The sequence below is a fragment of the Saccoglossus kowalevskii genome, chromosome 22 (assembly GCF_978046115.1).
Source record: "Saccoglossus kowalevskii chromosome 22, keSacKowa6.1, whole genome shotgun sequence".
Taxonomy (NCBI): Eukaryota; Metazoa; Hemichordata; class Enteropneusta; family Harrimaniidae; genus Saccoglossus; species Saccoglossus kowalevskii.
Window position 1 is genome coordinate 11,362,605 of NC_140662.1, and position 63,293 is coordinate 11,425,897.

Below are 63,293 nucleotides of genomic sequence, written 5' to 3' on the forward strand. Positions count from 1 at the left end.
ACTCTAATGACCAGTTATTTACAAGACAAAAGTGATTTCATATTCACACATGGTTGATTTGTTATTATATTAAAAGCTTTTATCACATTTACAACAGTCATACATGTAATACGAAAACAACCATAAATGTAATAACAAATTAATGTAATTATAAATCATTCATTTGTTTCCTAACATACGTCATGATCATGATTGCAATCTGAATCGCACATTAAAGGTAGTCATATTCCATTTGCAACCCACATTGGACGATCTGTGGTACAGTGCATAATTGTGACAATAAATGTCGTCGCTTGCATCACTATTTTATTGGAAAAATATTACTATTTTGTCTTATTTTTTTATTAAGCTTACGGGCGTTTTCAGGCTGTGCGATTTGAAACCTTCGTTCGTTCTGCGATTGTGCAATTCGTCTCTATAACGTCAGTGAATCTTGGATATTGTCAATGTACAACAACGTTATGTTTGAGTGTGTTACGTATTGTGTATGTGTATATATGCCTAAAATCAAGACAATTGCAGAATTTAATGATAACTGAAACAATGTTGTTTGTACCGCAGTACCAATAATTAGGAAACTGGAACATATATTTTCCTAATAAGCGTGCCTTAGTGAATATTGAAAATAAAAGGCAACAAAAAAGGATCAATGGAGCAGTCAGTCACAAATTCTTGTTGGCTTATTTGTGCACTTATAGTGGTATGATGTTTGAAAATGAATAATTAGGAGTCTATGTTTATATAACGAACAATCAGTGTGTGATTGGATAAAAATTCAATAATCTCGAATATATGGATATATAGAAAAATAATGTATGTTAGTTGTAGGGGTAATACCCAATATACAGTACAGATACATTTTTTAATGCACGCATTTTTCCACCCATGAAGAATATTCTTTACAATCAACAACAAACTGTTTACAACAAGTCTATAACAAATGTGAAGTCGATTAACAATGATGATTCGTGGTGTGCATTGTGTTTCAATTATATACAATGTCGAACATGCTTCTTGAAAATAACTTAATTATCCCATACAATCCATTTAACGGAAGTGACGTGTCAATCGACATATGTATATACACATTTTATTCTAGGGAGTTTGACTCATTAACGAATGTTCGATGAGGTGAACAGTTGGATCTTATTAGGCCAGACTTTTATTATCCCTTGTTTCGCGGACCCGCTGAATGAACAGAAGTCGAAAATGAAATAAAAATAAAATTTGATTTCAGCGTAATTTCTCGCGCCCGCCGACTTGTAAGTGCAAAAAATTGCTAAAAAAACTTATTTTTATCTTCATTTTTCCGCTCGCCGCATAACAAAAACCCAAGTTGCATATTCGCAGATGATAAACAAGGTTATACATGGAATACAATTTTATTTCATTTTTGCTCTCCGATCAATGATCTCACTTACAATTAATTCATTGAGAATCACACAAATCTAATGGAAAAAAAGAATTTTATTTTTATCCGCATTCCTCAAAAAAATTGCCTTATAAAAACTTGAGAAACAAAGAATAAAAAAGTCTGGCCTTGTCAGTATATTATTAACCATTTCATAAAATTGACGTTTATTGTTCCGTGTTAACAGTGTGAATATGGCTTACTATTAGACACAATCTAGAGTTCTCTTCAACAACGCATTGAATATAATGTGCTGTAATATGCTTAGTAATATTTAACATTTAAATTTGAAATAATTTTCAGAAATGTCAAGAATTGTTTTTAAATGACTAACTTATTTTACTGTAAATGATTATTATGACAATTGATCTTGAATATGAATTTAGATAAATATAAACTATTTGCCTCCCGATTCAAATTCACGAATCTGAGTTGTGTCTTCAACGGACAAAGTGAAAATACCAAGTCTGTATATATTGTACCGAATTTGTCATAAGTCAATGTAGCAAAAACATTAGTAATTCACTATAATGGACTGTATAATTCAATATATCAAATTATGGTTTATTTATAAAATATCTATCTTCTTTATTGCAGGGATACCTCACGACTGACTGAGGTGATTAATCTCATATATCGATATCGCAAGCATAGTAAAATAAAATATTATACCCGTTATTAGTTTTGAATAATTAATTCAATTTATTTGTAAAGATGTTTCGCTGATAGATAAGGTCATTGATTATAATCATTCTAATGGTAATGCATATAAATGAGATTTCAAAACTGATACAAGATCTTAGTGTATAGCCTTTAGCAAATTGCCCAGTTCCATATATAATAGATGTTATTTTCATATGCCACATAAATTATGTTCTATTCTCTGTTCCAAATACCATGGTTACGTGGACAGCATGGACATTGACAGCAGCGGACGCAGTGACAGTAAAAGATGAAATATTATTTAGAGTAAAAACAAGTTGACTGCCTCTCCCGCTTTAAACGAGATCCGGCGTCCATTCAAGAATAAGGTTCATTGTCTCGCGTGTATAATAATAATTGTACTATGACATTTATTTATTGCACATAGCGATTAATAATACAAGTACAACCAAATTATTCTCTAAGATAGAAACTATACTACGTTTGCATAAAGCGATAGACACTCATCTCATAATAAATTTTGTACGTGCTGTTCGGTTTAAATGTATTATAAACAACTCTAAGGTGAATTAAAAGGGTGGTGGTCGTCGGGCCGCCATCTGTTTGATGTAGAACTCTAAGTGACGTACATAACGCGTGTAGAATATATTTTCATGAAATTCAACTTTTAAATTATACGAACTATTATATTTTTTGGGTAATCGGTGTAAATATGGATGCATAACATTGAACAACAAAAATATTTGGTACATAATGTGGCAAAATACTTTATCTAATTTGTTTATTTGGAAATAAAATCACAATTAAGAAACGTATTTTATAATTGGTTATACTCCTTCTGCAAACATTCTACTAAATAAAACTGAAACACTATTAAAAGATTGTATTTATGAAAGGTATCCACACAGTGTGAGGTTCAATGTTAACTGTGAACACTATATGCATTGATTTAACAAGTTATTATTCTTAATATATGCACTAAGACATATTTCTGTGATTAAATTAAATTTCTCCAATTAAATTCTAGGCCGATGATTTAATTCAGTGTAAACATATATATACAGGACGTGACCACATTCTGCTTCATCGACAGGTAACAATACATGCCCTCAACGACTCCCAGTATATAGGGATGAGCCTGTACAATGTGGCCATACTCTATGACATCGGTGCCCCAATGTCAATATCAACCTCATGCATTTGTTGGTGTAACATCAGTATTTACAACAAAGGAAATGATAAAAGACGGATTCTGTAAATATGAATTTGTACTGATTGATCTTTTTAATCCGAAGATAATGGAAGAATAATTGGATGGCTGCTCGACTCGGAGAGCGGTACGAGGCCAAGGCAAACTAACCATTATGTGTTTCCATTAACGTATTCTACAGTTTCATTAGCCAACGTAATATCTGTCATGATTAGTAATTGATTCCGTTGTAACTGTTTCAGTTTTTGAATTTTTAAAGGACAACACACTTTAGTCGGACATTCGTGTAATGTTATCTACTTCAAATCTTCGCCTTCTTCGATAGCGACAACGTAACACAGCAATGAGCTGACTGTAAAATGTTAAAAACAGCGTGCAAATTTGGGAAAAGCGATTGACATGTTGGCGGAGTTGCTTCTATATTTAATCTATGTCATTATCGTGACAATCCCGCAGTTAAATTTCGAAAACATTAAGTTAATATCTCGAGAAAACCTCACATATAAGCAGATTATCACAACAGCCAACCGAAAATCGACGACAAACTGCTTACAAAGTTATGAAAAGCGATTGCAAAGTTAGTAGTTTAATTCGGGATTGTTTCTTGTGATATCAAATTAACAAGTCTTGTAGTTAAAAGTTCGAAAATGTGAATAAATATTTTGTTAATTGCCGTTGAATTGGCATAGTTTTACTCGAAGCATGTAGAAGTCATAGGTCAATTCTAGAAGGTAATTGTGCAAGCGATATCAATGTTAAAATATTCAAAGACATGTTATAGCCGCCAATTCGTCTATTTTCAAAATAATCCAATCAGATGTGTGGTTTGGTGACCGACCATTGTCCAAAGTAAAGCGGAATTGGGCGTGGTTAGTACTTGCATGGGAGACACTCTAAGTGAACAAGGCGTTAGATTATTTTTCATTTTGTTTTTCAAAACCATGAAATTCGTCTCAATTTCAAAACAATATATGCAGATGTGTGGTTAGGTGTCCGACCAATGTCCCAAGTAAAGCGCAATCGGCCGTGGTACTTGCATGGGAGACTCTCTGAGTAAACAAGATGTTGGATTTATTTTCATTTTTGTCTTCACACACATGGAAAAGATATAAGACAACGTTCTTGCATTCTTTCTAACTGTGATGTCAAACATTTATAGTGCAGAATCGTGGTATTTTTTAAATTAACGTTGTTGGCATATAGAAACGCGCAGTTGTAAAGTCGACACACTTTCACTGTGGGATTGTCATGACAATGACATCGATTAAATATAGAAGCAACTCCGCCAACATTTCAATCGCTTTTCCCAATTCTCATAGTTCGAAAATGTGAATAAATTAAATTAGCGTAATTTTACTTGAAGCATGTAGAGGTCATAGGTCAATTCTTAAAGGTAATTGTGCAAGCGGTATAAATTTCAAACCATTCAAAGACATGAAATAGCCGCCAATTCGTCTCAATTTCAAAAAATTTATGCAGATGTGTGGTTAGGTGACCGACCAATGTCCAAAGTAAAGCACAATCGGTCGTGGTTACTACTTGCATGGGGGACTCTCTGAGTAAACACGCTGTTGGATTTTTTTCATTTTTTTCATCACACACATGGAAAAGATATAAGGCAACGTTCTTGCATTCTTTCTTACTGTGTTGTCAAACATTTACAGTGGAGAAATATGGTACTTTTTTAAATTAATGGCACTAAGAGTTACGATAATTATTTCGGCACCCGGCATTTGCAGGCGACATCGTTTCAGATTTCTGTTCGCTTCAAGTTTGATACGTGTTCTTTCATTATTATTATTTATGTCGCTTATCTTTTTTGGTATGTCTTGCAAAACAAACTATATGATACTTGATAATAGTGATATTTCAACAAATGTTTAAATTGCATTTTTATTGATAAACCTGAAATAATTAAAATGTTGTGTTTGAAAAAAGCCGCCGCAATAATCGCTTTACTTTGAGTGATGTATACCGCGGTGCAGCTGGTCAAACCCATGTGGTACACCAAATACCTTGAAAAACAATCGGTACACCCTCCTACTAAGAGGTAGCAGTATTCCATTCTAACGAAGAAGGTTTAAAAACCTCGTCTCGAGAAGTGTAAACATGCACTGATCTAAACTAATTACTTCACAACAGAGGCCCACAGATGTGTGTTTACCCGCATACCATGCTGAATAAGCTCATACTGCTTATTTGGGGGTACCACTCCCTTGGCAATTATCCATTCAATTGAGCATGAAAACACTGCTTTTTGTGAATTGTAAACAACCAACAATGTACGTTAAGTTCATCTACAGTCGTATTGTAAGCATTCAAGTCAAGAGTATTATTATAATGGTTAAGCTCACTTTCCGTCAATATTTGGTTTTTATCTTTTAAACAATCCAATACGTATGTGTCAATATATACCTGGTATACGTTTTTCTTTTTCTTTTTTGCAACTTACGAGCATGTTCACACTCCTTTTAAACAGACTACTACATTGAATATTATAATAACGTGATGCAAAATCAATGGTCCGCCGAGGATAAAAATACGATATGATGGTCGTGTTTTTTTTATGTTATAACGAGTTCGTACCTTTGAAAATATCAATCAAATCACGTGACAAAAACTTTTAGTCGGTGCATACATTTTTTTATAAGATCTTATATATAAATACGTAGTGGTAAGCGAAGTGGACAGTGAGCGAGTTGTGCATATGATATAGTTGAGACGATTATTTCACAGCTTTGCTATGAATCGATGCAAAACAAGTGTTTTTGAAAGGGTAAACCTAAACAACGTAATTGCAGCTCGTCATGAATCTTGTGCTAGCTTTAATTCATTTGGTGAGTGATTAAATCACTGGTGATTGAGTTATTGGACTAGTTTACGTATACACTCCAATTTACCTTTTGCTTTAATTTTGCATTAATTCGACTAGTAAAACATTTAACGACAGTAACATATAATCGTCAATCTATTAGATCAAAGCATATTCGGACACAAGGCCGTATTTAGCTGCAGGCATTCATTTGTGTATATTATATCAGTTTACCAAAATCCCCAAACCACGCCGTCGTGGGATAATCAGAAACATGCCGTATGAATGGCGATTGGACGTTTACACTAAATCACAAAGGTTCAATTGTGTACGATTATACGACAGCACAACTCGTATCTCTAACTTAGCTTCATGAGACTCAGATTCTTTTGAGAATTCTCAGCCATGTTTGGGATAACATTATCCCAATTACAATAAGAAGTACTTGAAGTTTGAGTGTTTGTTCATGAAAGTGCCGATATTCTGAACTTTCCGTTTTCAACAACAATGGTGAGCCACCCTGAACTTATTCATAGCATGCGTAATATAAACAACGCAGTTTTCCCATTATTGCATGAGAATTTAGATCAGAAACGACGTATATGATCAATAACTATTCGTAAATAAATCTTAGTGCCGCAGGGTTATGCTTTGGAGTCAAGCCACCGGTAACTGTATGTATTGTTATACCAATATAGCGGCAGCCTTCAGCAGCATTTTTGTACGCGTTGGGTTTAACGCTATGATCGAGATTATTGGCAACACGGAGTTAGTGAATGCGGTAACAAAGACCAGTCACCGATCACTCAGTTTTCTATGAGCGACATTTCAATAGATATGTTTGTGATCTGCCAAAATAAAACACCTTACTAGGGCCACAGGAGAACACGAGTTTCATCGTATCGGCAAACGTATATCAGATGCCAAAAGTTCAACGTCAGGTAACAGATCGCCGCATGTTCTCAGTGTTGAAATAATATCGTTTTTTTCCTACAGTTCGCTCACTAAAAATAATACACGTTCGCCATTTAGCGTTGCTCGAGATGGGACAGAATGTTTAATGACCATGAAACGGTTGAATGGCTCACTATTTTCAAACAGCCGTGGGGGTCCGACCAAATAACACGTTAGAGGGAGGTGATTGTCGGCGTGTTTCTATACGTATTAAATTTTAAAATACAATGTGGGCGCGACGAAAGAAGTACGGCTCGATACAGTCGAACAGTTATTCTGCGGGGCGGCACATACCCTCGTTAGTTGCAACGGACGGCTAGTTTATTACACCACGTTTGACTCTTTGGTGTTCTCTCAAGCGAATAATACGAAGTTCTTATGGTTCAGTACGCACTGATATCTCACCCCGTTTTACATATTTGGTGGCAGTTATTCCGTCACTATGGGCAGTCACCGGCACAACTATGGCACTTGAAGTTATTGCATTCATGCCCCGATCAAAAAGGTTTGGTTTTCAGAATCCCTGTGCCTATTCATACCACGGAGTCACGGTTTAACCAATTATCGTACTCAACACCTCAAAACCACTATACGAGCCTGTGTCGACCACCAACACAAATTTGTCGTACGATCGAGCAATTTATCATTATTCTTAACAACGTGCTGCGATTTGTCTTCCTTTGTAGTGTGGTGGATTTTCTGCTTTTCCGATTGGCCAACCCGTCTAAACTGGGTGAGTGCACAAACAGCTTTTCGAAGCACAAACGCTCAACTAACGGATATTTGCCGACGCATTCTACAACACTGGTGTAATCTCACGTTATCTTCAATAAACACAATCGCGAATCGATGTCACCATTTCTTGTTTTTTTACCTGGTGTCGCCTAGCAGCTAAAATGGAGAATATAATCGTTTTCGAAGACATCGAAGACTTCTGGGATGAGCTGCCGGCGGAGGAGTTGTATTTGGTACTCAGAAAAGAAATTGTAAGTCTAAAAAATTCCTTAGTTTTCAAATTTAGTGTCAGAAAGTAAAAACACGCATTTTCCCGCAAAATTATCGATAAACTGTTTCTCAGATTTTGAAACCCATAAAATGTGGATTGTGTAATTTTACATTTATTAAATTAAATTAAATCAATGTGCGAGGTAAATAAGACATCAAAAAAGTCGTCTGATAATAAAATGGCAAATTGTGTATTTGCTTTGCCAAGAGAGAGTAAAACTTTTGAGTTTACCAGGCTTCTCTGGTTGAATAAAACCAAGTACATTGGAAATGAAATTGTATGACACATGATCATTATGGTCATTAGATTTATTATAGGAATAAACACTACAACGACGTATTTGATAAGAATTTGATTCTTTAAACTACTATAAATGGTAAGGAAAATAAAATTCTGTGTAAAATTACGGCTTTGTAGATATTGCAACCTTGCAAATTATTCGCAATCGCATATTTCAGGAACACAAGGTGAAAACATTTCGATTTGGTATAGTTTTTGACCATGCATACATTAGGTTTCAAATAAAAGCCGGGCTCTAATCATACTAACACAAGACGTACGTTTGTGTTTCGTTGGAGTTTGGCCAGTGCACCGGGGTCATTAAGGTAATGTCAGCGTTTTGGGTGAATCAACAAATCCGAATCGAATCACCAAAATGCAGATTCAGGTCTGGCGAAACGCAATGGAGTACTAAACTATCATTTGCTAATCTATGTAATGCAGTGTCCAAATGTGGGAAATGATATATCAACATTTACCGTATATTTATATGAATGGCACGCAGTTTTAGGTTTTAAAAGCATATCATACAATTGCCTTCAGATATCACAGTGGACGTTGCTGAAACTTAAAAAAAATGCATATCAGATCAAAATGAACATTAACAGATTTTAACATTCAATTGATTTCCAAATTGTTTTGCATTTAAATGTATTTCTTGTGGTCTACGGCAATGATGACGTTGTCGGTGTACTAGTACTCATTATGGCTGTAGAAAAACGGGTCATACCATTCCAAGCCAGTGACTTACCCAGTTGAGCTTCGAGTGTATTGTACTAGTGGGGTTGTTTGATTGCAAATGGCTCTTGGGTTCAGACTGGTTGCATTCGTTCTCAAAGTACCAAAGCAGATTTTTTTTTCATAGCCTCGACAATATCGAAAGTTAAAGTTTGTTCTTTCTCATGGTTTTCAAGTAATATAAAACCGCATTCTGAATGGAATTAAACATTGGCGAATAATTTGAAGTGCAGATGTACCCAATTCTAATATCAAAGATTTTGACAACGTTTTTAATGAAAACAAATTATCGCCGAATACGAGTTAGTAAGGCGCTTCGTGCATATCCCTCACTGAATACAGAAGCAAATATGAACAATCCCAAACACAGTGATTATCTGGTATAGCCATAGACGTTGGGACATGCAAATTCTACAGGGACAAAAGAAAGTTTAATGCAACATGGGGTATAATATCCGGTATAGATAATTCCATTATTTAAATGCATATACCTAGTAGATTTATACATCTGAAACAGTTGTAGTAGTTACCATTTTACGCTTTTTATAAGTTATGCTGTGTTTTCATAGTGGAATAGCAGTTTTTTAGTTTTACTCGTATCAATAAAAATAGCTATTCAGTTTTCATCAAATGTAATTTTTCTGATTGTATTCTAACCACAAAGTTGGCTCATTTTGCGTACCTATACCATGGCAGCCATGTTTGGCCCAGGAACAGGCGAGGGTGTAACAGTGGTGTTAACATAGCTTTATTGTCAGTACTGCTAACATCTTAATTGGGTAGATTATAGCTAAGGTTACATGAATGGGATGCCCACAGTTGCATGTCCATGTTCTCTGATGTCTATGGGGTAGCGTTGAACACCCTGTCCGCCGATGGCAACCACATATGGGTAAGGCGCTGTGATTGGTCAAGATTTTTGCAGCGAAATAAATGAAGCATTTATAAATATATAAAAACATTCTTGACTATATGAAACCGGATGTATTAAAAAGTGACACAAGTTGAAAACGCCTCTATTCATCAAAGATCTACGAAAATTCGTAAAATTCACTCTGTGCACATTTTCTGTTCTGTTCTACAAATCAGCGTCTCCATAATATCCAATGTTACGTCACACAAAGTATACGCTCAGAGGACAAGGTATTGCCAACACCACAACCTGGCCAGTGTCGATAAACGCAAAACACTGGTGGGCTTCTCTATCACGTGACATATTTCTCAGAGCACATCATCAAATCGGCGATTTTATTAACCATAGTTCACAAATATAACTAACAGTCCTCGAAATGACTGTATATCGCATATATATTCAACAGTGCACTCACTGCGCAGTATTGTGAATCAAATGTTTACGCAAAATGACAACTTCAGGGCTGTAGAAAAGATGAATTTCTAAGTACTAATTTCGTGCAAATCAATGACTTAATCAAGCAGAATAACACAGGCACAAAAGAATCCCGCAAATGCTCTATCGCAACAAATAGAGAACCTGTGTAAAAACCCGCAATCAAGCTGGTGTCTCGTATTCAGACGATTTCTATGTAAATCGAATATCGATTTTATTTGGTAGATACAATGTTATCCACAGAGACCATTAATGTCGCTTTAGGTTAGATATTGGAACATTTATGTGACTTTTATAATATGTGCAAAATGTGGGAAATGTTTTAGGATTCGACGTGTTTTTTGGTTACTGCGGACTGATCATCAGAACTATAATACGTAACACAAGATTTAGTAAAAGATATTCGTCCAATCAAATGACACTATCGCCAACAGTCTAACATCTCTCCCATAATTCGGGTATGCATAACGTCAAACATTTTACATAATAATCCCAATATCCCTAAATTTTGGAGTGAATATACATTCAGAATAAGATTACCATACACGCTAGATACGGAAAATCACAATTTATAATCGAAACTTTTCTTCCAGATGGAGACAAAATCAGCATACAAGCAGCAAGTCAAACTTATCAAATCAATCAGGAAAAGTCTACGACGTCTTAGGAAGTTAATATCAGCGCTGAAAGCCGGACAGCGGTCGTGGGGGAGTGTCAAGACCGAACTTGACATTGAACACTCGGAATTCAGCAAGTTAGACGACGGGGAATCGTGTTTCAACTTGTGGTACGAGGATTGCGGCCAAGAAGACGAACTCTTCAATACTAGCATGCACTCACGTGTTTATGATGCGAACTCAACGAACAGCAGTTCGTCAGGTGACACAATTGTGGGAAACGCGCGCATGTGCAATCAGGAAATGTACATAAACAAGGAGGCGACACCTATGGCTGAAAAGAACAAGTACCAACGTGATTCGCGGAGCAAAATCAAAAGTATTGACAAATCGAAAGAAAGCCACTCCATTTCTCGTCATAACAATATTGGTAAAGTGCACCATACATCATTAGGCGATGTACTAGATTTTAGCGATGCCTGCAACGGTTACCGTGAAATTTCATCTAAACAGCAGAAGCTGAATTCCGCTAAAGCAGAAATGAAAGCTAGGCGACGGAACTTGAGACGGAAGATTCGTGGATTTAACAGTGAACCTCAGTTATGGCTAAGCGAATCTATCACATTGTTAGCGACTATTTGAATACTGTCAATATCATCTTCAGTCGAATGTACCACATATCATGTTACAACTCTTAACCGGATGCAACAGTGAGCGTTTAGCTGTAACTTTATTTTAGTATATAAATACTTTCGTTTTTACAGAAAAACGAAAGCGATTAATTGTGTTACCGTAGAGGGAGCTTTTCGTCAATTCTGACTAATCACATATATTATCTGTAACAATATAATTTGGTGTCACACGTTTGACCCCATTCGCTATTTCTATGGCAGGTATATTAGTCATTTCGTTAAAATTTAGTAGGAAAAATTTACGTTCCAGCGCTTTCACTGGGCGCTTGTATGACGTCAAAACTTCGTAACTACTAGACTGATAGAAGGTACTTCACAACAACGCCGTTCGCTATTTACAATATTCGTAATCTCTAAAAAATATTGTATTTTATTGTAAAACAGAAAACATGGATGGATTACGTCACCGACATGTTCTATCAGAGTGCGCTACTTTAATAGTGATAGGTCAAATAAGTTGACAAATGCATAATGATATATCAAACTGAAGAAATAATAACTTTAGATCTCACAAAAGCTTTAATGCACAATACAGGGGTCATCAAACCATTGTGAAGCATTTTTTGCCACATTTCAAATTGTTGCGGTGAAATACGATGGAACAAGTTATATATTGATGACATAGTTGAGATTTGTTTCAAATATTAATTATGAATTATCGAATTGTTGACTTATGAACAATGCTTGCCCCACTTTCTTTTTTATGCAAAAAAACATCGCTTTCCACTGTGCTGCTCCGAAAATGTATCAGAACTATTCGGAACGTTATAAATTTCACTTTATATAGGGGTTAGCTGCATTGCCTGCATTATGGTGAATATGTATTGAAAATGTACATTGATTATACGAGTTTGCGGTTGTTCGTCATCGCCAGCATCGACGCGTTGTCATTTTAGTCTGTGGCAGGACAAATGACTGGTTGTTGTTTTTTTCTAGTGTGCACCGTTTCTGGATAAATCCACCCGAGAAAAAAAATGCAAAGGAATGTCGTCATTAACTTACAGCTTTGAGACTATTATTCAGTGCTTGGTACCGTTTAAATGTAAGAACACATCAATACGCATGCGCAGTGATTGTCATTGTACGTATCAACACAATCAGCGCACGTGCGTATTAAAATAATGTAATTGTTTCGTCGTATAAGACACTTCCACGACGTACTGACATTTTTATCTGGCGAGTGGTGAAGTAACTTGCGTTTGAGAAGTTCTCAATTCATTCCAATAACTACATATTCGATAAATTGAGTGATTCACACTGCTGAAAGAAACGTTTACCGTGCATTTCGCATTTGTCAGCAGACATGTACAACGTACGTACGCTTTTGAGTAATGTGTCACTTGATGCAATATATGAAATAAAGTAGTGCATACTTCAAATACAAGCAATTCGGGCAATATCACGATTTGTTACCTGCCTAGGGGATCGTGGTCTTGACCATAACATTGGTGACGCTTGGCCTAAATCTGTGTTATTTATTTCATCGAGATTCCCTCCAATTCCCGAATTGATCGTTTGCGCGTTCGTTTGTGCGCTTGTGCGCATTTATTTCAAAGGTTCCAAACGCAGTACACTGAACCACATCTTCGCCAGACAAGGAAAGTTTGTTTCGGGTCACCCCTCCAAACTAATCATTGGCAGATTGAACCACGACAGTGTATATTTAATAGGGGAAAATAAACAGCTAATCAGCTATCTTGTATCAAAATATAGTATAGCGTGTGTGTTTTTAAATGGTAGCCCAAGCAGAACAGATCAGTTTTTCGATCACCAAAACCATGCAATTGAGGCATTACTAGCTGAAAAATGGTGAGTTTGTTGCAACGACAGGGTGTGGCAAATCACGAAAATTGTGCAACAGTTCAACTCTTTCAGAGTTAACAGTTTGCTGACGAAGTATTCCACAAACAGCCTGCAATGTTGGCATAAAAATTGTGGGAAACTAGTGAAAAAATGCAGCGCACACACCCACGGTCACTAGAAGAATTTTGGAGTAACCGTACTTCACGTCGCCATTTCACATTTTGTCTGTAGCTTACCGCGCGATGTTACACAGCGTCTGATTGGGTGCCTCTCCAACAGGCGCATCCAATCAAACTTGGCCATTGGTTTACCCTGGCTGATTCCGCACGGGTTGGTGGAGTCGGCAATGTTTCGGCACAAACAAACCGTGCGATTAGGACAATGACCGAACCTATGTTTCCAATTAAAAATTACCCTGAAATAAAACTGCCATCATCTCCCAAATAACATGCAAATTATCTTTGGCTATAATGTTGCGGATATTTTGGGAGTTGAAAATTGACGTCACGGTCATATAATTTCATATGTCTATTTTCTCTGAAAAATCGCCTTTTTCAACTGGAAAGCAACGTTTCTCAGCTCAGTTCTGCCCTCGTTTGTACACGCACATACTCACTTCACTATCTTTCAAAACTGTTTCAAATATACCGCCGACTTCTTTCGGGTTGCACGTTTACTGGTGGTCTTTTGACTTTTTATCCTACCCTCGGCCGTTGCTAGGTAGGTTACGCATACGCAACTATAATTACATCGCGTCTGACGGAAATTGTAGACTCCTTTCTATAGAGCGCCCAGTGACGTCATCTGTCAGAAACTGGTCACAAAGACTCAAACGTCTGATTCTATCGATGTTAGCAATGAAAACGATCAGGGGAAAACATTGGTTCTCGGTAGGTTTCATCATTTCGTGATTCTATTTTGGCTTAGATGGTTCCAGATTAGGTAGTTATATTATGTCCACAGACGCTCGGAACGTTTCTTGGATAATAAAAAGGACCTAAAGTAGTGTCTCCGCTTCAAAATAGTCCGCGTAGCAGGTTTTGTATATTTTGCTCTGGCGTTTCGATTTTCACTCGTTCTAGTTCGAATAAGGGACGACGTCAAAAGATCGATGTCGGATAAAAAACTTAATTCTTTTAGTTTTTTCCAACCCCCCACCCCACCCCACCCCCACTTAAACTTAATTGATAAATATTGGTCATGGCGTCAGACTACATTCACCATTAAATACAAATTGATAATCTGACAGTTGTATGGCATAGCAGTTGGTTGTCGGGTGGGTGTAAAAAGATTTTACAAATGCGCCTCATTTGAAGCACAACCATTTGTATTGTTGTTGTTTTTTTCCTTTTTCGGTTATTTCTGTCCATGATTGGATAGAAAAAAAAACTACAAATACTCGAAGATTTTTTTGACTTCATTAAAAAATAAAATCGTTTTTGTAGGATGGAAACTTTTTGAGGTCAAAACCCCCCACCACCAAACTAAAGGAAATAAGTTTTATCCGACATCGATCTTTTGACGTCGTCCCTAAAGGTAATACAAGTCTATCAATAGTTTCTATCGATATCATGCTTGAGTTGTGTGAAGCATGAAGAAAATCATGTTATATTCGGGCAAATTAGATGTCGTGGTGTAAAACCTTTCCTACCTTGTGTTATACGAGTGGTAGACAAATGTAGTGGCGAAATACTTGGTATACCGACCTTACTTTAGGTTCTTTTTATTATCCAAGAAACGTTCCGAGCGCCTGTGGTTATTTCAGGAGCGACGATTTTTCCCCCGCCGGTTCAACCATACACCGGTAACTTTGAGGTCGCTTGCCCTTTGACGAATGACGTTTTGTTGACAATCAACGGTATTGATTAAAGCCGTAAACACCAATTGTTCATTACAATTTATCAATCTAAAGTACAATAACTATTAAAGTAATTGACCCGACTCTGGTTGGAATAACATTTCTCCGTATTTGGAAGAGGAAATATTTTTATTTTTGCTCCAATATTGAGCGTGGACACCATGTAACGGCGACCGTTAAACAGTACTGTTTGTGATTTGATTGTTACATAGTTTACTACTATAGCTTATCGCTTAGTGTTCTAATTATTACGATTTTATTTCCATTCTGTTGTATATGCCCAGTGTTGGTGTAAATTGAAGCGACGGCTGAATAAACGCGTGTATAAGCGAGTGTACATTTGTTGGAAATGGGAAAATAACGTGTTCTTGTAGAAGATTGCATGTAGAGTTATTGCTACTCTGAAATGGGTGAATTGCCAAATATTTGATACTGGGGAAGAAACAGACTTTCCCACAGCTTATTTTTCGTCGTGGTTGTGGTGCATTTCGAAGCACAACAGTAATGACAAGAATCTAACATCTTAATGATAAATGGTGAGAATTGTCAAAGGTCAACACACGAGATTAAATTGATCTACATTGCAGAAATCAAATTATCACCAACGCCCATAAGAATATGATGTATTGCCAAACTGCGAACAGTGTCCACTTCTCGCACTTTACAAATTTGAGGTGCGAATGAAAGTAATACTGCAGTCAATCTAAGATGTTAGCACACTGCAAATCGGGTATGCAATAGTTGCATTCAAAATAAATTCTTTACATTTTAGAAATTTAAAATTTGCAGTTCTATTGATAAACATTGCGTCAATCGAATCAATGCCACTCACCCGCTTTTTGAAATTGCTGCTGGACAGCCTGGGGGTTTATATAGACATTGGGTCAGATCCAACTGATGCATTCAAAATAAATTCTTTATACCGAAAAAATTTAAAATTTACAGTTCTTTTGAGTTTCCTGTAAATGCAAGAAAGCGAAATAACGAAATAAAAACATTCCGTCAGTCGTGGCAAGGTCACCCCTCCCGCTTTTCAAAATTCCTACTGGACATCTCTAAGGCTTGGTAACTAAGGTATATATATGGACACCATGTAAGATCCTTGCGGGCTTTCGCGATTTCTAAAACTCGTATAAAAACCAGCAAATAAAGTAAAATAATGTAAAAGAAAATAATATAATAAAATTAAATAAAATAATGACCAAACTAATATCTTATTTTAATTATATTGCGTTTGGCCTATCTTGGGGTTGGTAGATAGGATTGGTTGTACCACTCGGTTCAGAGTAATGGTTGGCCTACCCAAACAATTCGTCCCAGTGTTACCGCTATCCCAGCAACGACAGACTACAAGATAATGACGATGATGTCGGGGTACGTAACAAAAGAACTCCGAAACCATTGTTTAGAAAAGTTGTCGTTTAATTGTAATCAAATACACACGTGACAAAATATTTCACGACAGTAATTCATTTGCGACACCATTCCTTCTTTGGCAGATTAGCTCATTGCGACTGGTTTGTACAAGTTCTAAAACTGTCACACAAGCTGGCAGGTGGATTCTTCTACACCATTCAACAAGGATACGCTGAAAAGTATCAAATAAATTTAGTTTAGAAAGCATGTGTATGCGCATATAACAACCGAGAACTGACGAGTAGGACTTTGTCGATTGGAAATCACGTTTTAACACGCAGTTTCATCGATTATATACGTAATGAAATTTTAATTTTAAACAGGTCCTTAAATAGTATATTGCCGACTACAAATAGAATCAATTACTATAAACCAGAAGTTCTTAGTCCCAATTTTCAACTGTCGGGATTTATTGCAGGTTTATTGCGTATGAAATGATCAGAATACTGACTGAGAATATTGAACAAAGCATCGGCAATGTACAGTCCCGGTCTGTATTTAAAGTTCATCTCTAGCAGCGACCCAGGAGAGCGGGTATACTTTTACTAAATAGTGATGTGGTCAGTCGTTTATGGTAATGTCGAGTAATGTAATTAAAAATGTGATGTGAACAAATATGTAGAATTATTGTACTGAGTTTGAAAATCGTACAGACCATTTCAGAAACAGATCAGATTGTTTTTCAGTGCATATCATATGCTGCTCAAAAGTAAAAAATATGTCATTTTATATTTATTAGGAAATTTTAAAAATGACGTCATCGTACTCGGCTTGAAGAAAGTTGATGATATACAGTGTTAATTGCATGTGTGACGTAATGACTTAACTTCAGATACTGTAGAACATCCTGTTCTACTGTCAGTATAATGTCGTCAGTCATTTTGAAATAGTTGCATTGTACATCTCGGCGAATGATTTCCACAGTTTTCATGCGAACTGTAGAGTTGCCATTCTTTATCAACATTTTTGGTGTAACAGCGACGGCAAGCTAACTAAGGAATTACGTCGTGTGTGAAATGACACGTGTTGATAGGACCGCCCTTGTCTGAAACACCAAACCTACAGGTTCGACTACAATGCTTCGAAACTAGCAATGACGCCGCTGTTTATTACCATACGTCAATGCAAAACTGACGCTCAAATCAAAATAGATGTAGTCCATGTGTAGAAATTATTGTTATTATAACATAGGAATACACCAGAAGGTGTAGCCGGGCATAGTCTTTGGTGGTTGTACGTACATACGTCCAACAAACCACGGGCAAGGAACAATTACACATGTATTCTGAAAAATTCTCGCCGGCTTTTTGCAGTGGCAAGGATAGGCTCCTAAACGTTATAATTGTTTGAAAGGTTACTTACGATATTCACATATATAACCCTGTTCTTTTTTATCCTTGGGTTTGTCTCCACATTCAATGTCGCCCCATTTCAGGCCATTACTTTTCCTGAAAAATAAATGAATACATTCATATGTGACGCAATACCCGATTCAAAATGGCCGAGCGGTGGCCATTTTATTTTTACTATTAATGCTGTTCCGGAGCAATATTTTGCAATATCAACAAGAACTTGTACTATATTACTATAAACAAAACTATATAACTTTGATAACTAACGAGGACCGTGCCGTGCATGGTTCGTTTTATTAGGATCGATAGTTTTACATCTGAAGCGTCTAAGCTAATTTTCGTTACCGCTAGCAACACGCACTTCAAATTGACATACACGAAATTCCAACGTAAGCTGGATGACGACTGTGTGGCGTTCCCGGGGTGTCACTCAATATTAAAACCTTACACTATGTGCGTTCTTTCTAAAAAAATAGGCCTTAGGGCTGGCAGCACATTGACAAACCATACCCCCTATTGCGGACGCAATAAATATTTAGTACCCCCTAAAGCAGACATATTGAAGAAAAAACACCTATTTCAGACATATTGAAAACATCCTACCCCCCATTGCGAGGATTCTCTGCCGTTTTTTGCACTCAAGTGGAGTGTGATCAACTCAAACAAGTTACTGTGTATGCAACTCCTGTTGGTGTCATTCGTAGTTTGATCAAGGTCACTCTACTAGGAGAGTGACTGTGGTTTGATGAAGAAAGATGAGAACTATTGACATGATTGTTAATATGATCATTTATTTGATAGTTTAATACGCAATGCACACGACTTTGCCAGGATTCTTATTCCATCAGATACTATTACGCAATTTTATGTTCAGCACTTAGTGACTTTGGCATGAATACAGGGCAGACAACCCAGAAAAAAGCAGGAGTTGAATGCAAATGGACAGAGGCGCGAAAGGAGTTTTGTAAGTGTGGATGACTCGGGGATGACTTTCTGTATGCGGTTTATTGTAATCGACGAAACGAAACAGGATAACACACAATGAAAATTAAACTGTAATCAGTGAAAATGGGTTTTATACGCACAATATTTACAAAATATTTGCCGAAAATAATATTTAATACGTATATGGCTCGTTTCGCTAATTACAGTTAATCGAAAATCTGTAATCAGCGAAATAAGGGTCTGACACGTACAATATTCACAACTGTCGGACGAAACTTGAACAGTATATTTACCTCTCTGTAGTGGATACAACTAGATAAAAACATTTGCCGAAAATAACGGGATTTTAATTAGTGAATGGTTCGTTTCGCTAATTACAGATAATTGTTTTATACACAACTGAAAGGTGAAATTACTGTTCAAGTTTCGTTCGATATTTGTGATTATTGTACTTGTAAGACACTTGTCTCGCCGCGTGATTGCAGATTTCCGATTTGTGTAATTAGCGAAACGAACCGTTTACTAATTAAAATCCTGTTGTTTTCAGCAAATGTTTTAGGATGTTAAATACACCACTGAAAAGTGAATATATTGATAGATTTATGAACATATTTCTCATTGATGTCATGGATTATAGAAGAGATTATGTAAATTAGATTTACATTGTGTATTTCCTGCATTTACTTTAAGTGCAAAAGTTTCTTTTTTTCATTTATATAGTATGTGCTTTTTCCAATAATTTTATTGCAGCTCCTAATTACAAATAAATAAAAATACTGATCAAGTTTCATCTCCGGTGGTGGTTTATTGCTTAAATGTATTATATTCAGCAAAATTGTGTAAATATTGTGCGCATAAAACCCATTTTCACTGAATACAGTTTAATTTTCATTATGTGTTTTATCCCGTTTCGTTTCGTTTCTTCGATTACAATAAGCCTTCTTATGCTCGTGTTGGAAGTGGCGGGAAAATCCCGACGGGACGTTTGCGGCCTGGTTGGGGCTATGGGTCCGCCAATTCGGTGTATGGGAGTGGTTGTTGCAAGAGGGGGCCTACAGCGGGCGCAGCAACCCTGCGAGTTTATTTCTGGGGCCTATTGCAGACATTAGCATTTTAAAGGGGGCATATTTGCTTCCCGCGCGGGCCCGCTTTAGAAGGTGAAAAACACCCCGCTTTCCCGCTAAATTTGGAACGCACATGGGATAGTAACAGCATATAGAGTGACACCCCGGGGTCGCGTTAAAGCAGAATCACTAACAGCAAAAAAGTGAAGATAAAACCACAACATCTACAAGACACAGTATTAGCCATGTACCTGCATGCTAAATATGAAATCAATCTGACATAAAATTCCAATAATTGAGATGTTTTGGCATTTCAGGCCCAATTTGAAGTTTTATTAGTCAATCTACACCTCTTGAACAAATTACCATCTTCAACCAGTAAGAACCCTCCACACCTGAAATAACAAAAAGAAATCTTAAAAATAGCATTTCTGCCAAAAAAATCAACAAAATGGCATCTAAAAAAATCATTAAAATACAAAATTAAAGATAACTCCTCTGTCTGACAAAATCACTGAGAGGGTTACATCGAGTAACTTCATGGATGCGAAATTTCTCAAATATTATGATTTGAACAAAAAATATAATAAAAAATACACTAAAAATACAAAATTGATGACCAGCCAAGGTACGTACATTCTAAATAGCAAGATAACAGATAAATTAAAATCATTTTTTTTTCGTCTAAAAAATATATCGCAACCGTTGTATCTGTCATAACATGAATACTGCAAAAGATTTTTGAATGTTCGGCACGGAATTAATTTTCATTTGCTTTTGTTTAAGTTAATGTAAAATATAAAATCTTCCCTTCAGCAAAAATAACAAAAATAAATATCAAGTGAAAATTAAAAAAAAAATACATTATGATGTGTCTGGCTTTCACTTCAGTTTTAAAGATTTCGAGTGTATACTTACCACTAACCCTGACCTTGGATTATTTACTAATATTCGGCAAATATGTGTTTGTTACACCAGGTTTTCGGTTTTTGATAAGACAGATATTTGTTCACATGAACAGTCGTTATCATTATTACATTTGTATACGCAATAACAGTTATTCATTAGAAACAACAATTGGTATATCAGCATATGGAGCATGATTTACATCGTCAAATACTGATAAGTAAATTAACTTGTATTTCGTTAAAATATATATAAGGTAGTTCGTTCTGTTCAAATTTGCATATTACATGATACTTTACCGTCACATGTATAGCGGCATTGGAAATACTATTATAATACAAATTTAGCTATTAAACAGCACAGCACCGTGACGATGAGAATGACTTAGAAAAATATATATTATAAAAAATATTGGCAGTTATATTAATATGTATTTAAATTATGTAATCAACAGCAAATGAATCCCTTGGTGTACATTAATTTAGGTTGTTTAGAAATACAACCAAGAAAATGAGTGATTATTCATGCGTGTCGAATTTGACAAGTTGGGACAACTGAACCCGGAAACGATTTTTGGAATGGATATATTTATCAAGAACCAAAGAACTTTCCCGTGTGCTGAGAATATTTGAGACATAATAAGAAGTATTTAGTCTTTAAACAAGAAGTTTGGTAACTAATATTTGTCTGGTATTTGAGATGTACAACTAAACAACGTGAAAACAATATGATCCAATGTGAAGTATATAATACTACGATTACTAGAAGAACGGTTAGGAACTCCCTCGGTTCTTTTGTTAGAATGCGCGTCTCGAAGAGCGATTAGCATAGAACAAAGGGGGAATTAGCATACTGTCGACGTTGTGGCGATCGTAATTTGTATAAAATTACATATTCGTTCGAAGACGATTCTATCGATGGGATTTTCGGTAATGTTTTTTTTCAACAAAAAATCCCGATTTATACAGCATTGGCGGGATTTGATATGAATAATAAGTACACTGAAATGAAAACAAATATATATTCAAATTAAAACTACACTATGAAACCATACAACTTCCTGTACCACTTAAACTGCCACGTGCAGAGGTGGGCTTTCGGGCTTAGTCACCTTTATATCTTCACAACTTCTTGTCGACGTCTTGCTTGAGCCTGGAAACCACCACAGACCGCATACATAGGCCGGAGTCGTGATACTTGCCCATCGGCATCATTTCATATTTTCATCATCTCAAATTCTCTCTCTTTTACAATATAACGATTCAATTAAACAACGCACGACTGTCGCTCGAGTCACTGGTTTAACGTGTGAAATCAGGCAAAGATATTATCAATTCATCATATTAGTCAATTTTGGCGCCTTTTGTTGCAATACCAGTAACATTGTTGCGACATTACAAACGCGCACAGTACAACGACTAAGCCCAAAAGTTGAAACAAGCAAGCTTATTGCGTGAACAGAAATGAAATATGCTGAAATGTTCGAGTTACGGACATCGAGTTACGAAAACATCGAGTAACAGAAATGACCACGCCCACTTTTGTGAAACCATGCCCAAATTGTAACTCGACATTCAATTAACAGTTAACAGAACTTCGAGTTACAGGCAACATATATTTTGTTTTTTTGTTGAACATCCAAATTCAGTAACTCGAACTTTAAATAACAGTTAACCGAATTTTGAGTTACGGAAGACATAGAATTTGTTGCTGTTTAATGTCCACATTAACAAATGGTGGAAAAAGTAAAAAATCGAAATAATAACATAGGACTCCAAGCCACTATAGTCTTGGACCCCTATATGTCCCCCATGTACGTGATATTAACTGATAATAGGTGACTCGGTAGCTGATTGCCATCAACTTGCAATTCAACATTACTCGCACTAAACATTTAGTATAAACATTTCAGCATCACCCATGCATTCTACACAAACTAAGAGATAATGTGCATATTTTTGACAAATAATTTATTAAAATATACCAATTTCATTTCATTCAATAAGGAACTGACAAAAGATACTTTACATCAGATTAAATAAAGTAAACATTTAAAAAAAAGTGTAATGATAATGCAGGCAGTGTACACCGCATTTTGTTTTATCTTTCTTTTAATTTTTTTTTACATATTTTTTTAAAATGGTTGAAGGCAACAGCAGCAGGAATATTATATATTTACAAAAGTACAAACATTATAAGACATTACATTTGTAATGCCACATAAAATGTGATAACATGGACGGTTATTGCTTATTATAAACAAATACAATTGTACAATAATCTAAACTAAAACTGACTGTAATCCACTCAAACCTATATACAAATAAGAGTGTTTCAACTCTCGGTTATCAAAAGAAAAATATGGCGAGAAAAGTCCAGCTTCTAGCATACACTGATCAGCATGACGGTGTCCCTTGCTGATATTTAGTTTACCCAAGAATGTACAAGTTAACTGAAAGAGATTCACCGAATATTTATTGTCATCGGGGCTTGATATTTTATGCCTCAGATTCTTTCTGCTCTCCACCTTCAACTTCTTGAACATTTTCCTTGGTCTCTTCGCCTACAGATAGAAAATAAGACATACTTTTAAAACTATTCCCTTAAAAAGGTTTGTTTGTTTATCAGCAAACTTCAAGATCAGTTTTTGTTGTTTAAAAACATATATAAATGTAATGTTATGCCTTCACATGATCAGGCTAAATTTGAATTGATCAAACATCAATACTATATAAAAGTCGTATAGTACAAGAGTAAATACATATAAATAAGGCATTTCACATATTCGTTTAATTAAAATGATTAAGTCTAAATTGCAGTCCGCCTGAAGTTATAATTAAAATAATGGGCTTTACTCACTGATATAAATGCAGAAACGTGAAACATTCGACAAAATTAAAAGCAGAAAAAGCTCAGTTAATAACTTGAGTGGATACTAATTTAACTTCCCGGCCACCCACAGACTCAGCATAGCCAAACTTAAATCGGTTCAAGCAAGACTTAATACATAATCACATTAGTCAATATTTTTACACCACTATTTCAATATTAACCACAATTGATAAACACACCTTCTGCTGCAGCTTCCTCCGTTTTCTCTTCATCAGCTGCAGCTTCTGCTTGTTCTATGAAAAAAACATAAGTATCAAAAATGACGCACAACTACCCAATGTTAAAAAGAGAACACATAATGAAATGTTTACGATTAATTGACTGCATATATGCTGGAAATAAATGTGGATGAAATGGCTGAAACTAGAAGATGGTAATGAGTGTGTTGACAGAGATTAAAGTTCATGATTTGCAGTTTTTTTTCACATATTACAAATAATTTATAATTTTAAATAAATGTTAGATAACAATTATCACATTAAAAGAAACGTTTCCCAGGTTTATATAGCTATATATTATGGAAGTAGTCTTAGTGTATATATATTACAAACCATATTAAATCATCTATTATTACGCACACGCCAATATGTTAACATTTTGTAATCTTGTACAAAGACTATATTCTCCAGGGTAGCACATATCGATGGGAAGGGCTGTTTTTTTTATACAGAATAAATTAAGAAAACATCAGCCATGAAAAATATATTTTGATATAACATTTGTTCACATGTTTCTATATAATGCATAGTTTTGATTTGTAACTTTTAAAGTTACACTCTCAGGAATAAAAGCATGATATATATTTGATTGTACACATATGTGTATATCATGAGATATCATCTGGAAACTAATTTCTAGTTTTGCAGCTTGGCTGAAATATGGTACCAATTTGTTCTTTTAACATTTAGATAATCAATTGATGAAAACTTGAATATTTGCCAAAAGGTCCAGAATTGTACTACAGAATTATACACAGACCGTGAAACAAAAAGCTCGAAAATTTACAATGGGAAATTACAATTTTTGACAGTTGTTGTAGCAATTACCTGTAATGGGCATCACTAATATTTTGCAATAATCTTTAATGCAGGGTTGGTAACTTTCAGGCAGGAAAGGTAAAATCTAAAAGACCTGCCCTGGTGTCTGGTACACAATTTAGAGAAATTTCAAACAATAACCATAGTACCGTTTCCTGAGTAACATTTGTGTGGATGTGAATATGTTAAAGACGCATGATATATGCAGGTGAAGTGATCGTGGTAAGATGATATGAAATGTATGAAATACACCTTTGAATTACCCCCAAGTTATGTTATATATAGCACCTCAATGTGTTATACAAAGGTTATGCATTTTAACATATGAAGTGCTGTGGATGTTTCAACATGCATATTATCTAGAATTATAAACCTTCTTGCTGTTGTTCTTCTTTATCTTCCCCTTCAGCAACACCCTCGTCTGAAATGTTCAAATGTAATTATTTGCACTGCAGCCTTACAAAATGCATGCATAACTTTCTGAAAAAAAATCTAGTAGTGGAAGTCGCAATCACGGGTATACATATGTAACACGCACACACGCAATCAAGTTTGGGCCACATGGGTCCAATATAAGTCCAAAAACATTGCACAAAAATAATGACATCAGATAGTTTATGTAGGAACATCAAACCTGGTGGTCACTGTGAAAGCTAGTGTGTGTGTCCTTTTTATCAGCGGTTGTGAAAGATAGAGTGATCATGGAAAACGTTTGACAGTCGCAGTAAAGTCAATCTGATTAAAATCTCACGTAGGTAGTCACTACTTTGCATATCTCTCACTGCATCTGACCAACTTTATCCAAATCGCATTAACTTACGAATCAGCAACCAATCAGATATATGATTACAAACAGTTTTTTACTACAATGTATTAGTAAGGGGCACTCTAATTAGTTGACAAATTCTGTATATTGTAAGTGACCCAGGAGGCTATACCTACCTCAGATTTCAATCAGATTACAGTGAAGTAGGTTGAAAATGGAACACAAGACACTACATGACACACAAATAAACAAAGAACTCATAGCACCTGGAGTAAAAAATATTTAAGTTAACTGGAAGTTCTCACCATCTTTTTGTTCAGTGTCATCTCCAGCTGGTGTCTCAGCTTGTTCCCCTGATTCTAGAAAGAGAAATATGCACATGAATAACACAGAACATGTAACACTTAACAAAAGTACCCATATAATGAAACCATGTGTTTTTGTTTTGTCCCCTCACAACATTGCTGTTTGAGAATGTTTGTGATTTCCAGTGATAGCATGCAGTAGTGGACACGATGTGCTCACCGTCTTTCTGTTCTTCTTCATTTGTTTGTTCACCTTGGAATTAATTATGTGAATTAAAACACCAGTCATTGATTGATATTACAAAAAAACATAACACAACATATAAAACAAAGTAAATGCAACAACAAATGAATAATGCACGAATTGACAAAACAAAGGCAGGATATAAGAAAAAAGTGAACATGCAGGGATTGTATACAAAAAAACACACACTAAAGCAATCCACAGGCTCCATACCGCTAATTCCTGAAGATATTTTGGCACCACAAACATAGGATAACACATATTTTCAACCCTTATACCATCCTGATCACGACACACAGGAGTTAGAATGTGTTAGACATGAAACAGACATAATGGAGTCATATGACATAAGTATTGTATTACATAGCATGCTTTATAAGCATACATGCAAATATACAGCCTCAGAGTCTAAACATGCATTAGACTAAATACGAGTATAGGTGAGCATTTCTGTGACATATTTCCACTACCATATATGGTGCATGGACATGCTCTAGCAACACTTGGTGTCAATGCACAACCCACTAGATGTGAACATTTTACAGTGATAATAGACTTTTAGAATTTAAATTAATCATAATTTCAATAGTTTGGATTCTTAATGAAAGTAATCATAACAGAGCATTTAAATTTTTACAGAAGGAATTTGAATGTTGTTATTTCATTTTCTCTATTTTTTTAAGTGAAACATGTTGCGCAGATCAATTAGTGCCAATCATTACACAACATTTGGTAATATTATGAGACTCCTTATCACTGTACAATTATGAATCAAGCATGAGAAGAAACTACAGCAACGGATAATACATGCTATATCTCACCAACATCACCACTACTACCACCACCCTCCTTTTTGTCATTTTCCTCCACAGCTTCAGCTGTTTCTGTTGCTTCTCCTAATAAACAGGGGTACATGTTGTTAGAATCAGGACAATTGGAAACACAACAGAAATGACAAGGAATAGCTTAGAGCATGCAGACAATGCAAGTTCATTTCTCACCCTCAGTCGTCTCACTGGGTGTTTTTTCAGCTGCTGGCTCAGTTTCTTCCCCTGAGAATTATAGAATTTGGTAGTAGCACTTCAAAGACAACTAATGACGACAAGTTACAAAGCAAACAGAATCAACTAGAACACCCTTGCACATTCAACACATGACAGGAACAAATCATGCAATGTTATTGCACTGATATATAGAAAGTAAAAGTTAGAAGTGACAGAAGCAGGAGAAACAACTGATATCAGTAAATATATTAAATATTCACATAGCAGAGATAGGATTGCAGGCAAGGAATCAAAGCCAAGGTATGACAAACTGTGGGTTCAATATTTCCAGTTACCAGTGTTACAAAATACTACACCAGCCAACATGACAGCCAGTAAAATAGAAAACAACTACATTGTTATTAGGCTTGAACACTGGACACAGTGAGTGTATTACTGTGTTACATCGAGCGGGATAAACATTTCAACAGCATGTGTATTTAATACATCTACATAGATGGCATTTAGATACAACAGAAGCAATCCTAAAAGTCCATACAAATACTTGATATAATGATTATTTTCTGAATTGGAGAACATGAACTGTCCACAAAATCCATTAAAATGTTTACTGCTCTAATACAGCAATCTGCATTCTTGAAGAATTGTTAATTACAATGCGTTTCAGTAGTATTTAGTATTTCTCATTATATGGTAGTATACATTTGTTTTTTGTTTGGACTTAAAGAATGCACCTGCTGAGTCAATATCATCTTCATCTTCTTCTTCATACTCCTCATATAATTCCTCTTCTTCATCATCCTCATACTCCGCCTCCTGCTCATCCACCTCCTGAGACACCACTCCTTCCTGATAACCTGCTTCACTATAATAACTTTCATAATCTTCTTCATCATCTGTAAATCATCAGCCAGGTCAGTTGGGGGAGGGAGTCCTGCACTCCACTCATAGTAGTCAAGGACGCAGTGAGAATATCACCCACTTCCCAACTTTAATCAGGTATTACAATCTCAATTATATCATAAAGATGATTCTTTAAATACATTGTGCACCTTTACTGGAACTATATTATGTAATGTTTGTGCAATTTGGGTTGATTTAGGGATGGACATTTCCACGTGAACAACTAAAGACTTCTTAAGTATATCAAGTTCAAAAATGGTTATGAGAAACCGCACACCATATGTCTAATTAAAAGACTCATTACGTGTTATTTGGGAGCATTGATTTTCAGTAACATAATTAGATCACGCGTGAATCATTTCATTGTTGAAACTATCAAAAACTGTCTGAAGATCATTAATTGAACTGTATTTTAACTGACTTGGAGCCTAGCTGTATAACTCTGGTAAGCAGAAACAAACACATAAGCATGTTTTTATGCTGATTCTCCTTCAGAAGATAATATGTATCTCGAGAATTGATTAAAATAAAGTTTCTAAAATGTTGCCCTACTTTCACAAATATACATGTATAACACTTTCATGGAAGGCCTTAACAATTACACATAGTTTAATGTGCTGACAACCTAAACAATTTTTTTTTTAAAATTAGAAATACTGTAATTAGGAATTTGTTCTACCCTTCTGGCCAGCAATAAATCTTGAGCTTCATTGCCAGCGAATTGGACGTTATTAGTTTAGGATGAAGAAACAAATCTCATCACAGATATACATGTATACAAATAAATCTACAATTGCGATAATATACAAATAAACAAATCTACAATCACAGTAATATACAAACAAACACATCTACAATTGCAGTAACAGACAAACAAATCTACAAATGCAGGAATATAAACAAACTTTGCTTTTAACATACTGTGGACAAAATCAACAATGCACACTAGTTATATCAATCTAAGATACTATAAGTACAAGCATATGATGCACAACAACCATGCATGTGCCATTGATATTATACCTGCTGCTAATTCATACTCATCTTCATACACACCACCACTACCATCTTCATCCTGCGCAGACCCTCCCTTAGTCTTAATATCTTCATCATCCACCCCTCCCTTCTCCTCCACCTCCTTTCCTCCGTTATTCTCTACCTCCTGTTTATCATTCACTTCACTAGATTTTAACCCAGATTTTATTTCCCCTGAAGAATAGTGAAAATCTGCACGTAATATCAAGCCTGAAGGATACCACTATACTAATTAAAATTGAAGATTTCTCGACAAGGTCTTTATTTGAACACTGGAAATACTAATTAAAATTGGTGGTGTCTTGACCAGGTCTTTATTTGAACACAGGAAATACTAAATGTTACCACCACTATGGACAGAAGATATACTGTACTAATCATCATGGAAAATATCACCATTAAATCTACTCAACTAGAGTACATGTATATCATGTATTTATAAAGGAAGCCAGGAAAACACCAAAAATAGCATCTCAAATATCGGAAGATAAAGCTAAAGAGGATTACCAAAACCAATAAAGATTTGCAGGAAAGTTTGGAGACTAAAGAATAGAAGATATATAGAAATGAAAAAGTGATAATATATCTATGATTGAAAGAGGGAAAACAGAATCACCGAAAAGGCAACAAATCTAGAATAAACTAAAAATGTTAGTAATACATAATACAAATAATTTAAACAATATCTGGTGTGCTATGATATAAAGATGATGTCATATAAATAGTGCAATTACAGGGAATACATGCGATAACTGGAAAACAACCTAAAATACTGGGGTAAAACAGTTAGTTTAATAACACAGATAATGGAAACCATTAATAAATCTCAGGAGCTTTACATTAAATTGCATTGGTCACCCAAACTCCTTCCTTCATGAATGTGCATAACCATTTTTAACATCAAACGTGCATACATTCCAGTATGTGCAGTATTCATATTGTTACACAACAATTATGTATACAGTGCATCTCATGCATCTACAATACCATACACAAGGGCATTTTATATTGTATTATCCTGGTAGTAGTTTAAAAATAATATGTGTTAAAATTAAATAACAATAATCATACATTATTATACATCTTTTTTCCTGCTTGTAATAATAAGTTAATGAGAGATAACAGTCCAAAATAGCAACCAAAACATTGTGTGCTATGCGAACATTTGTGTTCGATAATTACATTCTATTTCCATCACTGCTATAGTATTTCTACATTTGATGTTAACAACAGAAAAATTTTGAATGTAACATAAAAGTGATGATATTTTCCAAATAAGGTAGACATTTGAATATGTCCTTAATGAGCAGGTGAATTATATTGTTTAAGCGTCAGATGTACAATAATGATCATTATTCTTATAGAACAGGACACAGGTATTTACAGGTAAATGTTAACATACATCCGCATCTGCCTGTGTATTAAACTGAATCTGGAATAGTTCTATGAATGATTTTCCCCCAACATATTTTTTATTACTTTTTGCAAAGTAAATATGTTATATCAATGTTAACGTGGTGAATGTTAAAAGGATCATGCTCAGGACTTTTAGCCTGTGTGTGCGAAAACTGTATGTCTATGTTGAAGACTAAAGTCAAAACTACAGTCCAAAGAAATTTAGTTTTAAAGACACAGGCAGGCAACACATATCAAATGCCAAAAAGACTATTTTAACAATAACCATAAAGAAATGTACACATTACATGATGAAAGGAAGGCACACAGGCATCAATGATTCATTCTTCTCAGATGAAGACTCGGGTCAGAAAATAATAACATTTAACCTGAAGCAAGCACATTTCATGATTTTAAAGCTTTTTTTTTTTTTTTATTTATGAAAACAGATGTGACGAAATAAAATTCATGGCAATGTTAGCATAAATTGATGATTCGAAGTGAACAAATGAAGCCTTGAATTAGAAACAAGCATCCACATTTCTTTATGGTTTTTGTTGTTCAAAACATAGATCATTTTAAATCTATCATACCTTCTTCCTCTTTTTGTTCTTCTCCACCATCAGCTGGTTGTTGCTCTTCCTCATCAGCTGCCTGTTCTTCTTCTTCAGCGGCTGGAGCATCAGCAGGTTCTGCACCTTCATCTTGCGTCTCACCTACAAGAGCCAGTAATATAGTTAACCCTCAAAAATACATGATTCAATCTCCAGGCTGGAAAGTACCAAATGATGTTAAATCAAATCCTGTCTTTATTGAATACTACATTCACTGACTATAGTTGGACATATGGATTTCGTTATGAATCTCAATATTTGTGTCAACATTAAATGGTATATGTAGATTATCTCTCTAAAAGTAAGCAAATGGCTTTTGATCATTTACATATTTCTATCATATACGTAAGCATATGTGCTACTAATAGAACAAATCAAGACCATGATAACGCTTCAACTTTAACACAAATACAGACACACACACACAGAAATAAATTAACCTAACCTTGTTCTTCTCCGTCACCTCCTTCTGGTGCCTCGCCTCCTTCATCTTGTTTCTCCTCAGCTTTGACTATAAATACATCACATAGAACCAAGTATAAGATATTGCAGAATTGAAATTGAAATCAATATTTCTCAAAAAGCACCTTTCAGATATTAAATTCTAGATTTCACAGGACCTTCATTAACCGTTAAGGGTTTATTTTACAACAACAATATACTCTAGATAAAAATTTCACCTTCTTGTTTTTACTAAAAAGATATCACCAATTAACATTTTTAGGAACACTCTGGTGTATTCTTGATATTATAAACATGTATATTATAAATACCTATTACAAAGCATTTTATAAGTCTAAACCAAACTACCAACATTAACCCTTCTCACTGCCATTGTCCATTTATTTTGAACACCACAAAGTTCAAAACTCTCCGTAAAATATAGATTTCAAATGTAAATGTTGAAAGCAAGAAAGCCATGTGACTTGTTTTTGCCTCTTAAATAGTTTGTTATCTCTTGTTGATTGCATAAACTAATCTATGTAGCTATTAGAAAGAATACATGAGATGATGCGAGAAAACACTATTTGAGGGACACAAACTAGTCACGTGGTGATCTCGATCTAAATGAGGTTGTGGCAGCCATTTAAGGAGCATTTAAGGTCTTTTGATATTGAATTTAGAAAAAAACTACAAAACCTTGATTGTGAAGGAGTTAATATGGCTAGATGGTGTGTAGACATTTTGTTTTCACATTATATGTCAAGTGAATGTTTTCAAAGAAACTCTACCACCCCGTTTATAGGTTTACATTTATGAATAATAAACAAACAGTTGACCATATGACATGCTTACACCTCATGCAACAAGCAATTAGCATTGGGACGAGCAACATTGAGAAGGTTAAGAAAAAGTGCCCACTACCAAAGCTTGTCTGGCTAAATTGCAGACATTAACATAAGATCACCATCCAAATATGGTCATAACAAGTTTGGCTCAGCCAATCAGGTGTTATATTTAAATTTAATAACCATACCATAAGCGTATCATCCTGTCTGACTGACTGAGCAAAACAAAATATGACCATATTAAGAAATTAAAGTAACCAGCTAGCATTATTTTTTGACAGATGATGCAAATAATGTAGTGAATTTTGATGATCATAACACAGAAATGCTTCAACCTTCGGCATCTCCATCATCATCAGCTTCTTCTTCAGCATCTTGCTCTGCCATTTCCTCCTCTGAAGCAGGTTTTTGAAGGAAAATTGACAATGATAAAATCAAACAGTGCAACTGTGCTTACAGTGTACTAGTTAATAACAAAATACCCCTTGAATGCCATTATTTTTCCTTCAAGATTCTGATGCAAGTATCTTTTTAATAAATACTTTGTTAATTTGTTACCAAATAGACATAATTCTCCAATATCTACACAGATCTTGACCCACATTTTTGAAATAAATAAAAAAACTTATGCAGATTAATTTTGTGAAATGACAAAAGTTCACTTTGGCATTCAAAGAGTTAGCTGATACCACTAGTAAGGTAAAATAAAAAGATGGTGGTAATCTTGTACAATCATTCAATAACTAAATCAATCTGTTGAAAATAGAAAATCACAACTGGAAATTTTGTGTTCCACTGCTAATACTTAGTTTCAAAGAATTTAGTATAAGGGTAGATTGTGTCAAGTAAAGTGTTTTTCAAGATATTCTTCAATAAAGATTTTCTCAAGATATTTTAACAAATTGAACACTATTACTGTGCTTTATAGATTATGAGCAGCATACATCACTAAGGCTGTCAATGTGTTACCATTGGCAACTATCTACATTAGTAATCGAATACTGTAGGTTATTTTATTGCCCCTTAAAATTTGTTGTCACTGATTTCTCCAGAAAAAAATTAAACTCATGAAAATTAGTATATCCCTAAGTTTTGCATGGAGCATGCCCACTCAATAAAACAAAAAAAATTGTTTTCAGTAATAACAAAAATATATTCAATAGTATTCTAAGGAAACAATGTAACATGCCATTTTCAGTTGTATTTTCTCACATCGAATTACTTTAAATTAGGGAAAACTAAAAATATCTAAAATCAAAATAAATTACAACAATTTCCTAAGAGAGGATAGAATCAGACAATTAATTATAGGAGTATCAGGACCAAAGCTGAAGGATCTTTATGTACCAGTATCATTGTTTTGCAATGAGATTTTTTTTTTTAATTTTAATCTACAGCTACGATATGATCCAAAGAATAATGTTCATCTTAACATAAAATGGACAATCTAAAGGGAAAGATATGTCAAAGATATTAAAAAAAATAGAACAGCAAAAGACTAGAATAAAATTACATGTGATTACACAATATGGTATGATGCTATTCTGTACATTGGAGTAAAAACAAAGCTATAGCATCAGGTTAAGGCGACATTAATTTTAGACACTGATGGTCATGAATTGTTTCTTTGGACATAACATGGTGATGCATCTAATATTAAATAGACTGTACCCTCAAATACATATGTGCTTATATATAAGAAAATGGAAATATCTATATGTGTAGGTAGTGACCAAGGTCACTAAATTTGATGGTTTTAAAGTGAAAGTAAGAAAAGATAGATAGAGATGAGAAGATCTAACAATACTAACCTTCTTCTTCATATTCTTCCTCTCCTTCACCATCATCCAAATCAGCTTCCTCCCCTAATAAAATGTACAAACATGATTCAACAGGGGACTATGGGTCCTGGAGTGTACAAAATATCTTTCTAGCTTTAATAGAAGTGTGACACTAAATTGCTAAATCAGCAACTAATATAGTCTTACAACGAGGTTCTTTTAATTAAATAATTGAGCCAGATTAACCTAAATTAAATACAGCCATTTTAAAGTATTCTTCAAGTACTTTATTTGCAAGATCATGGGTATCTGATGCACACCAAAATAGTTGTATTCTGTATTTTATTCAGATGAATTTGTACATAATAGTCATGAACATTAAAAACATGTAGTTATTGCCTATTTGAAAGTTTTATTAGGCTTAAAAGGCAGCCAAAGTAACTGAACTGATTATCCAAGTTATAAAGTACTCTACCACCTGTTGATTCTTTGATTAAGGATGTTTGAGACAAAACATGACTGCTTTTAAAATGTATGTAAACAATCACTTCAGACATTCAGCAAATTCATTCTTGCACTGTTTTGTTGTAGATGTTGAGAAGCACAGTGCTTCAAAGAGTGGAACTGAGGAACCCCTACAGCAAATTCTGAAAGTCTCCAAAAATGAGAATGACATGTATTGGCTTACCTTTCACAGTACCATCAGGATTGAATTCCAACTCAGGAAAGAACTCTTTGATTTTCTCAACAGCATTGTCAGGATTTGAGCTAGCATGGATAGCGTTCTGCAAGATGTCTTTACCGAGGAGAGCTCGCAACGACTCTGGTACTTGTTCTTTCGCCACGTCTGGATCGGGCGGCCCCATGATATCACGAAAACCTGTTACTGCATCTTCCCTTGATAACACCATGATCATTGATGGACCACTGGAGAGTTTAATTGACATTTGAAGCACATGAAAATAATCCACACCCATGAAGTTAAAATAGCTGAACAATCTTGTTTTCAGCACCAGAGGGAATATTAGTTTAAATGAATGAAAAGTTTCAATGGCTATGCTAGTATTATACAGGCAGATAGAAATAATTACCCTTTTGCATTGTATACATAATAAACTGTATACCATTTAATTTTTGCAAGTTGAACATGATTAATGACGTTCGTCTCTGTCACTTGTCACGCCATGTCAGTAAGACACCAGTGAAATTCTCACTGCTACAAAAGTTTGTACTATTCACTTATGTGTGACATTCTGGTCTTTTACAAAAATAAAGTGTCATCTAAACCAAAATGTTTGCGATGACAAATGCATGTTCATGTTTGACTAAATTTCATCCTGCCCGGAGAACCCAAATAAAGTTTTCATTTTTTTTTTCTGACTATGAAAAATCGTTATTTCTCCCACATAACTACATTCGGACTGATGCGGCCAGGTAGCATTATAACCAAAGAAAACCCTGTCTCAGGAAAAAGAAAGATCACAGGTGTACAATTTTCATATAATCATTGTCTGAGGTCCCTATGGTTGCTGAAAACAATGCTCAAAAACAAATTTACAACCAAGTCTTATATGAAGCAAAGTGTGGACGAATAAATATGGGTTTCAGGTTCAGCTTAAGGCCAGTTAACCTTCCCATTATGTGAAAGAGGATAATGTGAATCAAGGGTTATCAGGTGGTGGTGAAAAAGGGTAGGGAATGCAGCAAATACATGTACATATTATCTGGAATAAATATATTCATTTAGAACATATTTCATGCAAGAATAAAACAATCCGATCTTCGTTGATCAGTCATATAATGACAGTAGTAGCTTTTATTCTACTGTCCTCATACGACAGTGAACTGAACCTATCTATTCCAGATTTGAACAATGCATAGGAACACAAGATGACAGGGGATTGGAAATTTTTTTTGAAAAATTAGAATTGCGTACTTATTATAAAATCATAATGAATAAATTTTTATTGTCGCTGATTGTTAATGATACTATGACAATTAATGAACATATAGGGGTGGAACAGGGGTTGGAATATGTTTTGTGTTATTCAAAGATACAACAAATGAAAATATATTAGAACTAAATATTAGTGAAAGAGTTGAAATATTCACCAATCCAAGCACATAATGTTTCTATAAGGTAGAACCTATAGCGATGAAGTACTTCTGTAATGTAAATCGGTGTAGATTTTTGGGAATAAACATCTGGACATTTTCACTGCCTGACTACCATCTCTGGTAAAACCAACAAACTCTCAGAAAACTGTTGATTGAGCTAGTTGTTGAGTTGAGTTTGTTTTCCCAACTTTAGCTGTTTTCACCAGCTCTTCAACTGGTTTTCCACAGTAGCTAGAACCCATAAGGATACATGGTACAGTGGTGCACATAGCAAAGTAGAACATTCTTTGACATAGCTTCGTCCATCAAAAATAATTATTTTAAAGAGAATAGGTATATTGTAAGTGCCATTGCTTACACTGATTCAACCTCATTTTTACATCACAGAGTTACTTCATAGCTAAAGCATGCCTAGAGAGAGCATGCCTAATAGATAGACCAACTTTTACTTCCACACATACCATATTTGCTCTATTTATGAATCGGTGTGAGCTTGGTGTATCACCAAAACAAACTTTTATGAGTCACATGTGTCTCTTTTGGAGATGCGCTTCTCAATAGAGCAAATACAGTATGACAAATGAACACTGGTTATTATTTCATCCCATGTGTTTCACATTATATTACAATATACCATGAGGTTACCATAAACAAAAACTCAAAATAAGCACAACAAAAGCAGTATCGATTGTATCGACCAACATGTAGCAAAGGTCGATCCCTGCACTGCCCCGGTGTATACTTTGCAGTATTCTCATGATAACCTTATTATTATACATCTTCCTTCTGCTTGAAGTAATAATTTAATGAGAGATTATACCCCAAAATTATGAAATTGCATTGTGCACCGTAGCCCTTTATGCCTAAAATTGAAAGAGTTTGAATGTAACATCAATAACCTTGAACTTATCAATGTTGGGGACCTAGTTTGCCCATATAAAGAAAAATGAGTACTGTTATATTTTGAAATAAATGCTAATATGACTTTTTACAAAATAGCAAATGGTTTTGGTTCTAGATGTATAATAAGGTATCAGATTATATATTATTAACCTAAGCATAAGTTACCCATTATAAGCTATTATTTAGTTTTATTAGTTAATGATTAAATGTGGAAGCCGACCATAATATCAGAAGATATATTACTCAATGGAACCACAGTGGTCAAGGTATTATCAAAGAAGACTCAAATAAACCTGTTCAGTAGAAAAACAACTTAACAAAATGTTAATAAATAGTTTCAGAGTTATTATGATACATGCTATGCATATATAATGTGGTAAGAGCCAGAACCATTTAGAGTATATTAACAGTACATACCTGGCCATGTGATCCGTAAGACTGTCATAGAAATCTTTGCCTTCATGTTCTTTGTATAATTGTTGTGCGAGTTCTTTCGTCATCTGTGTTTCTTTTGATACTGCTATGTTGAAGCCGGCTTCTTTTATCCTTTCCAATATCGCTTCTGCAGTACAGAAAAAAATAGATTGACACTCTGATTAGTATATATATATATATGTGGTTAGATGATTATTTGATACTTAATGTGACAGAGTCCTGAATCTGTGCTCAAGTTTATTCAAAAATATTCCATCATTCATAGTGGCAGTGATTCTTATTTGAGTAGCAGTGTAGAAACCAGTGCCACCCATATTAGTTTCACATTGAATTGAGCTGTTGCAAGTTTTATGGTTTAGCCAACAAACTGTTATTGAGTCATACATGTAACTGTTGAATTCCCAAAATTTCAAAATTTCGAGGTAATATGAAATAAGAAGTAGTGAAAACTGCTATTAAAGTCACTGTGACTTATGATCCTGATAATTTACAATAACAATATTTCAAGTTTTCCCCAGAATTTCAAAAAGGTAATATGTAAATTAAGCTGCTTTACAGTTGATGAATGTGGAGTTGTACACTAAACACATAATGTAGTTGATGCACATTCTAAAATGGAGTTATAACCAGAAAATTAGGAGTGCCTGTCTATATGAAATAGATTTAAATGGAAGACAGTACAAAGTACAACCACGGTGGGTTGACTTTTCACATGATTATCTATTTTTTATGCAAATGGCTAGGATTTTTTTCAGAGCAGCATTGATGTTTGCCAACAACCAAAAAATGTCTGAAAGACAGTTTGGAATATGCAAATGTAGAAAGTGATACCTGGTAATTGTACAAGCCGGCCGGCTGTTGCTCGGCTAATAAAAATGACTCATAAAAAAATTTTCACCAGTGTTTTTGTTTTGTTTTTGGGTATATTTGACAATGCATAAAACTTGCAACATATCACATCAAGGCATACATGTAGTAAATACTGTCATAATTTAAACCATACTGTGACAGATAGGTGTGGAAAAAGAAAGCAGGACTCTACCACATAAAACACATTACATAAACTATTAAAATGACATGACAATAAACACAGCAAACTCAAAACATGGCAGTTAGTAAATACATGGTTATCCCTGATTACAGTAACAAGAGATGAAATATATTTAACATTACTCTTTTGATATGTCTCTGATATTATGAATAACTTTGAATAATTTCGTTCAATATTGCATATTGATAGGCACATTGAATAATGATTGATTGTAAATTACAAATAATATTTTACTATTAAGATTATACACCAGTCAAAATGCAAAATAGAATAATAGAGAAAAGTCTTGCTCATTGTGTCGGAGAAAGTAGCTTGATGTAACTGTAGTAGTAGTATATGTATGCCAGTCACTTCAGTCACCTCCCAGAAATTAAAATCTGCATAATTTTGTTCATATAAAATTTACAAAAACAATATAGAATACAAATATAAAATAATATAAATTATATTGCATAACAAATGTGCAATTTTTTCATTGATTATTGTGTTCGAAAGGTTATAAATCAATTATTCCGAATTGTTTTTAGAGACACTATGTAATAGCCATGATAATAAGAAAGCTTCCAGGAGAATCATGTATTTAATTGGATTGTAACGAAATCACTCTCTACCAGTTACACAAAAGCGATAATTTTCATTTCACTTTTTGTTGACATGATTTTTATAATGTTACAATTTCATTCACTTATATATATATTTTGTATCTAATACAGAAAGATTTCAATAAACCTATATTAATTTTGAAGATTTTTCCAGTAGCTATTCTAAATATGTTAGTATCAGAAAAAAATAAAGCAATATTCTAACTTGATAGAAATACATCATATCGTATCCTTTCAATTAATTTGTTTTAAATCAGTAAAATTCCAACAAAACTAAAAAATGTCAATATCCAAAACAAATCCATTGATGTTAGAATAAAGTTATTCATTTTATTTATATGGGCAGATAGCATACATCTAATTCCCATTTGATAAACGCAAATGAAATAAGATTAATTTGCCATTTCTGCCATATCTTTGGGGTGCAAATTTCCGCCAAAAATTTTACCAAACATTTGGTAACACTGGTTTGCAGTGGTTTGTGTATTTCTTTGACCAAATTCTTGTGCATACTTCCATGTACTAATGAGTATTGAATTGATACATCTTCATATAATCTTTCTCAAACTTTTCAAAGATTAATTTAGACATTGTTTTTTAATATAAAAACATACTACATTAGTACGACTCAAGATAAATGTTCTCCCCTGTGCCTTACAAGATATTAATTGCCAAAAACAGTATAAATACCATATTTACTTTATTAAAAGCGCATCACAAAAGCAAAAATTGCATTTATTGTGTGCTGGATCATTAAAATATGTCCTATTTTAATTAACCATAGACATATTTCTATCATTTAAATAAGCGCATACATATACAGTATGGTATTTTGATTAGTTTATGCAAATTTACATCTTAACATGGCTGGGGAAGAACACACAAATGTAATATATATATATGTATAAAGAAAGCTACAATTAATCGCCACCACTAGACTGAAAGTGTGCCACCATCATTTTTGTGCACATGCTTGCCGACTGACAAATACACAGCCAACAACAAGCGGTACATTTGTATGTTAATATGTGTGAAGCATATATAAAAAGCAGGATGCCACACACAGTTAGATGAACTTAACTTTACATATACATGTTGTAGTGCATGCAATCAACAATAAGAAGGGTGATAAAGTGATATATATAATAAATGACAAGCCAAGAAAATTGTTAAAAAGACAAAAACAGGAAGGGGTAAAATTGATTTACTTTAAAAACTGTACTGTCACGTTTATAATATTTCGTGTTAATTTGATTCACCATTTGAAATCTCATTATTCCAGTACTTTAGTTTTTTAGGAGTGTAGTCATTGGTTACTGAGAATATTTAGCAAATATTTTTACTGATAAACAAATACAGTTTGGCCTTTACAAATCTCAAGCGATTCAACACTAGAGGGCGCAAATAATATATAAGATAGTCGAAAAAATTGTGTTGTCATTTAGTGTATAAATTGTGAACCTACATCATTCATGACAGTACAACTTTAATATAAAATAACAAAACTATCAAGGAACAAAAAGGTGAAAACTTGAAAGGGTGCAGTTAATTTTAAAAAACAATTTCTTCATTAATTACTTGCAAAATGTTAGTGTTGGATGCATTATTAGTGACCTCGCATTTTCGGAGCTGGCACTGGGAGTCTATCTCTTTCCGACTTCATTATCTATCAGAAACTTACAAATAGTTTTTAAAAAATGAAATGGTGAAATCTAGGTTGAAAAATTTTTTAAAGTATGGTTGATGAAATTATTACCAAACCAAACTTCTCATTTGTGAATGATCGAAAGTAGCTATACAGGCAACGGGTATGGTTTTTCACAATTAAATATAAACAGTTTATGCGCATAATTATTAGAGAATGAATGTATAAATAATTGTAACAATTGAAAGCATACAGCAGAAATCAAGACAAACAAAGTTGGGGATAATATATGTTTGATACTCAATGAAGTCGGAAAGAAACATTGGCGATATCGCGAGTCTACCTTTCTGTTCCTCAGCTGCATCTGGTTTAATAACCGCAAATGTTTGTTGTAGTGGGAAAAAGTAATTGAGTTCCTTGGAAGCTGTTTCGTATGAATCACTACCATGCAGTGCATTGATTTGATCGTTTGTTGTAAATTGTGCTCGTAAGCTATGAAAAAAAGACATACATGCATAGTATGATTGGACAGAGTTATGTTAGATGGGGGACGTCAGAGATAGTAAGGGGGAGGGGGGAACCAAAGGACAGACAGATGGATCAAACAAAAAGGCAGTGATAAGCTGAAATTACTGCAAGCGATACTCTCCTTATTATAATATTTTATCCACATATTTCTTTAAATTCATTAGTGTAGGACTTGAGAATAATGCAGCAAGGGGAAATTTAAAATGAAAGGCCAGAATTAACCTTTTGAGCACCAAAATTTCATAGAACTTTTTAATATTAGTCTTGTACCAAATAGACATATTTGTGTATAAAGTTAAGTTAATTTTGTGAAAGTTGATGAAAGTTAATTTTGGTGTTCAAAGGGTGAAAAGAAGATTTTACAAAAGTAGGTGAAATTATAGTAAAATTTTATATTAATGCGTATACTAAAAAGAATAATGGAATTAGATTAGACTAAAAAAAAATGTGGAGTGGAGAAGTCGGGTGAACGTTTCAGTAAATCCCTGCCTTAATGTTCAAAATCTGACCTTTGACATTTGCATGTTTGTTTGTGTGCATAAAAAATACCTTTATGTTCCTCCACTGCATCAGGCTTAATAACCGCTAATGTATTTTGCATTGGGAAGAAATAATTAAATTCTTTCTCAGCTGCCTCAGGCGTATCACTGCCATGCAATGAATTAATCGGTGCGCCCTCTACACTGAATTGTGCTCTAAGACTGCAGAGAAAATAATGTATAAAAATGTTAATTTGTAATGTATGCGGATATGCAATACTGCCCTCTAACTGAAAATAAAGAGATGTGTAAATGTAATTACCCATAATGCATTGCATAATGATCTGAATATTGGGTACAGTCAATCCTGTGTATAGTGATAGACAGGTGAGTCTTTATTGTCTATATTTATGGCAATAATTTCCAAGTTCAAAAATTTAAAAGACGATTTTTCAGCAAATATTTGAAGATAGCGGAAACAAAATTTTGCTTGTCTGGCTTGTCTAATTTGAAAATGTCACTGTGAAGACTAGTGTAAAACACTAAACATGCAGTCATTTTGGTCATTTATAAAAAGATTCATATTTGACCAATCAGTGCTAAAAAGACAGTCACTGGTCTTTATATCTGTGTATACATAATGCTTACATGTAAATAGGTCTGTCCAAAGGTGATCAATTATGGGAGTTGGTCTTTATATGAAGGTGGTAAATAATATAAGTTTGACTGTACATGGTATTTCAAATTGGAACAACTTCAACAGCTTTGCATTATGGGAAAAGGGCAATTTGCAGCAAACAAACTTGTGTAAAATGTAATAAAATCGCAGTTGAGTCAAAGTAAATATAAATGAGAGCGAAATTTGTCAACAAACAAACAAGCTGCTCTCTGATTGGTTCGGCTGTTAAGTGTTGCAAACCAATCAGGCACAATCTTACCCACATCCAAGTTCAAACGCTACATTTGTTATATTAGAAGCACATCTTGGTTGCACATATATTCATGCTACTTTTTAAACCATTTTATTTTTGTATTTGCATTGTTTTCAATAATTCACGAACGATTCACAAATAAGAGGTATTTTTAATGAGAAATAGGTTTAGTAAAAAAATGTTTTATATGGTTTGATCTATAAATCATTTTTTTTTCTCACACTGGGAATGTGCTTCTAGTAGAACAAATATGATATTGTGACAGAAGAATAACTTTAAGGTACAAGCCTACTCATAATTTTGGTGAAAGTTGGTCATAAATTGCATTGAAAATGATCATTGATTTATTATGTACATTTATTGAACTATAATAGTTCTAATGTGATATGAAACAGCTATTTTTAGAAGAATTTTATAGAACACAAAATTAAAGAAAATTTATTGAAATACTTCACGGTAACAAAAGTACCCCACCAGTCAGGATATATATTTTTTTTCAACCTACATGCATTTCACCAGCCTGCAATTTCAGATATGGCATAATAATATCTCCACCATAGGAACCAATGGTGAATTGACAAAATAGCCGCCATCCACTAAAACACATCCATCATTGGCTGGTGACTCGCAATTTTTAAGTATTCAGTTCAATTTGCAAAAAAGAATTTCATTTTGGTTAGGCTTCTACCTTAAGAGCTCATCATTCATAACTTTCTTATTGACAACTGAGATGACAAATTCCATAATGAAATGGTTGATTGTACTAGCAGGTATATATGCTATTGAATATGACATACAGATTCAAAGCTTCAATACGGTAAACGCATTAATTCGCTGGTTTTGAATTCCACTATTTTTGACGATAAGTAAAATCTGCCGAATTAAATCCATGTAAACATATAAAATAACAATAGAAATCATTGTTTCCCTGCCAAGTTTGTGAATATAAAACCCAGTGAAATTGCTCAAAACATCAAAACACTGAAATAAAATGTCAGTGAAAATGAATGGTTTTATAGTATTTATTATAAAATGGTTTATGGTTGATCAATGACTTTCAATCTTCAAGAATGATACACAGTTGTTTGGAGAAAAAAGACTAGTCCCAAATGAGTCCCTTTTTATCACCTAAAAATTCTCCCATGTGAAACAAAATGAGAACAAGTAATTGAAAATTATTGATCAAACTTTAAAGCAACACTGTCATCACTGTGCAATGATGTTTAAATAATGAATTTTTCGAGAAACAGACAAGCAAACAAATATCCAAATTATGCACCAGCTGGGCTCAAGTTCAAGGCTTTAGGAAGTATATTATGATGTCAGCTACATATATTACATTTGATTGAACTACGTATTGTGTGTACGATGATGTGAAAACGTATAAAACATACACAATAGTGATGACATGGTTCCTTTCATATGTAAATTATACGACGACATCACTGCTGCATTGAAATATGACAGTTCATCTTTACCTTTCTGGTGCCTCTTGTTTGGCCACTTCTACTTCTTTAGGTCCTAGCATATCCCTCCACCCTTGAATTGCATCTTCCCTTGCTAACCCTAGTACAAGCACTGGACCACTGTGAATACAATCATTTTACACAAAATAAAGAAATACAGTTTAAATGTAATTGTTAAATGTATCTTATGAATCAAACAGTCACATTTGCGTTTAAGCTTTATGTACACTTGGTTGGGTTAGACTCAGGAAAAAAAAGTTCCTGGTCAAATTGCTTTCCAAAATCAATGTGTATGCATTATTACGTATCATAAAACATGCTTTTATTTGATTTTTCCTGAAATTTTTTTTTTTTTTTCAATTTTTTTTTATGCATCCAAAAAGAACTGAAATTCATGAATATTTGTTTGGACCATCTTGGTTCATGCATAGACCTTGTTTCTAAAGATCCACTGTTCAAGTTCAATCAAAGATAAGTTGTAAACTGAAATAGTTCTCCAAATATCTGCATGTCACACTAAAACTTGTCAAGTAAAGATTTGATTTGCTACACCACAAAATTCAGAAAAAGTTACTGACAGAAAGCCACACACACACACAAACTGACAATTGTTATATTTATAAAAACATTCATCAATAAAGTATTTCATGTGAGCACATTATCAATAATTGGCGAAACCCAAAGTAAATACCTTGTCATATTTGCTACTAATGCGTCATAATAATCCTGTCCTTCATGTTCTTTATAAAGTTCTTTAACCTGATCTTCTGATAACACTATCTCTTTCTGTAACGCCACTTCAAAACCAGCTTCTTGAATTTTTTCAATAATTGCATCTGTTTTTACAAAGGATGAATGTTACATTTCTGGCTCATGTGATTTGTAGTTGTACACTATCTTTTAAACATATTTTAGCAAACCGACTATGCAATATTAGGGTACAAGGTTCAGGTTGTATCTTACCTTTATTTTCGCGAAGTGCATCTGGTCTGATAATAGCTAACGTCCTTTCTTTCTGTGGAGGTGCTCCTGTGCCAGGCACAATTGGTGCCGCAAATTTTGGGAAAAAGAATGCCAATTCCCTGCAATCCAATAACCCAGAATAATGTTATTTCTTTTTTTCCAAATGTCAGCACATGTACTTGGCAGTACATCTTACATCACAGTCCATCATAATTGCTCTCTGCATATATTGCAGAAAGGTAGAAATTTTTTGGTAAATAAATAAATGGCACTAGATTTCATTAGAGTTAAAATTTACAGCAGCCATAAAATCAATTGTCCAGAGACCCTACCTGAATGCCTTGATTTTCAAAATAGTCAATCAGTCCCAGGCAAGTTTAGTTTGGACATAGAAACCAAATTCCCAAAGTTTAAGCCCTGATTTCAGTAATAAATATGTTGATCATGTTATTTTCTACCCAGGCAAGTTTAGTTTGGACATAGAAACCGAATTCCCAAAGTTTAAGCCCTGATTTCAGTAATAAATATGTTGATCATGTTATTTTCTACCCAGGCAAGTTTAGTTTGGACATAGAAACCGAATTCCCAAAGTTTAAGCCCTGATTTCAGTAATAAATATGTTGATCATGTTATTTTCTACCAACCCCAAAAATTGACTTGCAGGATTTTGTATATTGACTCATGCATATCATGTCTGTTTCCCTAAGATGATACATATTGTTGAGTCTCCCCCCAAAAGATAAAGTAGATTTTGAGGTACTGTAAAATACTTTATTTTCGCTTGGAATTAATTTTCGCTAAAGTAATGATCCAGTGAAAATAAAATTCAGCGAATATACCTTTTTCCCTATATTTTACATTTAAATAAATTCCATACAAAACACCCAAAATGTCTTTTTTGCGAAAATTACAGCTAAAATAAAGTATTCTACAGTAACTCAAAAACCTTAGAACAACATCACACACCCAGACTTGGCAACATTCAGAAATTTTGAACAGTACACCCCATAACTATTGCATTCAATTCAAGTTCATCGAGTTTGTAGTAATTGTTTTGAAAACACTTTTAATTTTTTTTGTGTTCTAAGTTGACAAATAATAATTCAAATGAAAAATTGCATAACTTGTGGAGAAGATAAGGAAAATAAAATCGTGTATAATTTGACATACATTGCAGCTGCATCTTCTGAGTCAGCTGCGTGAACCGCATTTGTAATTTTGTCTGTACCATAAACTGCTCTTATACTGAAGCAAATAAAAAAAAGAACAATTATTCAATATATTGGAGTTACATTACTGTGACTAAAACACGTGCATTGTGTTTCATTTCAGAGAACAAATATATATATATATTTTTTCCTCTTATCATCTCCATGTGAGCCTCTACAGGATATACATGTAGGTTAGGGTTGTAGGTTGGCTTGAGCAAATTGAATGATCAGCAAGAAGTAGTTGTTGGCATCAAAGTACAAAATAGTTAGCTGCCTTGCTGTTATGCATGTATGTGTATCAGTTAGAGCGTCACAGTTGTACAAATTTTAAATTTCATGTAAACAAACAATGTATTTCACATGCGTTGCAGAAATTGTATGGAACTTACATTGAACATGATGCGATGCGACGACCTCATAGTTTTACCAAGAGAAGCGTTGTCACAGTATTTTTACATGACATATGCATGATGTTAGGTTAGAATGGAAACAAATGATAGCTCAATGCCTACATGAAAGCTCTTAAACAACATCAGAATCAATCAATGTACATTTTGCCATCAACAAGAGAATAAACTCCTACCTTCCCGGGGCTTCTTCCTTTGCTAGTTCAACGTCTGCAGGACCGATTAACGTCCTGACTTCTGGAATGATATCCTCTCCTGTATCACCTTTGGTTAGCACCAATGTGTGTACTGGTCCACTGGACATAAACTTGACAAGGTCTTCAAAGTGGTCCTGTGAATTTTAATTTTCAATTTTTTAGTTTGTGACAAATGAACTTAGAAAAAAAGTACTACTGTAAGTTCACCAACAAAATACAAGTTACAGGGAAAACCATGGAATATGGTAGCAGTGGATAAATCACCAGAGAAATTTCTATTCTGTAAATACCCCTTCAGTAAAATTTCTATTTCACTCAAACAATCAAATTACAAATCATATCTAGCTGCAAACATTGATGAAACATGATGAAACTTGTAATGTAAATCATTTAAAATATGTTACTTGGAATTTTCAGGATTTGATAATTTTATGGTATTCGTGTAGACAAAATTAGACTCCCTGTTTTTAGGACCCAGGCTCCCATGAAATGATTTAAATTTTCTGGATTTTCACTGACTTGTAGAAATTTTTCCTCATGAAATTAAAGCACCATACAGTACCGCAGTTTTCCAAGTACACAATGTGAAAAAGCGTTAACGGTATTTTGCATGGTTGAATAAAATGGATTACAGTAAAGCTGCATTTTCCACACAGTTACAATTAACTTAGTCACTATCACCCAAACATTATTATGGACAGAATGATGTCAAGTACAATTATATGGGTCCCATGTAACAACATGGTGACAAAACACGATTCTGTCACACCTCACTCTTACCTCATCTTTATGGGCTGCGTAAAATTCCCTGGCTTCATCCTCTGTAAGCGTTCTTTCTTCCTGTGCCAGGATTTCAATACCTTCCGATTCCATCTGAATTATATAAAAATACATTGAACCAATCAGTAAAGAAAGAACACAGAAGCACATTGTTATAATTTTTTAGATTGTTATTATTGTACTACATAGCACAAGAAATCATGTAAAACAAAAGTATTTTGACTCTTTTTAATCTAATAATTAGTAGTGATACACAAATCTAGCTTAACTGCTTCACGATTTCCTTCCTAAAACAAAAGCATGATTGATTAACACAGTAAAAGTTTAAAAGAACATGAGAAATTATTTTATATACTAAAATGTGTCTAAACTTGTATAAAGTAACCCTCCTATTCCTGTCAGTTAGGTGTTTATAATGACTACCTTTTATACATAGGCAGTTCACCGCAGTCGCAGTACAATACAAACGTACAGGGAACTGTATTTTAAAAATCTCATATATCATGCCAAATCACTTGCAGACAACTTGGGTGTGGATCGGGGTGCTGTACTTAGCAGAGCAGCTGCTTCACTGCAATCTAATATATGACCCATTTCGCACTGCTCTGATCAAATGACCCTTTGTATAACAGTTAAAATGATGACAAATGTTTAGATGTATTTAACATTCGTCTTTATACTGATGTTTCTCCATTTAATTAAAAAAACAAACATATTTTTATTTATTTTGATCTTCAGTTACACTTGTTGTATTTTCTTAAATCAATGTCCATACAAAAGCCACCTGTCTAGGTTGGTCAATATACAGAGGTATAACTGTATTGTACCTCTATGAATGGTTCAGTTTCTATGGTGTTTGGCCTGGACCAGTTTCAATTTAGTTGTTTTGTATATACATTGTACATGTATGCACGATGAAATTGTTATTATAAATAAACCATACCTTTCCAACAATATCATTAACCAATCCATTTTTGACTGCATCAGGTTTGATAACAGCAACTGTGACTTTCTTAGGCTGTGGTTCTGTGAAATTAAAATAATACAGTTAAATCCACATTTCTACTACCAAGCTGAAACTTACTGTAAATTATAAGTACAACAGCACTGGCATGAGTGAGTCCTCAAAATCATTCCATCGGAAATTGGGTAACACCAAATATTTTAATTCATTGACTGCAGACATGAGGCTGAGGCACAGAGATTTTCATGATGCAAGTGATTATGCTTATTCCCTGCATGCCAATGACGAAAAATTGTTTCATCGATATAGTGATCTTGAAAAAAAAAACATCTTGCTATGGTCAAATAACAAAGTAAGTGGAAAATCTGGTGTCCAAACATTTTAGTATGAGCCTTACAGAAGGCACCTACAGCTACATACAATTTTTATCTTCTTAAGATTCTCATTTTGATTCCTACAAAAATCAGTGACCAATGACAGTGACTAAATTCAAAAGATGCAATAAAATTATTGTTTCATAGGCAAACTGGCATTAATTCAATGGGGCTTTCACACATATACATATAAAGATGTGCTTCTGCTATTAATACAATTTTTCTTAAGAATATAATCATAAAAAAAAATTAATATTAACAATTCAGTGTGTTAGGCCAGTCTGCTATTTAGTGAGTTGGATTTGAATTTCACTGAATATGGTGTCACTGAATACGGTGAATTAAAAAGTAAATCTATAGTTAACAGTAGAACAAAACAAACTCAAGACTTTGCTTATTTATATATAACATAACTAAAGTATCTGTGGGCTTAGTCTACTCTACCCGTAAAGCTAGTACGGCTGCCTGTAATTCTGTTAATGGCATGACGTACTGCTCTCCTACCTACTCTTCTCAAAGATATACTGCTACTTATGCCTTCTATCTCACTATCTAAAACATTAATGACAATATTACGATTATATCAACTCATTGTTATATTATTCACACAGCATGTTGCAAACAATATTCAAACCCAAGCAATATAAATACATGTATTTCATTGACTTAAGTTGTGTATCTTATATTAATTATAAGAACATAAGAGATATTAATTATCACTTAATACCGAGATTCAGTATTAAGAAATAGCTTATAAATTTCAGACAAGTGAGCTACTATTAAACTACTACTATAGGACTATCCACAAGGTTCAACCCTGTACTCAGTATACCATACCAGACTATACCATAATGTAAACCATTATTACATGGCCCTTGTGCATATCACTAAGTAGTGATGTTTATAAGTATCAGTCTATGCACACTCAAACAGTACAAAGACGAAAACCAAATTGCGTGATGGTACAAATGTATTAACTCTATGACATGAAAATTTTAGACTGAACATTCAAAATAATGACTGACTAATTAAAAGTTGATTTTGAAAAAAAAATTGCTAAAGGGTAATATTTCTGTAAATTTTAAAAACTGTTTTATACGGTAGTATGTATATGTCAGATATGATTATACAAGAGTATTGGTCAGATGTAAATACTAAATAATATACAAACAGACATCAACTTTCATTTATTTTCTATCTTAGACCATCAAGCTTACATTACCGTAATACATGTACGACCAATTGAAAAAATTGACCAATTCTGTTGACTAATTTAATAATTAACATTTATTTTTTGTGGACATTTATAATGAGTTGAAAAAGAATGTAATTTACAACATGGCATGGAAGAAGAGGGAGAGATTTCAAAGAATATTTTCTAGATTATACTTACTAAGTGCATCATCTTCCATTTTCTTCCTTTCTTCTTCAGCTGCCATTTCCGCAGCTTTCTCTTCCTCTTCTTGTGCAGCAAGTAATGGATCACGAATCTGATGAAACACATCAAGTGATGATAATAATTTCCACAGCCAAGTTATAGTTATATTGTCATCTTAAATGTTATTATCATTAAGAGTGTTCTGTAAGCTACTGTAAAATATATTTATACTCACCACTTTCCTCTCTGCACCCTCCTCCAGCACTTTATGCTCAGCTGTGAGCTGTGTTGTGATGGAAAGTTGCAAAGCTGGTGCATTTGAACCACGTACGACATGAGTGAGCTGACCACCACAAAAGAACAGAAAACATGGCTCACAGCGACCACGATATTTCTCCAGCGATTCTATCCCATCCGCCTCAGCCTTAGAAGAGAGAATAATACTTGATAAATGTGGACACAACCCTAAATTTTACATAGATTGAAAGTACAAGCTGTTCACTCCAGAAAATCTTTAGTAGATTTATGGATCTACATTTCACCACCACTTTATTTTCTGGCAGTGTTCAAATCTATAACACTGAGGCTTTGTCTAAAAATTCAGGTGATCACAATGGTTGTACATTTTACAATAAAGACACACAGAATAAATTTAACATTCTTTGCATTCACAATATATTAAAGAAAACTGTACTGTATTTTCTTCAACTGTAAAATGATTAATATTCACTGAGTTTATATTTTGCTGATTTACCATTTCAGACATATTCAGTGGGCTTTAAATTCACGGTTTTATCATTTAGTTAATGTGTTCTATGCTAAATTTTACATATTCACTAGGTTTTAATTTAGCGCATTTTCCAGTCAGCGAAATAAGCAAAATTAAAACCCAGTGACTAATTAATCCTTTTACAGTGTTAGATTAACAACTCTCCAGTTGCAGCACACGTTAAAATATTGTTTGTTTTAACTGCAATTCCATCACTGTTACATTAACAACCTTAAAACAGAAGAAAGATTCATAAACATGCTAATTGAAGCACAGCTTAAAAATGTTTTAATTCTGAGGTACCCAATTTCAAGGCTAAACGTACTGAGATTTGCCTTGGACTGATAAAAATTGTGTCCAAAATATTTAACTGTTTTGGAAGGCATCAAGGAATGCAGGTGGCTGCACCTGCTAGCTTTGTTGTATCATCAGTGAGCATATGTAGCAAGAGTACTGTAAAAATACTTTATTTTTACTGTAAATTATATTCACTGAAGGGAAGAATCAGTGGAAATAAAATCCAGCAAAAATATTTTTTTTCCTATATTTTACATCAATAATGAGCGAAAATAAGCTTCATACATAAGTTTGCATTTGGGAAACGGTTGTACCTACCACAGCAAAGTGTAACAAGTCATCTCCAATTTCATTTTTCAATCTCTTGAAGAGACCAACCACAGCTTTACAAGGTCCACACCACTTTTGATATATGTCTATCACTGTAAGACAACAAGGTCTATTAGTGGAATTACCATCAATCAAACAAAGAATACAAGCTACAGCTAAGGCGTTCTGAGGGCATGAAAAGAAATTTCAAACAAAATACATGCAATTTGAAGAGCATGAAGGCATTCATTCGGGCTATCTAGCGTAATTATAAATATTCTTCATAATTTTAAGCTATGCAATATATTCTTCAAATTACCCATAATGCTATGCTATTTCCTTTGAAGAACACCGAGAATTCTGGCCTAATTGTTCAATGATAAATAAAACAAAATGAAACAACGATACAAATCAATGACTATAATAAACATATCTTGGTAGGTAGAATTGCCATTATGCTGACATCGCAATGCTTACATAAACGACATGAAAACAAATCCCAGGCGAATTTTAAATAAAACAGGCAGTTAGAAGAAAATATTCAAAGGTTTAAAGCAGAGGGGTGTCACCTGCGCACACGTGGAAATCAAGTCCCTATTGACGAGAACAATGCATGCTAAAAACGTAGAGGTGCATGGGTAGACGTTGGTTTGAAGAAAACAACGACACACTATGAACGCATGTGCAGGTGACGAAATACATGTAACTAGGGTACTATAAAACTTGTAGCCAGACATCCAACAATATGAAATTATCATGATCAGCACAAAATTGAAGCTGGTACAATGAATAGTAAATATCTGTCTACAACTGCATAATACAGCTGACCAGAAGCATATCAGCCTGTCAGTCTAGTGCATGGTCAGATAGCCTAGCAACCACAGATCAGTTCTACAGCAATATCAATTCTCGAGAACGAACATTAAGGCATTTTCACCGTCTGACAACCATCACAGGTGAAAACAAGGGCTGAAAACTCTCTCTGCACTTTGGGCTAGTGCTGAGACTTTCCTCAACTAAGACTACCCAAACATGTGCAACATATATTAATTTGGTCTTCAGAATTGCCTCAAAAGTTGAGTCCTGTTTTCTCCATTTGTTGATTTTCACTGACTCTTCAACCTGTATCTCATGGCAGCTCGCACCAAGCTCACAGAAACACATGGTACAGTGGTGCACGTACTAGCAACCTAGAACGTTCTGTGACTCCACCCCAAATTTTGAACATTTGATTCAGCACTTACACATGACCCCCTCAACTCCCATCGCTTCATCCCATTGCTCCTGGTTGTTGATAACCCTCTGGAGAGCAACTGCTTCTCTCTTTGGGGGCATCTTTAAGTATGGTTGGATTTACTAAAAAAAAAAAGCATAAATAATGACTATCAGTTTAGCCAAGAACAAACAATATACATTTGTATCATTATTAACAAAAAATAAACATCGAATAAGGTGTTGTACGTCATTTAATAGGCAACGAAACAGTGATATTTTGTTGTCATTTTTTTTTTAATTTGTTGATTCTAATCATGTAATAAAGTAACACCAAATTATGTTATTAAATCAGATCAGATGGTCAATACTTGTGCTAATAGAAATTTTACTGATTACATGACAGATTTCATTTTGTTTAAAGGGGAACCTTCCAAGCCCAGGGATTGTACCAAAGAATTATGGGACACTATTGCTTATGTTGTTTACAATGTTTAAACTATCTTTTGTTATCCATTGTAATTTTAATCCAGAAAGTAAATTTGTTGTGAGATTAGGCTTAACTGGAAGTGCCCCTATAAGCATACATGCAGTGGTGTTCTGCAATTTCTCTATCTGAGATGGTATGTTAGCATTCGTTTGCAACCGTCACTCAAGTTTGTTTTCGGTACATGTGAATATTACATTGCTGCGGTGTGAAAGGTTGATTTATTTCTGTTATATGCACTGGTGCAGTATGAATAGTCGCTGCTACTGAAAACGCAATGCAATTCTGTTCTTTAATTCTATTAATATTCGGAAAATTGTTGATTTGTGTGTTGTTGATCCTGTGTGTTATCTGAATGCAACTTGATTGTTAGGCAGATGTAGTTAGAGGAGATCTAACAGTAAGGAGGTTCTACCTAGATAGAATTTTAATCCAATTTCACTTAACACAAGTCATCATAGATTTACATCTGTCGTTTGTTACATAGCAATATATCGAATGTACAAACAAACAAACAAACAAACAAAAAATACATGAGTAAACATGTTGATAACACTTCACACGTCTAAAAATTGGATTGTTGTGAGGTTAGACTGCGGTTGCACATGTAAACATAGTAAAATGAAAAAAAGACAAAACAGTGTTTTTGGCGACTCTCATCACCATAGTGGTATACTTATAGTTTATAAATACATTCCATTACGAGCATGGTGTTATTCTCACGGTATTACTGAAAAATTGAGGGATACTCTCTGGGCAAATTAATTGGAATACTTGGGGTCAACGTTTTTTAAAACATAGATGTTTAGACGTTTGACACTCACTAGCTGGTTCAATAGAACTACCATGTGTTCGCAAAATTAAACACTCTTTTCAGTGATGAATTTGAACTAGTGAGCGGATTCCAATCTGATCCCAGAGTTGCAAAATAGGGACGATCGAGGAGGACACCGAACACTCTGTCAGTGAGGCGAGGGGTCCCGGTAACGATCATCAGATGATATGGTTGCTATTTCGAAAATAACCGACTAGCAATTAGAAAATAAACAAACTGCTATATTCCTTTGAGTCACAGCAAGTTGAAGATTTCATAAACTCAACTTAAAAACTAACAGAAACATACCTTATTCACAGTAAATGCACGATGCACGGAGCACAATTTTGTTTATAATGTCTGTACGTCTGTGCTGTTGCTTGGCAGGGTCACGTGACTGGACCTCCCAAGAAATGGAATAGAGGAGACAAAGCTTTTCTTTGAGGGGCACACATTATCAATGTTTTTATTCACCAGCAAAAGTCAGATCAATATGCCAGAAACACCGCCTAATATAATTTCATTTGTAAATAGTTTTTCTATTAAATGATAAATTTTAAAATGAATGGCGTTAACCTGACGATTAAGACAATCAGACTTCCCTATGCATGTAATAGCACTTGCGGGCGAACGAAGGCAACACAATTTGTCGACACAGAGGTCGCTATTTTGAATAGTTTTTGTTTTTTACTCATTTTGTTCTCGTTCAAAATCATGACAACTTAATAACAAATATAGGCACAGATCTAGAAGCAGTACCTACACACGAATTGGTGACGTCATAAAATACATGACCTTCAATCGGGGTCGTTTCCTCGGTATATACGAATTGGTATATACAAATTACAATAAAGATACTTAAGACATTACACATAAGGTAAAACAAATCACGTGACAATATAATGATAATAACGGTAATAAATCCTAGCTTAACAGTTGAACAGAACGCTCATACAGTCAGTCGGGTGACGCCGAGGGTCACGAACTGTGTTGCAAAATGGCCGTGTGGTTGAAACTGGGTCATGGCGTTACGGGTGAGGAAGACATCATTAAACACTCAAAATCACAATAAAACGGGGAACTGGTTGCATAAAAACGCCCAATACAAACGACATGGGTTCGAATCACACTAGATACACACTCACCAGAACCGAAGCAATCAGAAACCAGCAATCGTTTTGGCTTTTCCGTTCAACTCATCGGAACACTGGAGTAGTTAGAAAAATGAACACCACTTAACGACCAACGTCGTGGCGTGGTACACAAGCGTGCCATCAAAATAAAACAAAATTAGCTTGAAAAGACAGTGGGTTCGAGTCCCGCTCAGAGCTACCGTAAAAACGTAAATCAAATAAACTGAAATCTCTCAAACCGTAAACAAGTAAACAAAGAACGTCGCAAAAAAATAATAAACCTCACAAAACTCCACCATACAAAACTGAATGAATAAATAATAAAATAACTAACGTCTTAAACTGGACGACGCGCAATTTGTTCAACAGTTTCCAGATTGTGACAAGAGATAAACAAGACCCAAGTCAAGGTAAGTTTTGTTAAAGTGTCGATGGCGTTCCCTATATTACGAAAACAATTCAGGCAACAGACGAATATCTTCTGTGGTGTTGTGGAATTTATACCGTGTCTGCGGAATTGTTGATTGAGGGTTCGAAGCCAGCAGTTAACATTTTGTTAGAAAGTTTCACAATTAAATCAAATATCCAATGATACCAGTATATTTATTTCATTATTTTAACAACTTGCAATGGTGGAAGTTGGTCAAACACGAGTTCTTACACCTAAATAAGTATCAAATATTTGTCGACACATTTATTCTCTCAACCTTGTAGAGGTGGAAATTAATTAAACAACAGGTATTTACTCACAAATATAATGGTCAATATTTGTCCATACATTCATTCTGTCAATTTAAGAACTTGTAATTGTTGGAATTAATCAAATGAGAGTTGTCTACACCAAAATAAGTTTCAAATACTTGTCCACACATTTATTCTCTCAATTTAACAACTTGTAATGGTGTAAAATAATTAAACGAGAGTTGTCTACACCAAAATAAGTCTAAAATATTTGTCCGCACATTTATTCTCTCAATTTAACAACTTGTAATGGTGTAAATAATTAAACGAGAGCTGTCTACACCAAAATAAGTCTAAAATATTTGTCCGCACATTTATTCTCTCAATTTAACAACTTGTAATGGTGTAAAATAATTAAACGAGAGCTGTAGACACCAAAATAAGTCTAAAATATTTGTCCATACATTTATTCTCTCACGTTAACAACTTGTAATGGTGTAAAATAATTAAACGAGAGTTGTCTACACCAAAATAAGTCTAAAATATTTGTCCGCACATTTATTCTCTCAATTTAACAACTTCTAATGGTGTAAAATAATTAAACGATAGCTGTCTACACCAAAATAAGTCTAAAATATTTGTCCGTACATTTTCTCTCTCAATTTAACAACTTGTAATTGTGGGAATTAACAGAACATATATGTGGATGACGTCATAACCGGCTGTACGTCTGAATCCGACGCCATACAATACTACAACGAGTCCAATCAACTAATGAGTTCTTGTGGTTTCAACCTTCGTTCATGGTCTTCGAACAATAATGAGATTCGTAAACTTGCCAGAAATGACAACAAACTGAAGACCGCGCCAGACGTCGGCATTCTTGGTATACAGTGGAATACCGAGAAAGATACACTTACTTACAGAGATATTAACATTCAATCACCGGGACATTTAATTACGAAACGCGACGTCGTCAGTCATACAGCGTCATTGTATGACCCGCTTGGTTTATTATCACCAGTACACGTAAAGGCAAAGTTGTTCATTCAAGACATCTGGAAAAAGAGAATCGATTGGGATGAACCTTTAAATGAGACTATGTTTAACAATTGGGAATCTATTGCTGGCGATCTAAATCAGATCACAAATACTACAATGAATCGTCAATATTTCAATGAAACCACAGATGACACAAACGATTGTGAACTGCACGTTTTCTCTGATGCTTCCATGAAAGCATATGGTGCTGTTGTTTACCTCAGGAAAAACAACAAAACTGCTATTGTTATGGCGAAAACCCGAGTCGCGCCGATCAATTGCAAAACACTGACTTTACCTCGTCTAGAGTTGATGGCAGCCTTAGTTGCCACGCGATTGAGTAAGTTTGTTTACAATGCGTTATCTCCGAAACTGAACATTACTGAACGCGTATTGTGGTGTGATAGCCAAATAACATTACATTGGATCCACAGTGATAAGAAATTGCCTTTATTTATCGCTAACAGAGTGAAAGAAATTACTGGCTTCAAACACGTGTATAAATATTGTCCAACAGTTGACAATCCTGCCGACCTCCTGACTCGAGGAATTACCGCAAAAGAATTGAACAATTCCAATCTTTGGTGGAATGGTCCACGGTGGCTTCCTGTGCAAGGAAATTGGCCAATCTGCACGCTTTTCGATTCACCTCTCTTCAGCGACGTTCAATGCGACGCGAATCCACGCTCCAATGACGTCACACATGAGGTCAACGAACTATGTACCGGGGATTCCCTTGATCTACGTTCTAACGCCATCGACGAGTCCGCGGATGTCAACATCAATACTTCCGGGTTTCCTCGCGGCCCACAGATGCCGGTAAACGTAAACAGAGACACACCCACCGTTTTTCACGTGTCGGACATTCATCAATCTGAGATTCAATCAACTCTGCCCGTTGCCATGAATACCGACGATGAACACTGCCGTTTATCGGATAATGCTATACGTGACACTTTGTTTATAGATTCACCTTCAGAATCTATAGCCTCTTCTGACATTTCTCTGGGAATGCAACGCATCATTGATCTGACTAAATATGGGTCTTTGAGTAAACTGTTGAGAGTTACCGCTTATGTTCAACGATTCGTGTCTATACTGATACGCAATAATACTACACGCGGGCCATTGACAGCCAATGAACTTGAACGAGCCGAAACCGCGTGGATTAAATGTGTGCAGAAAGAGACATACAGTGACACTATGATGTCACTTCGGGGACATAATGCAAAGTACGGTCGTTTGGTGCGCCAACTGAAACTTTTTATCGATAATGATGGTATTCTGCGGTGTGGTGGGAGATTACATAACGCTCCTATTGACTTTGCTACGAAGTTTCCGATTCTTCTACCTAAGGGACATACGTTTACTACTCTGATCATTCGACATGATCATATTCGTCTATTGCACAGCGGTACGCAGGCTATTGTGACGTCCCTGAGACAACGATTCTGGATCCCGCAAATTCGACGCGCAGTGAACTACGTCATTCATAAATGTGTAACTTGTCGAAAGGTGGACGGGAAACCATATCAATCTCCGTTAACTGCGCCATTACCAGATTACCGTGTCAATATGACTCCACCGTTTTCAGTAACCGGCGTGGATTTTACTGGTGCATTGCTTGTCAAATCCTCCGATAACAAAGAAAACAAGGCATACGTTTGCTTGTTCACGTGTGCGGTCACACGTGCAATACACCTTGAACTGGTACCCGACTTGAGTACTCGAACTTTCATAATGGCTTTCCGTCGATTCGCTGCACGACGCTCCCTACCAAGTAAGATGTTATCCGATAACGCGACTACCTATTTATCCGCCGCTGACGAAATTCACGCTTTGTTCGAGTCTACCGAAGTAAAGAATCTACTAGCCGAAAATCGCGTTTCCTGGACATTCATTCCTAAACGTGCACCCTGGTTCGGTGGGTTCTGGGAGCGATTAATAGGATTAACCAAAACAACGATAAAAAAGGTACTCGGTCGCGCCTTTGTTACCTTTGAAGAACTCCGAACTATTCTTACTGAAATCGAGTCAATTTTAAACGACCGACCTCTGACCTACGTGTCAACGACCGAAGATGACCCCGTCGCATTAACGCCATCACACCTTCTTAACGGGCGACCGTTAACAACGCTACCTTACATTTCCACTGACATCGATGAACTTAATGATCCTAACTATGGGGATCATAACGCTAATAACGAACGATATAAACATCTATCAACCCTACAAATGAGTTTCTGGAAACGGTGGTCAACTGAATACCTAACTGCACTCCGAGAAAGACATCAAACGACTATTTCCGGGGTAAGAGATAATATTATACAAGTTGGTGATGTCGTTCTCGTTCATAATGACATTGATAAACGCGTACGATGGAAATTAGCTACTGTTATAAAACTTGTGTATGGAAATGATGGCCTAGTGAGATCAGCAGAAATAAAAACCTCATCTGGTATGACAAATCGTCCTATCCACAAACTGTATCCACTTGAGGTGAAGACACCCACTCCTTCAGATGAAGAGAGTCCACCACGAGACACAGAACCACTCTCGTTGTCACATGGAGGTGAAAATAGAGATGACACAACGCAACAAAGTGATACTGATGCTAGATATTCTCGCCCAAAACGACGGGCTGCCATTGCGGCTAGACATTTTATACAAGATCGTCTCAAGGACTTGTGATTATACCCTGAAATTGTTTATCGGATATTGCCTGCCAATGTCTTGGATTAATTGCCGTTAATTGGTTGAACATTATGAAATATATTGACTAACACGTCATATTAACAAATACGAGGCAATGATGTATTAAATCAACGCTATCAATGATCATAGAAGACAACATGTAATAAGAGTTGAATAATCAAACATTTCGAATCAAAGTTAACATTAAAGTTTTTAGAAAATATATCTATCATGATAATAATATAACACGATACACAATATCAGTAAAAATAGTAAACAATAATTCTATCCATATCTATTTCCGACAATTCCCTTGCCTGCCCATCTTTTTCTCGCAAACACCATTTGGCAATAAAGCTAAATATGACAACAAATTATTTAATTTGCATGACTACCCACATAGCTCAGTTGATTTGTACTATGTCAGCAATGTGAGCGATCGCTGGTTCGAATCCAGTATGTTTAGTTAGATTTTTGAATGCTAGTGAAGACAGTGCTCCTATGAGTAGGACTTAAATCCAAACTCCTGTGTGAAGACACTCGTGGTACAGTGGACAAGACAGTGCGCTGGGAACTCAAAGATCGCAAGTTCGAATCACGGATTGGACACTCCTACAAAAGACATGAAAGACGTTAAAAACATAAACAGCGGTTTCAAAAACTCAAGTCAGGAAAACAGAACACAAGAATACTACCCCACATGGAAGTCGAAGTCGTCGAAGAACGAACACTGCTGACAGCTGTAGATCACGTGCAACAACAGACACGAGGAGCATGGCTGCTCTCCAAATGGGTCCCTTCATTTGTATTGACCCCCTAAGGATTGCTAATCCCCCTTTCTAACTCTTCCCCCAAAAATAATATATCGCCCCTTTTAAAATGTATTGAGCCACAAATTAATGAATATTCATGAGCACAGAAACTGCTACGTCATGAATAAATTAGCATAATTTTAAAAAAATTGCATAAAGTGTAGGTACTCCTTCTGGAGCTCTGCCCAAATATATAATAATAATCAAACCATTTGCGTGAAATTGAGATTTTTCGAGCAATTATGATTTTCTTGGTAAATTCGGGAGGCTAGAGGTAGAAGTTAAACGTTTTTAAAATTTTGCATCGATTTAGCCTTGAAATTGTCTCACGTCGGTCCTTCACGTCCCATGCGTGGACCGACACGGAATCTCCACTAGCATTGCAGTCCCGAGCTCGGAGCATTTCGACGTGCCAGATATAGCGCTATTTAAAATACTCATGAATACTTTTCCCAATTTATTTAGACAAATTTGCAATAAATTTTAACACATTTGTTGCTTGTATGGGGACGATATTGCACTTTACAGCAAACAATTCTGATCGTCTTACTAAGGGAATCACCAGTTAATTTGACCGAGGGGGTGCCGGTGAATTTCACATGTTATTGTTAAATAATCACAAGTCCCCCCTAGGTGTATATTAAAAATTGGGCTGCCCCCCCTTAGAAAAAGACAAAATATGATAGCCCCCCCCCCATGATTTTTTTTTTAAACAATAAAGATTTACATTAATGAATCGTTGCATGCTTCCAGGTTCCAGCTCTACTCCCTGACCTCGTCACTACAGTTTAAGGAACTATTAAGTCATCAGTCTCTATTTCCTCTGCACTGTCAACGAGATCATCACCATCAGAGTCTTCTGAGTCAGTTTCGTCAGTGTTGTACATTCTGGTGTTTACAGTTTGTAAATGTTCAGTGATTTTATGTGTTTTTGCTTGATCTTAATATGATTTTCTGATTACATCACTGGTAATTGCTTTCATTTTGTCTTGTTTGTTTCCTTTTTTTGGTAGCTTATTATGGTCCAGGTACTTATCCAACTCAGCTGCTGTCAATGTTTTTAGTGTCCCATTCAACACCAAAGAAATCCAGTCATAATCACTATGACTTTTTTCCTGCTTCTTTTGTTGTTGTTTCTTTCTATCTTTTTCCCTAATGGTTTTCATTTGCTTTAGTGTGGTAAGGTGTTGTAAATAGTCTATGACATATTGCTCTTCCACTGCATACTTAGAGGAAAATTCTTTGATGCTCTCAGTATTCTCCAAAGATAAAAGCCCATTTTTGAAATTCTGCGTGATGTTGAAACGCGGCTGCCAATCATCTGGCTGTCTTCTTTCACTATTACTATTCACACATGGGGTCTCATGCACGCTTAAGAAGTGGTACGGCCTCTCACTGTTTGTCACTGGTTGGGGAAAGTTACTCTGACTTATTTACCAGTTATAGAAGACGCCTAAAACAGTGGGCTATTGAACTGACGGCTTACAATGACAGCATGGTGAGTGAACTGCAGTCAATCTACTGAGTTCATGGCAGATCTTGATAAAACACTGACTTGGTTAAGAAAAGATAACAGGAGAAAAGTGAAGAAGCGAAAACGAGATCGTTTTGCAAGAGGAGTTACAGCTTTGTTAGAAAGGATAACATCCACTGAGGTTGTACAAAGATGTTTCCCTGATGGTATACATGGTTCAGTAGATTTTGAAATCTCAGATCAAACTGAAGCCAATTTGAAGTTGTCAAAGATGGATGCAGTATATTTGCAATACCTCATTCATCGCAATGTCTTCTGTGCTGCAGCTAAGCAGCAGATGATGAAGTATGAAGAACTGAAGTTAAAATATGAGTGCCTGTCTGATAGTTCCAGTGGAGAGAGTTATGAGGATGGTGAAAGTGGTTCTAATGATCCTGGTGATAGTGCCGATACTGACATTCTTTGCGATGAGGATAGAGATTGATAGGAATGGAGAGGATCAAAAATAGATGCCTAGGTTCAATATCTACAGTTCCTCAGAAAGTTGTGTTTTATTAAAAAATATGAAAACTTTTTTATATATATTTTATTTATTTACATACAAAATATTACACTATATAAATACATTTTATCTTTATATTTTGTGTTATATTAGTGTGTTTGCTTTTCACAAACTTGTTTAAAAGGTTTGTTTTTCTTCATACAGTGGAAAGTGCAGTAAGTTTTTTTATGCTATTTACAGAGGTTTATACTGTTGTTTACAAATGAAGTTTCATGTTTTATACTAATTTGATTAAG

General features: G+C 34.9%; 2 protein-coding genes across 17 annotated transcripts; one reads left to right on the forward strand and one right to left on the reverse strand.

Annotated features, from left to right (window-relative positions):
• Positions 1-23,027: 23,027 nt before the first annotated feature.
• On the reverse strand, positions 23,028-55,055 carry LOC100375386 (thioredoxin domain-containing protein 3 homolog). Of its 16 annotated transcripts, none has more exons than XM_085495983.1 (27): positions 54,970-55,055; positions 53,392-53,503; positions 52,157-52,260; positions 51,008-51,196; positions 50,788-50,884; positions 49,000-49,082; positions 48,057-48,149; positions 47,256-47,410; positions 46,632-46,706; positions 45,462-45,580; positions 45,190-45,334; positions 44,511-44,618; positions 41,437-41,585; positions 37,778-37,922; positions 35,028-35,266; positions 34,370-34,423; positions 32,894-32,953; positions 31,715-31,780; positions 31,249-31,371; positions 28,057-28,218; positions 27,320-27,370; positions 27,140-27,214; positions 26,295-26,327; positions 26,075-26,128; positions 25,377-25,424; positions 24,146-24,199; positions 23,028-23,637 (listed from the first exon to the last, which is right to left on the reverse strand). In XM_085495983.1, exons 2-27 carry the CDS (start codon positions 53,480-53,482, stop codon positions 23,573-23,575), a joined length of 2,637 nt encoding a protein of 878 aa, XP_085352109.1. In that variant the 5' UTR covers positions 53,483-53,503; positions 54,970-55,055; the 3' UTR covers positions 23,028-23,572. The 16 variants fall into 16 exon arrangements, with proteins under 16 accessions (XP_085352109.1, XP_077868712.2, XP_085352112.1 ...); XM_078012586.2 differs by lacking the exon at positions 41,437-41,585 and adding an exon at positions 42,171-42,322; XM_085495986.1 differs by lacking the exons at positions 32,894-32,953; positions 41,437-41,585 and adding an exon at positions 42,171-42,322.
• Positions 55,056-57,248: 2,193 nt separating this feature from the next.
• Positions 57,249-60,206, forward strand: LOC144358795 (uncharacterized). The gene has a single exon (XM_078012263.2). The coding sequence runs from the start codon at positions 57,249-57,251 to the stop codon at positions 60,204-60,206; it is 2,958 nt and encodes a 985-aa protein (XP_077868389.2).
• Positions 60,207-63,293: the final 3,087 nt, after the last annotated feature.

What these genes read in the sequence shown, in the direction of transcription:
- LOC100375386 (XM_078012586.2), bottom strand. Translation starts at nt 53,482, where the DNA reads ATGCCCCCAAAGAGAGAAGCAGTTGCTCTCCAGAGGGTTATCAACAAC. An exon ending in GGGAGTTGAGGGGGTCATGT is followed by an intron (nt 52,261 to 53,391) that starts GTAAGTGCTGAA and finishes GTTGTCTTACAG; the next exon opens with TGATAGACATATATCAAAAG. An exon ending in TGGTAGTAGTGGTGATGTTG is followed by an intron (nt 26,328 to 27,139) that starts GTGAGATATAGC and finishes ATTAATTCCAAG; the next exon opens with GTGAACAAACAAATGAAGAA.
- LOC144358795 (XM_078012263.2), top strand. Translation starts at nt 57,249, where the DNA reads ATGAGTTCTTGTGGTTTCAACCTTCGTTCATGGTCTTCGAACAATAAT.